A 72,089-nucleotide genomic window follows, 5' to 3' on the forward strand; every position below is an offset into this window, starting at 1 on the left:
TAATTTGCCTTTGTACTAGATAGGGTCATGCATTTCTACATTCTGGACATCCAAGAAATAGCACCTCCAGTAAAAACTATGAAGACGTAGCCAAAGAGGTGGACTTCATACTGTCTACATGTCTTGCATAATCAAAATCAGTATATCCCACAACTCCTATATCCTAGCCACCATAAAAAATGCACATAGTTGTTGTGCCCTTCAAGTACCTCTCATGATACCCTTAACGGCATCCCAATGCCATCTATGCCAATTATAGCTATGTAGTGTACCACAACTCCAACTACAAACGCTATATTTGAATGAGTGGCTATCATGGCATACTCAAACTGCCCACTACGAATACATAAGGGATTTTGGCCATCTCAGCCTTTTTCTCATCAAATACAGACAATCGGCTTGACTAACCTTCATGTGAGAAGGTAAAGGACAACCAGTAGGCTTAACATCCTACAGATGAAACCGCTCAAGGACCTCTTGGATGTACTCCTTGTATGACAAGTAGAGAAGTCCTTTAAAGCAATCCTACGTAATGTGCATCCCAAGAATATGTGAGGCATGTCCTGTGTCCTTCATCTCAAAGCTCTTCTTGAGTTGGCCTTTCAAGGCATCCATATCTCATCATGAGCACTCCTAGCAATTAACATATCATCCACATATAGGATCAAAATCATAAGGCTGCCATTACGAGCCTTCCTCATGTATAAACACGGATCCATATCACTATGGGAATATCCTTGTGAATGCATAAAAGCATCAAACTTGTGGTACCATTCCCTAGGTGCCTGCTTAAGGCCATAGAGACTCTTCATTAATCTTCACACTAGGCGGTCCCCGCCAAGGTCTACAAAGCCATTAGGTTGTCCCATGTAAATCTCATCATGCAAGTCCCCATGAAGAAAAGTTGTCTTAACATCCATCTAATAAAGATCCAAGTCAAGCTGAGCAACCAAAGCCAGTATTAAGTATAGCGTAATCATCTTCACAACAAGAGAAAAGACTTCATCAAAGTCCACACCATATTCCTACTTGAATCCCTTAGCAACCAATCTGGTCTTGTATCCCAACTTAGGGCATCCAAGGGTACTTTTCAACTTGTACACCCACTTGTATGGCAAAGCACTCTTGCCACTAGGCAAAGCAACTAAATCCCATGTATGGTTTTTTTGCAATGACTCATACTCTGACTACATGGCCCTCTCCCAAGAGTGAATATTACCTCTGCACATAGCTTCATCATAAGTAAGAGGCCCACTAGTATCTGTGACCATAACAAAATCCATAGAGGGCTCAAACCACATAGGCTGTCTTCTATCTCTAGTAGACCATCTCAAAACTAGTTATAGAGCATGTGCATGCTATAGAGCATCACGGACCTGCACCACTAGGGCATTAGCTGTTGTGACAGGCTATCTACTTGGCTATACAGTAGCAGGAGACTCCTCTTGAGATATCATCCTACATACCTCAATGACATACTCATGCTGCTTATGCATTTTCTCCTTATGGAAAACAACATCATGGCTGCATATAACCTTCTGAGCATGTGGATCCCATAGGTGATAGCCCATCTCACCTACATCCCCATAACCAAGAAAGATGTATTTCCTAGACTTAGGATCCAGCATATTGTGCTTGTCCTTGGGTACATGGCACAAAGCCTCACAACTGAAGACATGCAAATGAGCATATGAGGGAGGTTTCCCATACCATACCTCCTCTACAACCTAATAGTCAAGAGCAATACATGGGGACTGATTTATCAAGTGTACAGTAGTAGTAACTACCTCAATCCAGAAATGTTGTGGTAAGCCTACCTAGCTAAGCATATTGTGAACTCGCTCCTAAATTGTCCTATTCATACACTCAACCATACCATTCGAGGGTGTGGTATACGGGGCAATCAACTAATGCTTAATACCCCTCTCATCACAAAACTACTCAAAGGCTTTAGAGACATACTCACCTCCATTATCTAACCTCAGGCACTTCAATCTATACCCAGACTGGTTCTCAACCAAAGCAAGCCAATGCTAAAATGTAGCCAAGACTTCTGATTTCTACTTAAAAGGGGATATGCCCAGACCTTATGAATATAGTCATCAATGAAAGTAATGAAATTATTTGCACCACCTAACAACTTGTAAGGCATGGGACCACATGTATCCGAATGAATAAGAGCCAAAGGCTCACACATACATGTCATACCAGACTTTTTATGCATATTTTGTATCCACCTACTATATAAGCAATGATTACAAGACTCAAAATATTTATAGTCAAGGGACGAAAGATACTGCAAACAAGTAAGGATTTCCATTCCTTTCAAGGACATATGCCTAAGGCAAGGATGCCAAAGAGATACATATGGAACTGCATCCACTGGCAAAACATAGTCAATTTACCCAAATATAAGCAAGGGGTAGAGAGTATTGGACTTAGCACCACATACAATGATAAGATTTCCATGGGTAATCTTCCATGAGGAATCACCAAAAGAAATGGCATAACTTGCATCATCCAAAGTGCCAGCAGAGATACGGCTCTTCATAAGAGCAGGTAACGACATACATCATGAAGAGTAAAGATGCAATTTGAACCAATAAACTGCAATTGGACATCACCAATACCAACTATCACCAATACCAGGTCATTACCCAAATGGACAGATCCAATCAAACTATGATAGGAGTGAAACCACTCTCTATGAGGGGTCACATGAAAGAAAGCCCTTCAATCTATCAACCAACATTGAGTATACCCTGACAAAGCATCAGTCAACTATGAATTATCAAGAGAAGAAGCTACAAGTATGAAATCATCATCAAAATTAGTCTATACAACATTAATCTCTTCAATCTTAATACCTCACTTGCTAGAGATAATGCTGCAATTATCATTTTTGTCTTATACTTTACCCTTATCCTTTTCCTTAAACTTTTATATTCACGCATTTTATGGCGCAACGGTTGAATATGCCCTACTTTCCCATAGTAATGTCAATTCAAAGAGAACTGATGGTGGCCACATGACTTACTGTGAGACTGTCCACGTGATTAAGAGCGAGACTATTGAGAGTCTTCCCTATATCAAGCATTATCACTCCTACAATTATTGCCTCTAATTGTCAAAGCATAAGAGGTGCAGGAAGCATCGACTTTTTTTTTTAAACCTCTACAGTCAAGAGTGCACCCTCTACATCCTGCTAACTGTACCCCATTAGTAAGTCATGTTTGCACACATAACAGTACGAAATGTATACCATGATTCAAGCAGTATAACTAAGAGGAGCAAGGGGAGTAGAGTATCCTTGAATTCAATCCCCTCAAAGAAAAATGATTGATAATGGAATGAAACTCATGTAAGCAAGGTATCATAGAAGTGTCCAACTTCATGTGAAGATCCATGAGTTACTTTAACCAATACATTTGAGAAGCATGGCTCTGCTGGTCATGCGAATATTTTCCCATAAGTCCCACACCGTGTAGACTGCCCTTCAAAGACAACATTATAGAACACCTACTTAGAGAGAGACAATATGATGATAGACTTACATAGCTCATCTAATTCAGCCCAATCCTCTACATCAATAGGTTTGTGCTTGATATTTTTATGTTTCAAAGGCCTAACAACCTGCAATTTCTACACTAAAACTTGCCAGATTTGGACCTTCCAATAGCTATAGTTGGTGCCATTCATCTTGTCAATATTAAAGATAGCACTATCACTCAAGCCACCAGCCATAATGAAGGAAAACAAGTGCACAAACTATCAAAGCAAGCTTCTGTAATTACTGCAAAAGATAGCCCTAAAACCACTACCAAATCATGCTGAAAACAAGGGATACTAACCAAGTAATGAATTAACTCTCTAAGTGGTATCCATGGTCAAGCCAAAATGTGTGTTGAAAACAATCATATTTTAATAATTTAGCAAAAAAAAATCTCATGAAGTCTAACAGAATATCAAATTATTTACTTCAATTATATTTTAATAATTTAGTAAAAAATCTCATAAAATCTAATAGAATATTAAATTACTTACTTTTCATTGTATGGGAATAGAATAACCTCCAAAGTTTCAAAGTCAATTGGATTAAACCAATGATCAAATGCGCGTACATCAAGTTGACTCCTCAAATAGTATGAGATAGATGGAGCAAGAACCTCAATTTTTATTGTATATCAAAGGGGAGCTCATGCATTACACACCTAGCAAAGGAATGCAGATAGTGAGCATCAACATCATGAAAGCCTATTGCTAGAAAAATATACTGAGTAAAAATAAATTTTGATATACTATACCTCATCTCAGCAAGAAGAATAGAGTCTCTCATTTTATTCTTGAGGATTTGAATACAATTAGAGTCAAAACATACCACTTTACATCTTTTGTCAATATCACCAGGTAAAAAGCAACAGACATTAAAGCCCTTAGGGTCAGCCCTTTCAAGAAGGGTAGATAGCTCTTATTCAAAAGATGGAAGTTGCTCTGCTTCCTTTTCTTCTACCTTCTACATTTTTTACTCTCTTCATTTATGTGTATGCTCTTTTGTGGCCTTTTCCTCTTTCTCATATAGTCTTGTGTCCTTTTCATGGGTGACATCTTCAACCTTAGGACTTGGATCACCTTTTTTTTTTCTATATGAAGGCACATTTAAAATATTGTAAGACTTTGCATCAAAAAGGGGACTAGTTCAAGGACCTTTGAAAACATGTACCTCAACCTCCTAAGAATCATCATGTCTTTGTTCATAAGTATAAGCCTATGAGCAGCACAGATATAGGAATCCTGAAAAAACTCAATCAAAAAATCTTCTACATCCTCTTGAATGTAATTGAGAACTTCCCTTGTCCATCTAAAACTATCAAGACTATACATGTCATAAATTTATTTGACAGTCCTTTGAAAAGAAAATTTTGGAATTGCATTATCCAGAGCCTTCATTGTACTTCTAATCTCCTTTAGGTATCTAACATGTTGTGAAAACCTTCTCTTTGGCTTTGATTTCCTTGTAAATTTGGAAGGCTTGAAGGACTGATGGATCTTTGAAGCAAGACTTCTATTATCAACTTTCCACTTCCTTACAATGGGCTTAGTTATAGCCATCTAATTTCTCTAGATACAACAAAAAATAACTCAAAATTAGGACAGATCTCCAAATCTTTGATATGAGTATGTAACCGTCAGGCATGCACAAAGACCACTAGTGCCCAAGGAGGCTTTGACTTGATAATGAGCACCACACACAATGGTATAATCACTTAGTGGTAAACAAACACTACTCGAATAGTCTCACTCCCATGCCACTTATATATTCACTATTTGAAAATAAGTTATTTTATCAAATGATAAAACCAAATTTTAATAATTCATCAAAGTTGTGCTATCATTCTAGCTTGAATTTACATTGAAGAATGCATCCCCCAAACGTATGAAATGCGAACTGGAACTTCTAAATAAGGTAGACGTATGCATTTTCATATTTCATATGTCACTTTTTTTTGTGAAAATTTTGGTTAAATTCGAAGAAAATTCAAAAAATAATATCATAAGCAATTCGAATATGATTTTGCTATTGGACTAGCCAAGATCTTTCAAATTTCCAATTCCTTGAATATGAAAGCATGGTAATCAATATGTTTAGTAATCTTAGCTATGAACTCAAGAACAAAAATATGTTGTAGAGCAGTGTAGAATTGGGCCAAAGACACCTAAATCTTTGATACAATGTTATTTTCAATCAATTAGTGATAGGCTTAACAGTGCAGCCCCTCCAAATGTATGAAATGCAAGCTAGCTACTCAGCGTGGGGGAGAGCTGTGCCTTATTGCGCTCCATTCGTCAAACTTTTTTATTGGACAAATTCGGAGAATATTTCGAAGAAAATTTCAATAGTAATTTTTTAAAATGACATCACTATTGGGCTAACTAAGATTTTTCCAAAAAAATACACTTCTGAGACTTTAGCACATTGCATGCTGGGTGATAAAGTCTTACCATGTGTGGTGGGTGTTGAAGAATTTTGAGTTGTGATAAAGTCGCCATATGCTAGTGTTTCGGAGCAGGGAAAGATCTTGGTCTTCGAAAAAAATGCTTTTGTGGTTCAAATTTTGGTTTTAAAAGGACCTTTGTTCATATGTGTAGGTGCCATAATACGACACGTGTGGTGGGCAAATTGTTGTTGCCTCAGAACTTGTGCCACATGTCACTAACATTTTTGCACATGATGGAGCTTTTATAGCATTACTTTTCGTGTGTAAAAGAGAATTTTTAGCCTTTTCTTTTTCACTTTAAATACAGCTCTTCTGAATGAGTGTGTGGCACTTTTCTAAACAAACTCATGGTGACCATTGACATATATATATACAAGAACTTGGGCTCGCATTTATGTAACTTTTTCTTTTACGTGTTTTGTTTTCTCTTCCACAACCATATTCTTTGTGCATTGCAAAGTGAAAGTATGTATATTTCTAAAACAAAACCCATTTATTCTCAAAAAGTAATACAATTCTCATGTAACAAAGTATTATTTGTCACTTTCTTTTACAATCTTTGAAAAATAGTTGAATGAGCTATTTCTAGGCATTAAAGATGATTAAATCCATTATTTTTCCTCTGAAGCAATTGATTGTCATATGAGACACAATATTGTCAACCTGTAAAGGGTTTCGAACCCATGTTGTCACATTCTCCATTTAGAATAAGATATGCCCAATGAAACATGAAATTTCATGTTTGCTCTGCTATCCGAAGAGTCAATTTGTGTTTCATAAGGCATTGTTGTTTTGTTTCATCCAATTTAATATATGGATTTAGATATACAAGATGAATGAAGTTTCATTATAGCATATTGTTTTGCATTTATTAGTCTAAGAGGAGGAAGAGAACATTAAAGCCTTGCTCAAGTTTCCTTAATGAGCATGTCATACATCAAAAGGGTAAACTTCAAAGCCAAGAGTGAGTTTCTCACAAAATTTCAAAAAGCTAAAAATGGCATGAAGGGTTTGATGGAATTTTTCTAGCAATATTGCTTTGATCTTGTATATATGTAGAATGATGTGGTTTTGATGTTCTATGTGCATTAGCTTAGACAAATTTTTTGGATGTGAGAAAATGTGAATTGGTATATTGTATCCCTAAAATTTATTTGATTGTTTTCAAGACTTGGTTTTGTGAGTAATCAAGATGACTAAAAGGAAGATTTCTCTAGAGGGAATGAAGGAAGAGGATTTGGAGGATACCTATGATAAGAAGCTCTTTGATTTTCTCCATGCAATTGGAAATGCATCCAGAATTGAAAATGCATCCAGATTTGTTTACATCAAATATATACTCAATGTTTCCTTTTATTTGCAAGAGTTGTTGAAGGATCTTAAAGACAAATTGAAGGATTATAGGGAGTTTTATGATAGACATGTGGAAGGCCTAGAGATTGAGGGATTTGTCCATTACAATGATGTAGTGGAAGCTACCAATGTTGTTAGAACAACTTTGCAAACAAGGTTTAGCCTTATTGATATATTTCTTGTATATCTTCAATATATTGATAGTTTTTATTTAGATACAATACAAAAGAAAAAGATAGAGAATATTGCAAGCAAAGATAAAGAGGTTAAAGAGAAGGGGAAAATGTTTCAAGAGGATGTTGAGAACCAATTAGTGCAGAAATTTGATGTTGTTTAAAAGTGATAACATTACAAAAGTAAAAAAAAAGGAGATAGAGTTGAGTGTAGAGATTGAAACACGTCCTCTTGAATGTATCCCAACATTTCCTAGTTACCTCATCAACAAAAAGAGATATGTATTGCTAAATGATATTCAACACATTTTTTATCTTAGAGAAGATTATTGCTTGGTAATCCTTGCAACATGGGGTCAAAATGATAAGATTTTTACAGGTTATGAAGAAGAATTGCTAGCAAGTCTTGATGTTGAGGGAGATAATTTTCAAGACAGCTTTGTAGCCTTGCATTCATAAATTAATCAAATTGTGGAATATGAAAAGGGGAGGCTACCTACAGAGAAAAAGTTCTTACAAATTTAGGTATTGATGACATGGGATATGAAGAGAAACTGAAGTTTCCATTAGAGAAAAAACCAAAAAGTTCAATAAATATTTATGATGATAGTCTTCTTAAAAAAGATGAAAACCCTAAGGTATGGAAGATAGTTCTAAGATATCCATTTTGATTTATATTAGAGTGTGTTATGCATTATAGACAAATATTATTGGATATTTATCTATTGACATCTTACACTATTGTGATTTATTATGCTTATAGAAATTGAAGATGATACATATAACTTTCTTGGAAGAGGCAAGGACTCAAGGCCATTAAAGCTTGGAAAAAGTCAAGGCCTTTGTCATTATATTGGAAACTTAAATAATCAAACAGTTGCAATTTGTCACAGTAGATTGTCAAGCTCGCCAATGATGGCTTTAAAAGCTATCTCCAAGACGATTGGATCCCAAGTTTTCAATAGATGATCAAATAAGATACCACTAAGAAGGTTAGAAAACCTATTGAATAGGGAAAAAGAAGCCATGGACAAAGCCAACAAACCCTAATATGCACCTAATGTGCCTATGATGAAGGCTAATATCAACAGAGAGAGATTGACAAACAAAAACGATGTCAAGTCCCAAAAGTCCTTACAATTAGATCAAGGCTCGTAAGCAAGAGATGAACACAAATAAAGATACATAAATATACCTACTAGGAGAATAGACAAGCTTAAAACCTACAAAACAATCCACAATTATATTTTAGTAGAAATGAGCTTGTGGGATGGAGGTGTTGACAACTTGTCTCAATTGTTATTCCTATTGCATTGTGCAAGAGAAAACTTCTTTGATTGTCAAAATAACTCCCCATGTGTCACTAATTATTCTTAAAGAGTAGCAAGAAGTAACAAGAATTATGAAGATAGTGGAGTTTACACATGGAGTTCTTTACACATGATGGTAAGTTATTAGGTGCACCTACCTATGGGGTCTAAAGTTGGCCTTGGCTAGGGGATCAAACCATGTGGCAATAAGTCAAGGAAAGATACCCACATGGACATATGAGTATTCAACCTTTAGAACTATCTAAACAAAGGCAATGCTACCTTTCACCAAATCATAGCTATTGATAAATCACACCTTCTGCACTCATTGTTCTCTATCAATATCTATCTTGACCACATCAAAGCTTATACAAGCACATGGGTTGACAAAGCCTTTAGCCACATCAATTATATTGGTCTGATATAGTTTAAAAATTTGCTCTCTTGTACTTGTATTAGTTGTTATTATGCATTGTGCCATGTTTTCTTTCACATTATGGTACGTATGTAATTTAAATATTATTTTTTTATTAGAATATGTTGTAAGCTTTAATATCTTGAAAATTATGTGTCCTAGAAGTATCATTATGTATTTGTAATGATATTAAAACATATTACTATGTATTAAGGCTTCACCAACCTTGCCACACTTGATGGAAATTAGACAATCAAGCAAAACCCTTGCAAAATCTCATTTAGTGAAAAATCCCCCTTAGCTAAACCCCTTCAACAACATAACTCCAAAAAGGATCCCAAAAGTAGTGAAACACTACCATAAGTTATATCATATGCAATGAACTTTGATAGTAATGGCCCTTACCTTTTTCATGAGATTTTAATACTTTATAATGTGCAATGTAGGGGTGCTATGCAAACAATCACAAGTTGAAAGGAAAAACTCTCATCAAAGATAACAAATGTATGAAAGGAAGAGCTCTATTGACAAGAGCCACATACAAAGGTATGAGGAAGTGAAGGTAAGAAAATGCCTTCTAACAAAGTACTAGCCTATGGAATCACATGCACACCATAATATTTGCACTAGACATATACATCGATTAGGTCCTCAAGTATAGGACAACGCTCTAGGATCACTTGGAGTTTTTGAGCTATCTCTCAATCCAAGGAAGCAAATGCATGAGGTCTTAAAAGTAGGTATTGAAGTTTGTGGAGGATCCAAAACCATCACCTCTACTTCTATTATGAGCCTTCAACCTTGCACACCTCTAAATCCATACTATCAAGCAACCAAGATTCTCACCACTACTAAATTTATAGAAACAATATTATTATAACACTAATACTTTTAAAAATTTCATGTCAAAGAAATAGTACGTCACAATTTACAACGTCAATATGCACAACATTACAAATAATGCTTGTGGTGCCTTATTATTCTACAACAAGCACTAGTTATGTGCTTTTATCTAGTCCTCATTTGCCTTGTAAAGCTAAATAACACCTACTTATCAATAACATATTCTTGAATTCATATAAAACATCATTGGATACATGTAAAGTTAGGTAAATAGTTAACATAAGCATATGACCATCTATAGAAACATCCCAATGTAACAAGTTAACACAACCATATATCCTTTAGTACCCTAAGAGAAGTGAATTATTTGATGTGATTATGCTTCTACAATAGAAAGGATTACATAAAATCTTCATAAGAAACATATGTAATTAAGAACTACTATAACTATTATTGCTCACTCCTAAGCTCAAAAGGCATCCTATTAAGAAATAGACCACATCAATGGTGGAACCATCCTAGAAATTATCTGTATCTTGTGCATGTGTGTGTGCGTGTACATGTGCATGTGCGTGTACCTGTGCATGTGCATGTACGTGAGCCCATAAAGAAAAATACATAAGATATGTTCACACTTACCCATAGTCCCTTGTTCGTACCAATATATGTGCATGTGTATTTCTTCTCACAAAGTAACTATATAACCCATGTCTCAAGCCTACAATCAATATCTATTAAGCTTTATTCCATAATCAATTCTAAAAAGCTCATCATAAGATCAAGATGTAGTTGGTGCAATATATTGAAGCATACAATGTATGAATACACAAGCCAAGATCAATCATTATGTTCTTATCCCTTGCATACAGTTTGAGCTAATCATGGATGACCATGCAATCCATATCGGGCAACTATGAGCCATAATAGTCCATAGTTCATGGTTGTAACCCATCCGTCACCATGAACCATAACCCATACCCCATAGAGTGGGCATTTTCTTGCGCATGCAATAGTACTAAGTACTATTGTGTGGGTTGCACGATTATTTTAATTGTGAAAAATAACACATATGTGTGCTAAGTGAGAAACCTAAGTCAAGTGCTAATTAGCCTATCATTGTGACCTTATACATATTTGAATGATCTAGTGAATTGGTTACATCAAAAGGCTCAACAAATAATGTAGAGAGGAAAAATTCAAGTTGCTCTAATGACTATGTACTAGCACCTATGTTGTGCAAGTAATTACCCCTCTTGAAGTTCAAGCATCTTGCCTTAACTCTTTGAGATTAGGGAAACCCAAATCACCCTCAATCTTGCCTATGGTCACTTGAGTCCAAGCAATGGACCTCTAGCCTCCTCTAGTCTCCTTGTCCCAAAATATTGAGATTAGCTCATGCTCCACTCTCTTCCAAAAGGATGTGTTGGAGCATAGAATTAAGGAAAGATAAACGAACATAAAAGCAAGAACCTTAATGATGACCACTAGTCTACTCCTGAATGTGGTCGGCTTGGCTTTCCACTTGGCTAGCTTGCCTTTGACTTTATTTAATAGCCAATCTATCCTTGTTTCATTGTAATGGTGACTCCCATAGGGCATCCTAAGTATCAAAAGACCTATCCAAGGGGAATTACCTTGAATCCAAGGTCAATGAGCCAAGCCTCTAGTTCTTTCTAATAAAGGGGGACTTGGCCATGCTTGTCTTTGAGCTAGATAGCTCAGAGAACTCTTGATATGTGTCAAGTATGTTACTCTACCTTGACAACATTTGAGTTGTCATGTGCAAAGAACTGTGCTAAGAATCTATCTATCTAATTGAGTGGAAGCCCCTTTATTGCTCCATGCCACATTTTCTTGTCCAAACTCCTCAAAAGAGGACCTACGATGATAGCAAAAAAAAGTGAAACTATTGGGCATCCTACCCTATCAAAAGGAGTAGACATCTTGCCATTGATGTTGATTACATCAAACGCCGAGAAGAGGGTGGTAGTTATCCTCAAGAAACCATCCCCAAAACCCATGTACTTCATAATTTATTCGATAAAGTCCTCGCCTATTCAATCATAGGCTTTTTTAAAATCCATGACTATAAGAACAAAATATGTGCTTGAGGCTAAGGAAAAATAAATGGAGAATATGAGATTAAGAATGGTGTTGTGGATCTTACAACCCTAGACAAAACCATGTTGCAAGTCACTGCGTGGTAAGACCCTCTTCTTATTTATTTTGTCCATTCCAATTCCATTCTATTGCATCACATGTAATGCGTTGAATGAGTCAATGGGCACCATTGCATGATCATTCTTCTATCTAGCAACTTGAGGAGTATTTTAATACACCCTCTATTAAGCTCATTGCAAAAAGAAGCCTTGCCTAGAGATATGATTTAGTAATTTAGTGGCATCCTCAACATAGCACTCCCATAATGTTTAGAAACCCTTTGCTAGCAATCAATCAATGCCGAGCAATTTTCCATGCTTTTTTTTTAATTACATAGTAAAATTCCTCTCTAAAGAATGACATTTCCAAAAGTAAAGCTTTCTCCTACGATATAATTTGCAACTCCACTTGTAGAAAAGCATGAAGCCTCTATTGATAGTCGAGGCTCTTTTCTAATGGCATACCCACTACAAAGGATAAATGTTAGGTGAAGGCACCAATTATCTCCTTCTCGTTGATTAGTATCCTCCAATCTTCATCATTTATCATGGTCATGAGCTCCCTTTGCTTCTTAGTCTTGTGGGATCAAGAAAGAATTTGTTGGTAGCATCCCCCATGGGTGTCCACTTTCCTTTCAACAACACTTTGGAAACCTCCACTTTAGTCATCTCTAATTGCGTCTCAAAAAGTTCTATCACTTAATAATTGCTACAAAATTCTATCCTCTAGCTACAATGCAAGATCTCTGAGAACAACCCTCTTGAATTGATGTGGGTGTAGATTGCTTACATCTTTGTCTTAACATCATCCATCTTCCTCTAGCTTTTGTGTGTTGTGTGATCCTTTTTGTTGATGCCTTCCATTTATTGAGTGGATCAATGCAAGAGCTATTGCATGCTATCCACCTTTCTTGCAATTCCTTCACAAATAAATTATCTTTTAAAAAGAAAATATTGAATCTAAACAACCCAAAAAGAATGGACTCGAAATAGCCATGGATAATTATAATGAAGGGTTGACTAAAAGATGCATGAATGAAAGGGGAAACCACCCCTACAATGGAGTGGGTAGATCCATTAATGATAGGCCAACAATTCAAACTTTCTCAATGGCAAGTAGACCAAGCAATGGCAAATGTCTAGGCTAATGTCATCTCATCAACCTACTAGAAAGGTTTGAAAGACATAATGGGTGATCCAACACAAGCACAATCAATACCTTTGTGTATAGCAAGCTACTCCAACCAAAACAAACTCCTTTGGAAGGTACCATTAAATAAGCTTCCCACCAAAAGCAAGCTAAATATGCTTTTCAAAGTCAACCCTCTTTGTATGTTCTACAAGAGAGACACTGAAGACATTCCCCATCTGTTTTAGAAATGCAAACATGTCGAGCAATTTTGGAGTAAGACTAGGAATGGATAACTACTATTGGACTTGATGTATCTATCACATTGAAAAGTCATTCTATTTGGAGACTCTGCTAACATTTACCCAAAGTTGCTCAAGATTTGGAATGTGTTGAGGGGAGTTGTAATTACCTAGATATGGAAAGAGAGGAATGAAAGAGTATTTCAAAAAAAACTTGATGAAAGCAATTGTCAAAAGGATGGCCAAAGCTATGCATCAATATCCTATCGACCTTTAGAAACATTAGAAACTTAGATCACACCTTTAAGGTGGCATTTATAAGTTTGCTAAAGACTCATATCTAATGCATCACTAGTCAATTCCTTTTTATATAGTCAATTCCTTTTTATATATCTCAAGCAAGGCCTAAATATTTGCCATTGCTTGAGGCAATGCTAGTCTTTTATATATCCACATACTAGTCATTGTACTCATCAATCCCCTTTTTATTGGAGGGTTTACAAATACTTTCATAATTAAAAGATTTTACATTATTAAAAAAATTAATTACCCCTACATTAAGTAGATTATGATATCTATATGTATGTGGGGCAGGGTTGCAAGTATACAAGTGTGAGTGAGATTGAATTACCAACAATACATGTGTGGCTTTAGTGATTGGATATGTCTACACAAGGCTATTGACTTCAATTTAAGACATGGGTAGTATGTGGATATGTTGTATGTGTATAAGAGAAAAATGATACAATACATGACAATGTGTGTGAGCAAACATGCATGTGCATTATATACAAGGAAAAATAACCAATAGAAAGACTACCAATGATACGATGTGTCCTCTTCAACTTTTTTAAAAGAGAAGACCAAGAGAAAATTCATTCAATACTTATAGGGTGTGTGCTTCAATACAAAAGGATAGAAGAGTAATATAAAGACTATAAAGTGTGGGTTTCTCTATGGGGGTGTGACCTGAGAAAAAGAGATACAATGTCAAGAGATCGATCTAGTTTTGTGTAGGATTGTGTTTAGCATTGAGGTAATTCTAAACATAAAGCAACATCAATCAAGAAGTAGAGCAACATCAATTACTCAATAAACATGATATTGCATGGCCATAAAGGCATCCTTTTGTATAAGCAATTCAAAATCTATTTCCTTGAAAAATAACAATTGTGGTGACGTATGGAATGCACCAATATTGGGTTATTAGTGTACGCAAGAGAAAAACAGCACCAATCATGTGCATGAGGTTAGGAGCTTGGTGGGACTTGGAACATTAGTATGTCCATTGTGCATGACACCTTTTTTAATTAGCACATAGAAAATGTGATGCAATGATTATAGGTGTGACGAACAACGATTTGCATTTTGTATTGAAGGCTAAATGATGATTTGGGCATATGTTCTCTATTGCTTGTGTATGTAGACAATGTAATATGATATTTTATCACATATAGTCACAAACACAAGCCACATGCTACTTGCATGTGCTTTTTATGACCATGCAACACATGGGTGTATGTGCTTTTATCAAATAGACCTAGGGCTTCAGTTGCATTGAAGTGCCTTTTGACCCTTGATACTTCCCAAACAAGTCATCATTGAGTCTTCTTCCTCATACCATTCTAGCTAAAGGGGCTGTAATTTTAGCCAATACGAGCACTCTCCGTAACACATAGGTCTTTGAGATCTCGCTATGTAGCCTCACTCATTCATAAAGGAGAGTGAGATACATGTGAAATCAATTCTTGCCTTTTGCCATGAAGCATCCCAAAGTGTCATGACTAGGCTTGATATGAGTATGTGTATAGCCTAAGTAGTGTCTAAAGGCATGAAAAGTATGCACAATTGCTTAGCATGCATGTGTATATCCCTAGGTATGAATACCCACTCGTGCAATATGTCCCAATTGGGAGCATGTGAGTAAACATGCATCATGCAGACTAGATGTTACCCGATAAGCCCTAAGGCCAAGATGCTATCCCCGATAGTGATTGAAGCAAGCTTGATACCATGCTTCAACCTAGATTGCCCCGGACTTGGACAATTCAGCTAGACAAAGCAACTATTCAATCTGCTCTCAGCTGCACATACTGCCTCCCAACTTCTCGAGCATAGACAATTCACTTGAAAATCTTTCACAGGGCATGTGACACTGGAACAAGTCCAAGTGATAGGGGCAGTGAGAGTAAATTTGTTCTTCTGGTGCCCTCCAACTCTCCTGCATCTTTTCCAGAACATATGTTTGTGGCAAAACATCTTTGGCAAATAAACTTTGGTAATTGATTATTAGGGGAATTGATCAAATATCTTCAAATGTTTTGCATTCTTGGTCAAGGTGACACCTAAATAAGTTGGCAGCAGGACTCCAAATAATCATCAGGATAGCACTCCAAACTATTTGGGAAGCCAAGAATTGAGAACCTTTAAAATAGTTTCACCAAATATCTTGCCTGAAATCAGAAACAAGGTTCCGTTAGGTCAGATACAAAAGAATTAGGAGGAGCACTATTGATCGGCTCAAGAGACCACTCATCTAAGCTTTTGTTTGTTTTCTCAATTGTTTTAAATTGTCCTAAATATCTAAGGCAAGAAGTTACCTTTTCATGTTTAATGAACACCAAGGCCTTCAAAAGTGCCAGACATGAATTGTCTCTCTTTTCTTTTCACTGCAGATAGGAATGCAAGAATCCCTGTTCTCATTATCAATAGTCCACAATGCTAGGCAAAGTAAAAATCTGGAGCATTAAATTAAACATCAGTGATACGTACAAAGGGCCTTGTGGCCTGACAGCTGAAGCGAATAGGACATGTAGAAAATCACCTAAGAAGCCACTGGGCTAACAGTAGAAAGAGACTTCACGAAGAAGGCTGAACTTGAGTAGAATGTATACTCTCCATCCACCAAGCTGCTAATTCTCAAAGAACAAGACCAGTTCCGACTATGAAACCCACTTGCAAAAGTAGCAATCCCAATACACACCAACATGACGAAGCATAACTATAGCATAATCGAATATAAATGCATTGCCTGCCCTCCAGATATGCCAAAAGCCAGTCCAGTGTAGAAATTGAAAGAGATGGGGATGTTCTAGCTGCAAACTAGCAATTGGTGACCATTTACCCAAGACCTAGGAATCATAGTAGCATGGGACGAGTTCTGGGGACGAAACCAGAAACGAGAACACAAAAGGAGACAGGAATTACCATCCCCCATCACCATAAGAGGGGCGCTCATATGAGACTAGGACAGTACGGGGACAAGTGGGACTGGAACCAGAAGCTAGTCCCATGTTACTATGTTACGAACAGATGGTGATGCACTGACATGCACAAAAGTCCAGACTCCAGAAATAAAGCCACACACCTATTGAGACATTGGGCATGAAACAAAAAGATAAGTGCAAGTCATTAGATATGGAGAAGATACGTCTTCCTAGGATATCTTAAAGCATCACAGCACATCATCATGTGTTCCCTTTCCAGCAATGTAGATACCCTTCATTTTCAATAACATGATCATTTTTATTAGCATGTGCAAGCATTTGCCAAAACATACCATCACTCTTTGAAGGAAGCGAACAAGTATCTCCATATCGCAACAGTACAGTGTATTCAGAATGCTTGGACCCATCGGATCCATAGTAAGCACTGTCCTGCTTGAACCACCCAAAAAACCCTGCATGCAGATTGAAGCAAAGGAACAACAAGTTTCTAGTCCTGATTTTTTTTCAAACTTAGCTGCACAAGAAAGTCATGTGATGGGACATCTGCAACAATGATAGTGATCTGAGAGACTGCAGGAGGAGCAAAGAGTAGGCAAGCTGTTTCAGCTTCTAACACAGTCCAGGAAGGAAGAGACGAGATGTCGTCATCCATACAATCAATTTTCAGTACAGGAACACCCTCCAGCCTTTAACATCTGGCTAAGGAGGGATAAAATCTTATAATTGAGACTATGATTGTGTCAAAAAGCTCATATATGCAGAGGTAGGACCTTCTTTGTAGTTCCACAAACATCATCTTCGGGCAGGGGATAGAGCCTCCCAGACTTTATGCACTTCCTATTCCAAACAGACATTATATTCAGATTATAGTTTTAAGTTTGAAGCTCTACAATCCTGGACACAAAACTCAGCTTAATTATTTGGATCACATAAAGCAGCTGCTCCCATTCCATGCATACCTGCAGGAACCCAGGCAGCGGGGGTCTCCGTTCTTCAGCCAACCTCTGTTTTCTTTCACATGCTTCCAAGCAATCCTTCATCCTTTGAAGTAGCATTGGAATGTCAGCTTTGAGAGCAGCCACTTGGGCCTTCAACATTGTGGCTTGAGCAATGGCAGAATCATCTTTCATGAGGTCAAGAAGCTCTGCATCTAAAGGACATTCACCAAAAAGCCTGTATCACTGCATCAATCACATGCTACATGATGAATTGACAAAATGTAAACATGTACAGCAAGATTCCATAAATTTTCACAGAGATGAAGAGAAAACATTAACGGCACAGATTCTGAGACAGCTAAAAGGCCACAGCCGCTAGAAAATACAAATTTCTGCCAAGTAAAGGGCCATAAAACAATGTCCAATAAAAGCTTTTTGACTTAGTCTCAACCACAATACTGGTGCTGCAGTAACAGTTGCTGAAAGGTAAATTGTAATTCTCAAAAAAGAAGGATCGCCAACAAGTGCACTTGTGCCATATTAGTTTCAATTCTTTGTCTGGATCAATCCACATTCTTAGCATGCCAAGCTTAAAATGATGAGTTATTGGTGAATGCAAAGGGGAGGAGTGCCTTCATGACAGTAACTCCCCCAACTTTGAAATGACCGCCTCCAATTATTTCCTAGTCTAAATGTATGATCCATATGCTCATTCCAACAATCAATGAATGCAAGACCTGAAAAAGAGTGCTCCATTTTTAGGCCATATCCATTATCCCTAGGGTTTTAACTCAAATCCACATGAACACATGGATAACATGTTACACACTAGGCAAAACCCTAGTGCCCATGATTATTTCTCAATCTATAACCATGTTATTAACTGCCATCCTAGCTGCAAAAAATAAGGCAAAATAGGCAATCTATCAAGATGATAAGAGTAATCATTCAGGAGCACCATTCAGCATGATGAGACATTGAAGTTATCTGCATGGAATTGCAATGGATCTGAAGACTAGATGCAGGATACTTCAAAGATACATTTAAAGGAAAAGATATTGCAATATATACAGAGACGCATCAATGTGCACACAATAGATTACCATCAATGTAGGTTTATAGATGGGTGTCAACAAACTTCCCACAAACATGCACGGCTGGAGGGAGTAGAGGATCAAGGGAGATGGATCGAGGAAGGTGGCAGTTCTATATAGGGACAGGCTTAGAGATATGATCCAAGTGGTACATATAGATATGGATGCACAATATGTGTGGTTTAGGGTGAGAACACACAAACCTTGAGACATCTATATTGCAATATGATATTTCCAACCTAAATATTCCAAACATTGAAGCAAAGGAGAGCAACCATACTAGTGTTGAGCCAGCTAAATTAAAACATACATTAATCTCAGATTATTATCCATTAATAATGCCTAATTTGCACTACTTAAAAATAGACCCAAAAAACTTTATCAAAAATGGAAGGCTTTATTTTTAAACAGGACAAATGCCCAAAAATCTACAGTAAATAGAACATGTTGTGGACATCCAATTCTTCCTTGATCATTATCAGCTATCATCTCTCCAATTGCTGCCATTGTTGCAAAGAAAATCATGTGGTGAACCTAATATTCTGGTTATTCAACTAAATTTTGAGTCTAGGAGCATCTTATGATTAAAATAAAGACTAAGAAAATATATATCAAATACAACTTACAAAGGCACTAAGAAAATATATATCAAAAATCTTGAGAGGCGCTAAGGACTAAGAAAATATATATCAAATACAACTTGCAGATCTTACAATGTTCTACAAGATTTATTTATGCTCTAAAAGCATGGAAAACTTGATTAAATAAATGCTTGGAAGTGATTAAAGAGCATATTTCTACTCAAAATTGTAAAAGTTGAATAGGAGGTTGTCTTTGCCTAAAACGAACACACGCACGCACACACACACACATATGCACGCACACATATATATAGCTAAAAATATCTCTAATGGAAGTGGTAATTCTATCTACAAGCTCCAACTTTTCTTTTTTAGTATATCTAAATTCCAAATAAACTAGAAACTATTTTGCTAAGAAGCTAGGTCTCCAGATAGGTATGACTTGCAGCCTCCATCTTGGTCTAGGGTGTGAAGCCCAACCAAAGAGGGGCAACTGAGATAGGAACTGCTGAACTATTCATTCAAGTCTCTCTTCCAATGGGTTAGTTCCAATTGGTAGGTATTGTGTGGGTTAGTTCCAAATTGAAAACAGAAGAGGCATAAATACCACATGAGACCATAGAACTGTGAGAGTACGCAACGGAAGAAGAACACGAACACAAAGGAGGAGAGAGAGAAAGCAGGGAATGAAGGAAGAAAATCTGCACTGACTGAAATGAAATGCTGAATACACCAAAGTGGACTGATCAGTCCCTGCACGCAGCCCGGAGCGTCAGTGAGGGCACCAGAACAGACTGAAAGCAATGGCAGCACCAATGCCGGAGTGGGAGAGGAGGGAGAGTGTGCTGAATCTGCAGAAGAATGTGAGAGAATGACTGGGGGGGCTGCTATAAATAGCCCCAAGCCATAAAAACTGGCCGACCTGCCCAAACTGGCTGACCTGCCCAAATATGGCCGAACTGCCCAAATATGGGCCGACTGCACACAAAAAGGCCCATTTTGGGCTGAGTGACACCCGAAAAGGGAATGCAGACAAAAACAACAGACAGAGCTCCTCTGTCTCCTGCCAGACTCTGACAGGAGCTCACAACCAAGAGATGACAGACTGAAAATGAAAATAGAGCAGGCTAACACCCCCTCTCAGATCTTGGGAGGATCTGAAGACCTAATAACTGCATGTGATGAAGCAAAGAAGCCTGAGGCAAAGGCTTCGTGAAGAGATCAGTCGCATTGGCCGCCGTGGGACAATAGGCAACCACTAGCTCCGAATCCACCATCCGCTCTCGAACATAGTGATACTGAACCTCAATGTGCTTCGTGCGAGCATGAAACACCGGGTTCTTCGCCAAAGCAAGGGCACTCTGGTTGTCCACGCGCAGCTCCGTAGGTCCTGTCTTGGAAAAGCCAATCTCCGCCAGCAAGCGACAGAGCCAAACTGCCTCCATAGCGGTCGAACATAGGGCCCGATACTCAACCTCTGTAGAAGAAAGTGCGAGTCCTGAAGAACACGCAAGGCTGCCTTCCAGTGATCCTGTGTAGGAGTCTTCATAAAAGAAGACAACAAAGCCACCACAAAAGAGATATTCGGCCGAGTGTGAAGCAGCCAGATGAGAGAGCCTACAAGGCACCTGTAACGAGTGGCATCTGTAAGGGGGACTCCATCTGCCAAAAGCTTGGACTCAGGGTCCCTGGGGCAAGAAATAGGACAACACGCGACCACACCAAACTCCGAAAGAAGCTCGGAGATGTACCTGTGCTGCGAGATAAAGATGCCCTGTGCCATCTGATAGATCTCCAGTCCTAGGAAGAAGTGAAGGATCCCTAGATCCGTCATGTCAAACTCCTGCTGAAGAATGGACCAAGTATGCTCCACCTGCTAAGTGTCGCTCCCTGTAATGATAAGATCATCGACATACAAAATAAGGAAAACACAAAGAGAACCCACAACCCATAAGTAGAGGTTGGGATCATGATCGGAGCGCTGAAAGCCACTCTGTAGAAAGAAGAGGTCAATCCTCTGGTACCAAGCACGAGGAACCTGCTTCAGGCGATAAAGGGCCTTCCGCAGCCTGTAGACATGATCCTCCTTCCCCTGTACAAGAAAACTAGGAGGCTGTGAAACATAAATCTCCTCCTCAAGGACGCCATTCAGAAAGGCTGACTTGACGTCCATCTGATAAACACGCCAACGGTGGTGAGCTGCAAGAGCCAAAATAACTCGAATGGTAGACATCCGAGCTGTAGGAGCAAAAGTCTCGAAGTAGTCAAATCCTGCTCGCTGTGCAAAACCCTTGGCAACAAGCCTAGCCTTATGCTTGTCCAAGGAGCCATCTGCAAGATACTTGGTCTGAAAGACCCATTTCACACCTGTCACCTTCCGTTTCTTGGGACGCGGTACAAGCTCCCAAGTATGGTTTCGCTCGATGGAATCGAGCTCGGCCTGCATAGCCTGTCTCCAAATATCCTGTGCAAGAGCCTCCTCCACATTGGAAGGCTCGAAATCCTGAATAATCTAAGACATAAGAGCATAGTTCACACATAGTGAACTATCCCGCTGGGCCTATAAGCGGGCTGATCTGCGTGGACCTGTAGAAGAAGCATGAAAGTGAGTAACACCTGAATCCTGCATGAGCCGGCGATACCATAAGGGAATCTTAAGAGACTCCTCTTGATCTGCGAGGGAGACCGAGTAGTCTCCGAAACCTGCAAAGCATCCGTGTCGGAGAGGGACTCCCCCTCACCAAGTGAAGGTAGATCCTCCTCACTTAAAGAAGACTGTGTATCCCGAGAAGACTCCTGAGGGGAGTCTGAAGGGGTGGAAAAACTCGTAGAAGAAGGAGTCACATCCGCCAAAGGGGAAAGGGAAGCCGTAGTAGGAGGAATGGGAGGGGTGCTAAGGGTATCCTGGAAGGTAGAGAAGGTTGGGATGGGGGGGGGGGGGAGAAGCACCTGTAATAGAACCATCAATCGGATCCTCGAAGGCCGAAGCCTCATCAAAGATCACATCCCTGCTCACCTCAATCTTCCGTGTCCTCGGGTCATAGAGCCGATATCCCTTCGTGGTCGTGATATAGCCCACGAAGATAAGCTTGCTCGACTTAGAGTCGAGCTTCGTCTTCCTCTTCTTCTTGTCCACATGGACAAAAGCATCGCACCAAAGATGCGAAAGTGGGACATGGAAGGCTTCTTCCCAAAGAAAGCCTCATAAGGAGTCGTGTCCTGTAAAGCTGAAGTCGAAGAGCGGTTGCGAATATGCATCGTTGTAGCCACCACCTCACCCCAAAGGAAATGAGAAAGACTCCTATGCTCCAGCATAGATCGGGCCATCTCCACCATGGTCCGATTCGCACGCTCCACCACACCATTCTCGAATGGTGTGTTCGGATGGAAATACTCCACCCGAATGCCATGATCCCTGCAAAACTGAGAGAAAATGTGAGAAATGAACTCGCCACGGTGATCAGCTCGAACGCCACGAACTTTGGAAGTTGTTTGTGTCTCCACAAACACCTGCCACTCGCAGAATCGGGAGTATGCCTCGCTCTTATACTTCAAGAAATAAGGCCACACATAACGACTGAAGTCATCCACAATCAGCATCAAATACTTGGCCTTCCCAAGGGAGGCCGTACCCATAGGTCCACAAAGGTCGGTGTGAACCAACTCAAGCGGAGAAGTAGCCCTCCTAGAGGCAACTTGAGGGTGAGGCTGCCTATGCTGCTTGCCCCTCAAGCAACTAGGCACAAAGTGTAAAGAGGAGGGAAATCTAGAAGTCCCTCCACCATCTTCCTCCGAGAAGCCCGCCGAATAGAATCGAGGTTCAAATGAACATACCGAGCATGCCAAAGCAGCCCAAGCTCATGGGAAGTCCTCGCAGCCAAGGCTATGAGCTTATAAAGCCCACAAAGTGTGAAGAGGAGGGAAATCTGGAAGTCCTTCCACCATCTTCCTCCGAGAAGCCCGCCGAATAGAATCGAGGTTCAAATGACCATACCGAGCATGCCAAAGCAGCCCAAGCTCATGGAAAGTCCTCGCAGCCAAGGCTGTGAGCTTATAAAGCCCACCCTCCTGCGTACCCGTCCAAAGAGCATCACCTGTAGAGACATACTCCACTGTGACTGCATCCTGTGTAAAAATGACTCGAGTACCTAGCTGAGTAAGACCATGCACAGACAATAGGTTAAAGCCCAAATCAGGTACATAGAGAACTTTGGCAGAAGAAGACCGCCTGTTAGAAAACATAGGTAGAGTCCCCACGCCTCGAGCAGGAACTGTAGAATTGTCACCAATGGTGACAGTGCCCCCTCAGGAACGAAGATCCTGAAGCCAATCCTGTCAGAAGGTCATATGTGAAGATGCTCCACTGTCCACGAGCCAAGGCTTCTCCTGAGTGGTAGAAGCTAGGGTTGTATCCTCCTCAACAAAGACATGCACAAACGCAGACTCTGTCGTGGTTGGGGCCGCCTTCGAGTCCTTCTCCTTGGGCTTCAAATGGGGGTACTTCTGCCAACACTTCTCCTCGGGATGAGTACCCTTCCCACAGTGGGGACATTTGGGCTTCTCCTTCGCATCCTTCTTGTCCTCCTCCTTATCCTTAGCCTTCTCCTTCTGTTGCTTCTTCTTCTTGCCGCCACCTGTACCTGCAATAAAAGCCTTGGTGGAGCCACTGGCACCCACCTCTTTGAGTCGCTCGTCATGCTCCAAGACAAGCGGGGAAAGTTCCTCCCATAGGAGTTTCTCACGGGTCCTCCAGGTGATGAGGCTGGTGTAAAAGACATCATAGCGGGGTGATGGCAGCTAAGTCAACAGAATCATCGCCATATCCTCGGACGATATCACACGACCAAGAGAGGCTAGCTCGCCTCGCATGTCCTCCATCTTCGTGATGTGCTCCTTCATGGAAGAAGAATCATCAAGACTGAGCATCTGCAACTTCTCCAAGGAAATCTTGTGGGCAAACATCTTGTGCTGATACAAAGACGCAAGCTTCTTCCACACTTCCGCCGCGGTCTGTAACCTATGAACATGTACAAGAACGGAATCATGTTAACTCATAAAAAGAAAGAAACGGGCTCGGGAGTTGAGCCTATCCCACAAGGCGTCACGGTCCATAGAGGCACCATCTGACGAATCCACGGGGGGACGCTCTCATAGGTCGAATGTATCGAGGATGCACTCCACCTTGCACGACCAAAGGGAGTAGTTGAAACCATCCAACTTATCTTCCTTCGAAAAGGAAGGGAGAATCGGCACCTGAATAGAGGGAATCAAGGAAGGCATCCGCACATCTGAAGCAGTCTTCATGGAAGGCACCTGTTGGGTATTTGACTCACGCCTTACTTACGCCTACGCTCATATGGGAGTGTCGGTGATCAATAGAACACTAGGGCACTTTTTACTCTCGATAGGAGAGGTTTTTTCCCCCAGACTTATGGTCTTATTGTCGTATGTACTTATATGCTTATGTTACACACATTTGGGCACTTAGTGTGTGTCGGGTGTGAACATCCCCTACAACCCTAAGGTTTAAGGGTTGTACTTTGTACTTTCTGGTTACACTCATTCAGTCAATTCTCTTGGGTGTCGTGCTTCAACTCTGTCTCTCACCCTCACACTGTCTACTGAATCCTGGCTGCACCTCGATCCTTCCATCTCACATTTGGTATCAAAGCAATCTTCTGTCTGCTGTCTGCAGCCCCCGCCAGCTCTGCCCAGTCAACCAGTTCAACAGCTTGACTTGCAGCTCGTCTGCTCGCAAGCACTGCCTGATCCTGCTTGCCAGTCCCCGTCAATTTCTCCCTAAACTGCCTGTGCAGTCGCCAGCTGGCCAGGGCGCCCCTTGCCTCCAGCACGTTTGCCTCCAGCAAGTCTGCCTCCAACAAGTCTGCCAGTTTTGCAGGCGCCACTTCCTCAGCACAACGAGCCACCCGCCCGTCTGACAGAGTCAACGTCAGCTCCACCCGCCAACAGCTCGCATCAGCCTGCTCGTCCGCCAGCGCACAGGGTCAGACGCCGCATGTCGTCAAACTTCGTCAAACGTCACGTCAGCAGCAGGTGCCAACATCTGCCAACGCGCTGTTCGTCACAGCAGTCCACATCTGCCAACGCGCTGTTCGTCGCTGCAGTCAACATCAGCACTGCCGCCCGTCCGACGACCAGCCACACAACTCGCGACTGTCCTGCCCGCCGTTTGACAAGTCCACGTCAGACCTGTCAGTCTGCTCGTCCGCCCTGACCACGTCAGGTGTGTTCTTCTTTAAAAACAAAATTTTTAATTTTAGTCCAGAATCAATTTCTAGCAAAGGAGGTTCATACGCAGCAAGGACCGCAGGCACAGCACAGGTGTGAAATAAATTTGATGCAAATTTCTGGACTGGATCATCAGAAATTTTGGGGCTTTTGTGTATTTCGGGAACAGTTGCATATGAACTACTGGTACAGTCACAAAAAGACTGTTTTAACAGAAATTTTGGCAAAAATTTTGGGGATTTTGATATAACAATGTTGCAGTGCACTGTTTGCACCTTGGGAAGCATGCATTAAAAGACAGTTTTCTGACAGAGTATGCCCTTGCACATTAATTGCAGAAACGTGTTTGCTGCAATTTCTAGAAATTTGCAGGTTTCCAGTTCATACTGCTTTAACATTGCTCATTTTGTCTTTGGAAATTTGTCATCATGGCAAATCAGGCAGGTGATGTCTTTACGTATGTATCCAAGGAAGACAGATTGGACGGAAACAACTATTCGCTTTGGTCATTCATGATGAAGAATGTATTAGTGGCCAAGAATTTATGGGATTATGTCAGTGGAGAGGAAACTCGACCAAGAGTTGTAGCTCCCATTACTCCTCCTCCCCATGGCGCACGTGGACAACAGGGACCTCAGCCCGCTCCACCTCAGCCACTTCCTCCAAGAACTGCAACTCAAAAAGCTTGGGATACACGTGATGCACAGGCCTTGTCGCTGATTGCTCTGGCAGTTCAACGGTCCATCATACCTCATATCCGTTCGACATCTTCTTCATGAGATGCATGGTTGACTTTGGAGCATATGTTTGTAGGAAAGAATGAGACTCGGATCTCTTTCTTGAAGAAAAAGTTGGAAACTCTGAAGATGCATGAAGGTGATTCTATGCAGGATCACTTAAATAAGATTCAAGACTTGAGGGAGCAGCTCATGAATGTAGATGAGTATTTTTCGGATGCACAGTTGATATCCACCACCTTGAAATCCTTACCTCCTTCGTACTTGTCTTTTCATACTGCATTGAACCTCACCATGAGGATTGCTGAGCACCCACTCACTTTTATTCAGCTGGTTAGTTTGCTTCTAGAGGAGGAGCAAACACAGAAAAATAGTGGTGTGGATGCTATAGTCTCTAAGCAGGCTTTTGTGGCAAGACAGAAAGGCAAAAACAACAAGGTGAAAAATGCTCCACAGAGTTCTGGCACTTCGGGCACATCGCAGAATCAGACACAAGGGGACAAGCAAAAAAAGGAAAATGTCATTATTGTAAGAAGCCCGGCCACTATATCACTGAGTGCAGGAAGCGCATTGCCAAAGAGAAGAAGGAGTCAGGAATGTCTGTTTCTACTACTCCTTCCACTGCTAGTGAGTCCGCGTCCTTTGTTGTGGACAAGGACTATTGTTTTTACACTTGCAGTTATGACATCTCTTGGGCCGATAGAGCACTTAGCTCTACAAAGGATACTGACACTTGGTTCTTTGACAGTGGTGCTTCTAGACATATTACATCTCGCAAAGATTTGTTTGCTTCAGTTAGTGCACCTCCCGTTGGGAAATCGATACAGTGTGCCAATAATGCATCATACCCTGTTCATGGTATTGGGGAGATTCAGCTCACAGCCATTGATGGCTCTATTCTCCGCCTGCAGGATGCTTTGTTTGTGCCTGGAATCAAGAAGAATTTGCTTTCTATTTTTTCTTTGGCACGTTGTGGTTTGCAGGTCACCTTTGATGATGACCGTTGCATGGTTAGAGAAAAAGAATACATGACTTTGGTCTTGACAGGATCTTTGTGTCATGGTTTATATGAGTTGGATGCTCTTTCAGTAGATCAGTCGGCATACATGACATCCACTCTTACTCTTGCTATGATACAGGCGGAGTTATGGAATGCTCGTTTGGGGCATGTAAACTTTGGCAGCTTGATACTTTTGCAGCGTACTCAAATGCTAGATGGCTTACCTCCCTTGGAGAGACCTCCTGAGCACTTATGCGAGGGATGCATTTTGGGGAAAATGCATCGGTTCTCATTTCCTCGTGATGTTGCTTTCAGAGCAACAACCAAATTGCAGTTGGTGCATTCAGATGTTTGTGGGCCTATGCAGACCATGTCATTGGGCGGTTGTTATTATTTTGTGACATTCATTAATGACTTTACACGTTTTTGCTGGGTCTACTGTTTGAAAAAGAAGTCGTAAGTGTATGATGCATTTTTGGCTTTCAGTGCACTTGTTGAAAACCAATCTGGATGCAAGATTAAGACTCTCCGTTCGGACCGAGGGAGGGAATACATGTCCTCTATGCTGAATTCTTTTTTGCAGCAGAAGGGCATAGTCCATCAGTATACTACAGCTTATACTCCACAGCAGAATGGGGTAGCAGAGAGGAAGAATCGGTCACTCATGAAGATGGCCAGATGTATGCTGAAGGCAAAGAGCCTGCCTCATAGTTTTTGGATGGAAGCAGTCATGTGTGCTTGCCATATTTTGAACAGATGCCCTACCAAAGCCTTGAAGACCATCACACCTTTTGAGGCTTGGAACAACCGTAAACCTTCTGTTGGTCACTTTCGTACCTTTGGGTGTCTTGCCTATGCCCATATTCCACAGGTACTTAGAAAAAAATTGGACAACAAGGCTGTTAAGTGCATTTTTATGGGATATAGCAATGAGAGCAAAGGCTATAGACTCTATGATCCCGTTACAAAGAAGGTTTTTGTCAGCAGGGATGTTGTTTTTTATGAAAAATCAGAATTATCCTTGGCTGGTTTGGACACATATCATGCTGCCCGTGATGTTTTTGAAGGGCTGCTGCCCATTACTTTTGGTGATTCAGCTGGAGGTTCAGAAAATGAACCTAATGTTCAGGCAGCTGCTCCTATGGAAAGTGCAGAAATTCAGCCATTGGCTGATCGGAATATTCAGCATCATGCTGAAACTAAAATTCAGCAAGAGCTTGCACACAGTCAGGATGCTAGACAGCTACCTAGATGGTATTTGCAGACTATGCAAGATAGTCCTTTGGATGCACCCATGGCTGGTCGTACTAGAAGGCAAACTCGTTTGCATGATTCGGCACATACCATGGAGTTTATTATGGCAGCAAGTACTTTTGATAATGAAGAGCCTGAATGTTATGAGGATGCACAACACAGTGTGCATTGGATGGCAGCTATGCAAGCTGAATTAGATTCTATTACTGAGAATCAAACTTGGGATTTGGTGTCCTTGCCATTTGGGAAGAAAGCCATTGGAACGAAATGGGTCTACAAACTGAAAAGAAAAGCAGATGGATCCATTGATAAATACAAGGCACGGCTGGTAGCTAAAGGCTACGCACAGAAAAAGGGCATTGATTATGAGGAGACATTTGCTCCTACTTCCCGTATGACGACCATCAGGTCTATGATTGCTTTGGCTGCACATTATGGTTGGACAGTGCATCAGCTAGATATCAAGACTGCATTTTTACATGGGGAACTTCAGGAGGAAGTTTATGTACAACAGCCCATTGGTTTTGCAGTTGAAGGCTCAAAACATTTGGTATGCAAGCTCAAAAAGGCACTACATGGTTTGAAACAAGCTCCTAGAGCTTGGTATGCAAAAATAGATGCTTTCTTGCTTGGTCAAGGGTTTCTAAACAGCTCATCTGAGTCTACCCTTTACATATGTAAAGAAGGGGAATCTATGCTGATTATATGTCTTTATGTTGATGACCTTTTGCTCACTGGAACACATGCTGATCAGATTTCAGCATTCAAACAAAATTTGCAGCAAACTTTTGACATGTCTGACTTGGGAGTTTTGCATTACTACTTGGGCATCCAGTTCATACATAATGCTCGAGGTATTGGGCTATCACAATCAAGGTATATTGGGCAGCTTCTTGAGAAGTTTGGCTTACAGGATTGCAAGCCAGTTTGTACTCCCATGGAACCTGGACTGAAACTGTCATTACATGATGACAGTGATTTGTTTGATATACATACATATGCTCCTGCAGTTGGATGTCTTATCTATCTATGCAATACTAGGCCGGACATACAGTTTGCAGTTTCAGCTTTGAGCAGGTATATGCATCAGCCACGTATGTCACATTGGCAAGCTGTCAAGCGTGTTTTTCGCTACTTGCAAGATACTCGTTCTCTTGGGTTGCTTTATGCCAAGGGGGGACCACTGCAGTTACATGCTTACAATGATTCTCATTGGGCTGGTGATTATGATACACGTCACTCCACTAGTGGCAATTGTTTCTTTCTTGGCTCTTCTTGCATTTCTTGGCTTAGCAAGAAACAATCCATTGTTGCCACATCGTCATGTGAAGCTGAATACAAGGCAGCTTTCACTACCACAGTTGAATGCGTATGGCTAAGACACTTGCTAACTGAGCCTACTCCTTTGTTCACTGACAGAGTCAGAGTGCCATTGCAGTGGCACGGAACCCAGTGTTTCATGCTCGCACGAAACACATTGAGATTCATTATCACTTTGTCAGAGAGAGGCTACATGCAGGTGATATCAGCCTTGTCTATTGTCCTACCACCAGTAATGCGGCAGACATCTTCACCAAAGCTCTTCCTCGTGACAAATTTAAAGCATTTCGCGATGCTTTAAATTTGATATCCTTTGGTGGCGGATGATCCTTGTACTCTTGATCACTCTTCACTCCAAGGGGGTTTGTTGGGTATTTGACTCACGCCTTACTTACGCCTACACTCATATGGGAGTGTCGGTGATCAATAGGACACTGGGGCACTTTTTACTCTCGGTAGGAGAGGTTTTTTCCCGCAGACTTATGGTCTTATTGTCGTATGTACTTATGTGCTTATGTTACACACATTTGGGCACTTAGTGTGTGTCGGGTGTGAACACCCCCTACAACCCTAAGGTTTAAGGGTTGTACTTTGTACTTTCTGGTTACACTCATTCAGTCAATTCTCTTGGGTGTTGTGCTTCAACTCTGTCTCTCACTCTCACACTGTCTACTGAATCTTGGCTGCACCTCGATCCTTCCATCTCACAGTACCTTCACGGTAGATGGAACCCTCTGAGATGCATGAACGAAAGAGGGACGAGTGCGAGGAGTCTCCTCCCGACATCGAAACTCCTGATAATCCCACCTCCGCTCAGAGGAATGATGAGAAAGGAGCTCAGCCTCTGAGTCGTCAAAGCCTAAAAACTGGTAAGACATCTTCCAATCTGCAAAAGACCAAACACCAAAGAAAATTGTGCCGAAGCCGAAGTATGACCAGCAGTATGGTCACCAACCACCAAAACGCAGGCTGTGATAGCCTACAAACACCTGGATCTGCAAAACGCCAAGGGAGCTGATGAAGATCACCAAAACAGAGACCGCCAGCACCAAAACGCAGCCTCAGAGTGGATCGCCAGCAGGAGATGAGCCGCCAGGAGTGGAAACGACCACCAGATCTGAAAAACGCAGCCTGATGATGTATTGCCCAGCTGAAGGAGGGGCGGCCTAATGGAAAACACAAGACTTGGTCAGACAATTGTGCATAATGCAACAATTGGCACTCAATCTTATAGAAAGTACAAATGGTCTATTGTGAGATTGCTTGTTTTACCAAGTTAAAAGTCTTTGGGAACAATTTATTAAGGAATGAGATGACTAAATCATCAAGACTTTGACCTTAACGGCTTCCCTATACGATTCTAACACATGTTTCATCAAATTAGACCAAGTGGTAGAGTTAGACCCATTAAAATGAGTCTTGTCAATGAATGCATTCTTGGCAAAAGAGGAAGTGATGTGAGAACTTTAATGAGGTGTCAACTATAAGAGGTGAGGTGGAGAGGTGGATATAAATGCCCATATACCACACAATATGAAACCAACCTTCCTTCTCGAAGAGGGTGGTAATAACTTGATTAAACAATAATTATAGCAAGTAATTAATTCACCAATCAATTTGCCCCTTGATTTGCTAGGGGATTGATCTTTACCTATGCTCCTTGGAAAAATAATTATCCCCAAATTTAATGTTGGCCAGCTAGCCTCTTGAATCCTCCTAAAATACATTGATTTGAGCTCTAAAAATTCAAGTCTAAAGCCTTCAAATCTGTATGCGCTTCCTAAGGTGGTTTGTAAACCCTAATTTCTACTGTAAATTAGGGTTTACAAAGATTCACCAAATTTTCACCTCGAATGATTAGATAATTGTAAAACTTGGAGCAAACCTAGAAAATGGTTGGAGAAAGAGAAAGAATACTATAGAGAGAGATAATTCATAGATTTGTTGCAAGAATTTGATAAGTAAGCTATTGACCCAATTTTCCTGCCCTAAATGGATTCACCAACAGCAAAAAAGAGCATTAGAGACTGTAATCTTCAAAAGAAAGTGCATCAATTGCAATCAACAACTTTTCCTGGTCAAGAATATGCAGCCATCTTCACGAAAATGGTCTCCAATGGCTGAGAAGTGGCCGAAAAGCACCAAATGAATTCACCAAACAACAAAAGGAGCATTAGAGATTGTAATCTTCAAAAGAAAGTACATCAACTACAATCAACAACTTCTCCGAGTTAAGAATATGCAGCCATCTTCACCAAAATGGTCTCCAATGGTGGTTGAGAAGTGGCCCCAAAAGCAAACAATAACAACCCAACCTCTCTTCCCAACAGTTCCAAACTGCAAAAACAAGATTTTCCCCTCCCTTCACCCCCAATTTAACTTTCCCAAACTTATATGGACAAGTTTTGCCAAGTGGCAACCTTCTAAAGTGAGTTCCCAATATTATCCAACCCATCAAATTAACTTTTAGACTATAATTTAATAATTATTTCTATGCCCAAAAAAGTAACCTAACCAACCAACAATTAAATTGACTAGGCTAATTTATTACCCAAGTGATCCTAAGCACTCATTAGCTCAAAATACTTCGACCCATAGCTTGTATTTGAGTTAAAGTAAAAGAATGCTACAAAATAAAACTTATTTACCTTTCACCAATTCTAATAGGTTCAAATTGAAAAACAAGATATATCCTATACCAATGTGTTCTCCCCAAGCTCATTGTTCTAGATTCTTGTCAACACTATACCTAGACTGTTGAGCACCACCCTCCAGGGTAAAGATGAAATCATCCAAATGGCATGCAAAAGTAAGAGAAGTCCCTAACTCACCAATTGAGGTCCCAACCTCTTTAAGCCTCTATGAAAGTTTGTATCAATGCCAAAGAAGTTAGCTCTTGAGAAGACTGCTTTGGTGATGGTAGATGAGATATCTTTCCTTTTCTGTTATTACTTCTCTTCAATGTCAAGCTTTCAAATCAAAACTTAGGTATCTTTCAACTATACCTAGCAATGATTCCATGTAAGGAAATGCTTGAACAAAGAATGAGAACTCAAAGTGTATGACAAGAATACAAGTGCATACAATAGAGTTAAGGTGAAGACAACTCAAAATGATGAGTGAATGAAGAATCAAACTATATTGGCATGAAGACAATGGACCTCAAACCTTTATGTCTCAGGTAGACTCACAATGAGGTGAGCTAGAAGAGGATTTGAAGACATTGATAACTGCTCCAAGAGTGTATCATTCCTCCAAACGGATCTCAAAATGCAATAGGCATCCTCTGACGGTGGTCAACTGCCACAAATGCCAATCAATGTGAGAAACCTATATCAAGGAAGGAGGGTTGCACTCACAAGTCCCCTATTCATAGAGGATTGCAGGGAATAGAACCCAACTTTAGTAACTCAACAAGGGAATCTCAAACCAATCTACAAGTCAATGAAACCTCAAGGGCTATCACTATGTCTCTGAGAGCAAGCTTTGTGTCCAAAGCAAAATGAATCGGCATAAAGGCATTGGCCAAGGATGCACGCAAGTTGCACCAAAGTCCGCTAGTGATGCTAGTGGGCTGGCTACATTCTCACCATGCTTGCTCCTTCTATCTACAATGCTAAATTACCTTGAGCATCTTGTTCAAGACCCTCTAGCGTTGGTTTAAACACCTCAAGAAAAGGATGAATGGAAATAGGGAAGAGAGAGGCAACTTGGGCAAGAAAGCAAACAAGGGCTACAAGGGAAAAAAGAGAAGGCTAAAGAATATGCCATAGGGGTTGTGAAAGAAAAAAAGAAGGGCAGCGATGGCTTGGACGAAAGGGAGAATTTCTAAACGGCTTTAGAAGTCCTGGTGGCAACGCTAGCGGGTAACAACTATGGACGGCACGATTATGAACTGCATTGCAACAAAATGGAGAAGGGTGGCAAGGTTGGGCTGACTAGGGATCGAGATGAGACAAAGCAAGACTGAAGACCCTAAACATGCAAGGGAAAGGAGCGAAGGTGCAAAGCTTGGTAGAATGTGGCAATCAAAATTAAAGGGGAGTTGATCAACATACTGCTAGACAAGGCAGAATGCTATGGCAAGGCAGAACTAAACAAGAGGTGTTGAGCAAGGCAATAAACCTAGCTAAGCAAGGTGACACAAACAACCAACTCCCCAAAATATCATCAACTCCTCTTTATCCCCCTACTAATCCAACTTTGCACGCTCTCTAACCAAAGCTCGTGGCATTTGTGCCTCTCTCTCTCTCTCTCTCTCTCTCTCTCTCTCTCTCTCTCTCTCTCAAAGTGCACTCATGCTAGCTACTAGAAAGAGTTAAGAGTTACTACAACCTCCATTGTTACACAAATGTATGTGTGACTCCATGCACTCTCTCTCATTGAAGATGGTTGTAATGAAGAGAAACAGGCCACAAATATATGTCATAAAGATAGAAATTGAAGGCTAGAAATGAAATGCAACTAACTGAAGCACAACGATTATTGAGCCAAAAATGGAAACTCAACTAGCTAGAAGTCAAGGCTCCTCCCCTGTAAACAACAAAGCCAAAAACAAAATCAAAAAAAAAAAACTCTAACCTCCCCCAAAAAATAATTTTTAAAGAGCAATCCTGAAACACATTTCAAAGTTTTCAAAACATTTCAACTCTAGTGTTTCCACTTCAGGCTACTAAAATGCCATTTCCAACAACTCAAGCTGCATTGGTTTTTGCAAGTACATAGTGTAAAACATGGAACTCACAAGAATAATTGCTGTACGGGACTCATCATATGCAGACATGATGGTGAAATTCAATAAGATTGGGGTATTGTGAATGACACAAACACAACAGTGAGTAGAACTATAGCATCAAGTTACTAATAATTCCACTCTCATTATGCAGAAATGATGGTGAGATTGCAAAAGCACAATAATAATAACACACGAGAATGAATAATTCAAAACAGATTGTGTGTGAGATTGATGTGCAGTTCAAACCACATGATTATATGAATAATCATAAGAATGCATGGTCCAAATCACTTCATCAAACACGAGTCAAATCAAATTCAAATCATATGAAGGCACGTTTTAAATCACTTGATCAAACATATAAATCAAATCATTTGATCAAACATATGAATCAAATCACTTGACCAAACATATGAATCAAACCAAATCATGTGGATCCAGGTTTCAAATCACTTGATCAAAAACATGAATCAAATCAAATCATGTGGATCCAGGTTTCAAATCACTTGATCAAAAATATGAATCAAATCAAATCATGTGAATGCACGTTTCAAATCACTTGATCAAACATCTGAACCAAATCAAAATCAAAACAAGAAAATGCACAGGAATGAATAATCAGCTGAACTAGATAGCCCTGAGAAAATTGTTTGATTTGCTGAGGCGGAAAGGCACAGAAAGCAAACCTGCGGCGTCATCTGAGTCGAGAGAGAAGCGAGGCCTTCTCTCCTGCAGGTAGTGTTGAAGGCGGGAGCCGATGAGGGTAGGGCCTTGGGCCTGGAAGTGCTGGGCCTTAGCAGACAAACTCCTAACCTCGTCCTGGAGCTGCTTGATCTCCTCGTCATCGTCCTCGTCCTCTTCGAAAAGAGCAGTGACCATGGCTTCGATCTCCTGGCGCTGTCCAAACGGGGCTTCCTCCGCCTCCGTACTCTGCTGCTGAGCCTGCGCATTCATACGGACGGCCACAGAGAGAGAGAGAGAGAGAGAGAGAGAGGGGGGGGGGGGACGGACGGGAAGAGAGAGCACCGGGCGAGGCCGGGGGGGGGGGCGCGCACTGATTTTGAATATCCATTAGATACGCTAGGACTTAATAATGCGGTGGTATATTATATTACCAAAAAATATACAGCATTAAGAGCTGCACCGCACAGACAACTTCCTAGCCAACGGCTTAAACGTCCAATGGGACCTTCCCAATCTTCCTAACACCACCTCCATATGGGCCTTTACCTCTAGATATCCTATTTATAGGGACCAAGTTAGCTCTAGCACCAAAAATAGCAAGATTCTTGTATGACTAGATAAATTTGACAATAGCTCTCAGTAGATCCCATAGTTTCATGGTATGGTAGCTTCATCTAAGACAATTTTATCACCAAATAAGGCCATTCTTATTGGGATAGCTTGTTGGAGGTTTACTTCCCTTATCCAATTATTTAGATTTGGCCAGACAAGCCTCACACACGGACAATCCCAAAATATGTGAACCATTGTTCTCCATGGCATTGACAAACTTTGAGAGCCTACTCCTGACTAAGTAAGGTGCCAAAGGAGGGCATTCAATTTATGAGACCTAGCAACCTTCCAAACTCTAATAATTATTCTTCCTCAAGTAGAAGTCCTTATCAAAGGGGATCTTTTTTTCCAAGCAGCCCATGTCTGCATTACAACCATAGGAGATGAGCCACAGATATCTCTTCCTTTTTTATGGTCCCAAAGCTTCTTACCCAAATTAGTAAATAGAGACTTAACCAGATATTCCACCCTGGGAACAATTGAGGTCATCTAGGGATCCTTTAGCCTGCACAGAGCATTTGGACAAATGATGGTGTTTAATCCCACCCCCCCTTTTGTCCCTCTCCTTCTATCTACATCACCCTCCTCTCTCTCTAAACGCATTATCTACTAACTTTATCTTACGATTTTGAAGTTTGCTTGTTGTAATATGTGTAACGTTTTGTGCTAGGCCCACATAAAGCATGGGTGTCAAAGTGCCTATTGAGCGATGATGTGCAATGCAACCCTCCCCCATTCCTCCCTTTATTTCTTTACTAAACTATTCCACTTGTACACACACACACACTCTCTCTCACTCACTCACACACACACACACACACACACACACACTCTCTCTCTCTCTCTCTCTCTCTCTCTCTCTCTCTCTCTCTCTCTCTCTCTCTCTCTCTCTCTCTCTCTCTCTCTCTCTCTCTCTCATAGAAACACATACATGCATGCACCACATTCTATAGATGCTACTTTGGTGTTGCAAAAGTTGTTTAATGGCATATAGACTGCAAGTCAATGTATCTTATATAGGTGAAATAATTTTAGGATTCGTATTCTTGACTCACCTTGCTACATCTAAAAATAATCACGAGCATATGGTCTAATCTAACATACATTGAACCCCCCATGATTGTGTTTTTTTTAAAACATATACGTACTTAAATATATCTACAAATGTGGACTTATGTTTATCATCAACTTTTACTTATATCTCTCTCAAAAGAAACTTTTCCCCCTTCTCGCTATTTTCTCAACCACTTATATCTGATTAGGGATGTATACATGCATATAATCCTATTTTCATGCACATGTACAGTCCCATTCCCATTTGTGAGTCACACACACACACACACATTGCTCCACTCTCACTCTTTTGCTATGTGTCTATGCTCCATACACTTCTTTGTTGTACGCTTTGTACCTATGGTATTAGAGCCTTGTTCTTGTATAAGTCGTGATAGGTTATTAGTGACGTGAGCTTGAATACCATGTTAAGCCATGTTGTTGTCGTGGTGCCATGGTGTGGTGTGAGGCATTGCTACGCGAGCGGTGATCAAGAGCAAGCCTCACTCACAACCCGATAATGAGACGCTAAGGAGTGCCGGTTGGGGTAATGGACTTTGTCGAATGCACAACACAACTTGAAAATTTTAAATATTCAATAATACACCACAAGCCACGTATAAAAACAAGACAAAACACAATGCCTCTTGAAGCTCAAAACAACTAAAAACCCGAATGTGGATAGAGCATCACACAACCACAATACAATGAAAATACCAACAATTTGAAAACAAACCAAATGAGATATATTTTCGTACCTTAACAACCTTGAGCCGATGCTTGGCACTTTGACACCCAAATGCTCCAACTTCCAAATTGGCATGACAAGAGCTCACTCTAGCATGCGACCCTCCACTCTCCTCTCTCACAAAAAATACAATTGTAATCAAGGGAAAAGGCCCTTGACTCTCCATTCTCATCTCCTTATATAGTTTTCTATCCACACTCATACACATTAGGCTTTTTGCTTTCAACTTTTGGCTTTTGCTTTTCTACTGCTTTCCAATATTCTCATTTTTTTTGCCCTATGCCTGTTTTGCAACTTGTTTGGATTATAACTTCGTCATTTGAATTACGAAAATCCATCAAAACTGAGCAAAAATATTGATTTTTGTAAATCGCATCATTTTTCTCCATCTTTTATCTTGGATGACTTATTTCCTTCCTTGCCCTATTGTTCTTGTAATTGCACACACTTTCAGCACACATGTCCTCTTTTCCTTCAAGAAATACTTGCTGATGATGTAAAACGTACGATCTTTTTCTTTGATCCTCAAGTCTTCAAAATAAGCATTCTCTGGATATGAACCTATTTTTTATGCAATGTGCCCTAGCAGGAATATGCTATGAAAGATAACTCTGTGCACAACCATACATGATTTGGAATGATATGCAATTGATCGAATCCATAACATGCTACCATTCAAACAATGCTCACACAAAAAATATGGATGCATTAGAAGAATTGTGCCTAGCCTATCTATATGTGATCGTGTGTCATGCAAAATGCAATCAAAATTCATTGTTAATTTAAAATTCCTTATCCTCACCTCTCAACTCTCATAAAAAAGATATGATATACTCCGCTCCACACCCATCCAAAATTTGGCAATCACTCTAAAAAATGATGGTCCTCAAGAAATTGATCAAATATGAACAACCCTTCTCACAATTGGTGGCGTCCTTCATGACCCTCGAACTCTCCCAACCACTTTACACTCTCAACCAGAGGTTCCTAACTTTGTGATGAACATCCCAAATGGTGTGTGCAAGAATTGTGTGTGCTCAATAACACGTGCTTTCTCATGTGTGCATGCATCTAAAACTTATTGCATATAGCTGCAATGGACCTCATGCCGTGCTAGTACTCAACGATGGTGCAAAATGTGCATAATCCCAACCCATGGCATGGAAGTATTTGATAAGAATAGGAGACGACCCTCGAGTGCAGTGCATCAACAAGTGCAATGTGAAGTGCTCGTGAACCCATAATCCTTGTGATGTGCAAGAGTCTCGACAAGAAAACATACATTGTTCCTCAATGTTCAGAAGCTAATAACAAACTTCTACTTCAATTTGTCCAAAAAAATACCAAGCTTGACCAAGGCTATCAAGTTTCACACTCAACAAATCAAACAAAATGACAGAAGCAAATCCTAGGCTAAATAAACACAAGAAATCCAACTACGAAATAACAAAACAAACTGTCACGCAAATAACTAAGCTAGCTGAAATCAAACCTAACTACAGTTAGACTAGGGTTTTCAATTTTCACAAAAACGCTTGACAGTGTTTAGGATGTGTGAAAGAGTTCATAAATCCTCTTCAAAGTCAGGTAATTCCTATGGCTGTCCAAGGTGGTTTCTCTATTGCATTCAAGAGCTTATTTGAGTAGTACAAGTCGCTAGGCAATTCGACAATTGCAATGGATGAAGCAAATCAAAATGCTAAGTGGATTCTGCCTCAAATTGGCACACAATGGAGAAGTGCACATAATGTAGACACAAAGCGGAAGAGTAAGAGTGGAGCGAAGCAAGGAGGTGCAAATGAGAAATAGAAATGAAAGTTGTATTTCCTCTCCCTCATTCCATATTACAAGAGGTATTTGTAGAGTTTACAAAGGGTTCGAGATGCGAATTGAGTCGCCATTCCACTTTAAAAGTGGGGTGGGCATCTTTGTACATGATGGGATGATAGAGCATTCAAATAAAGTTACAATTGAGTGGCTACATTATCGTTAGTGGCTACGGGAAAAAGTATTTTTCATGGTGGTTTGTCTTCATGAGTGCGGGAGAGTAGGTCTACAATGACATTTTCTTTTCCAAGTACATGTTCAAAGGTGATGTCAAGCTCATCGAAGAATAAAGACCACCAGAGTAATCTTTTATTCCCTATTTCTATACGAGCTTTCTTGGTGAGGTAACCTTGCAAATGTTGCCAATCAATCTGAACAGTGAAAGGGACAAATTCTACAAAAATGCGGAATGCCTTGATGGCTTTAATGATACCAAGTATCTCTCTTTGGTAGGAGGGGTAATTCTTTTGTGTCTAAGTAAATATCCATGGAGCATAGCAGCGGATCCAGATAGATTTTGGTTTAGTGGAAATTTTAGGGTGTGAGGAGTATGAGGGTGGAGAAATATCTTCACATAATATAGAACCCCAGCCAACATTAGAGGCATTAGTGTTTATGACTGAGGGATGGCCTGTAGGAAGGTGTACCGGTGGAAGATTCTATACAAGAGCCTTTATTTGTTGCAAAGCAGTGGTGTGGAGAAATTTCCAATGAAAGCTATTTTTTCGAAGAAGAGGATACAGATCTTGTGTATATAAAGCAAGATTGGAAGTGGACGAGAGTTGATCCAATTTAAACAACCTAATAATTGTTACAACATTTTTACATTGGGTAATTCTGCTATAAATTTTAAAATTGTCTTTAACACATGATCCTGCAATTCCACCATACCATGATGGAGACCCAAAAAACCCACTTGTGTGACAAAAAAAAAAGATTTAGTTGGTTTGGGGATAACTCCATCCCAACTTCTTCTACTACCAACATGAATTATGTAAGATGATTGAGGTGTTTCTAGATAATTTCAATGAAAACTAAAATATCATCAATAAACAAAAAGGAAACTTGGAGAACATTGAGCCTATCCATCCTTGAAAGTAAGTTGGGGCGGTCTTGTTACCAAAAGGAAGAACAATCCATTGGTAATGTCCTTAGGGCACACAAAATGATGTTTTACATCAGTCTTCAGCCTTGATGGGTAATTGCCAAAATATTGGTTTCAAGTCAAATTTGCTGAAGATATTTGCTTTCTTGATCCTCTTAACCAACACATCTTTGAGAGGGATAGGATGTCCATGCCCAATGAGATACTTATTAAGAGGTGCATAGTTGATCACCAACCTCTTTTTGCCTCACTTTTGCTCCGAGTGTTTATTGACATAGAAAGCTTGGCAAGACCATGTAGATGTGGTAGGTTCAATGAGTTTTTTTTGTAAAAGCTCAAAAAATTCTGCTTTGCATAAGACCAAGTCTTCTTCTTTCATACCTTTATGGACAACTATGGTTGGAACCGCATTTTCCTTTAAGGGCAAGGCAATAGCATATTTTTGTCATTTTTCTTGAAACATGAATGGATCATCATGCATATGAGCCTTGAGCTTCTCTATCAATTGCTTGATTTCTTCTTGGTATTTTTGTATTTCCTGTTGTAACCACTGTTCTATTTGGTGCATCTTTTTTGGAAGAGGTAACTGGGATATTGAATAGATTCTTCTACCAACTTTTTCTAGAAAAGGAATATGTGTCTTCTATCCTTGATAGGAAAAGGTAACATGGTTATTCCAAAAAGTATATGGAGTTAAACAATGAAGAATGTCAATCCCTATCAGCAACAGGTCATAGCACATTTGGCGCATGAGTTGGATCTCAATTGGAAGTTTGATGTCTCCCAAATAGAGAAAAGCTTTGACAATCTTGGAGAGAGTAATCCATTTGTCGTTAGAAAGTTTTGCTATTATAGGATTACTATCTTGGATATAGTCTAGGGCAAACAACATAGGGAGCTATGGCTAAACTAGAACCTGTATATAACAAAGCATCTAGAAATAAAGTAAATTTACCATAAGATCTGAGTTTCATATAGATGGTAGGAATGGGTCCACCTCCTTTGAGTAGATTGAGTTTGTGCCGATAAGAAGTAGCACGAATTTGATTGATTGGTTTGGGAATAGAATCATGTAGAGAAGAGGATGACAGAGATGTAGATAGATATCTGAGAAATTCTATGGTGGCTCGTGCAATTTGCTTTTGAGACCTAATGGATCTCTTGAAACATTTGCAGTTAGAATGTAACTCCAATTGCATAGTCTAGAAGACATTGACCATTTCATTCTATTCACCAGTCGTGTTAGTAGTAGTTTTTGCAATATCATCCACAAATTGTTGTATAGTTCTTGGATTATGCATTTGTTCTAGCTTGTGGGGAATGGCTACATTTGCATTTTTGAGAGCGTCTATACTTAGGGTACCATGTCTAGGAAAATCATGAGGATTAGAGAAGAGTTCTTATTTTATTTTATTTTTATGTTTCTTCTTCTGCTTAGAGAAAGTAGTCTCTGAGTCATCAAAGGAGGACTAGATTTTTTTATGATTCTACTTCTAACGATTCTTGTTTGCTTTTTCCTTTTGGAGAAAAAGCTGAAGGAATTGCATGTGCATTGAGTGTTTGTGCTTGCTTCAAAGATTCATCATCTTCTTCTTCTTCTTTAATAAAAGCATTGTATGTAGAATCTTCTTCATCCCAATAACTATGAGTATTTGTAGGGTATGTATCAGATACTGAATCTGTAGGTTTTGAGGGAGTATTAGTAGAATAATCATCTAGTGATGAAGAATAATCAGATGCTGAGTCAAAGTCATAAAAGTCAGAGGTGAAAGACGACTTAGTAGAATAAGCTGAGTCTGAAGAAGTTGCTTCAAAGAGATAATGATGAAGATTAGCCACTTGAGGCTTGTTATCTTTTTTAGCCTGTTCTTTGCCTTTCTGAGGGCATTTGTTGGCTAAATGACTAGAGCTGCCACGTATATAACATTTCAAATTTTTCTTGTGAGAAGATCTTTGTGTGTACTTGTGACTTTGTCAGCTGTTGTGGCCATTGGAACCACCATAGTAGTCATTCTTATGTCTTTTGAAAGATCAACCAAAAAGACGAGGAAATCCGAGAGAATGTCACTCATGTGAGAAGTCTCTACAAGAGGATCAATCATGTGTATATCTAAGTGACCGATAATGTCTATGGTGGGAAAAACCTTCAGATCTTCACCAATCAAAGTGAGATTTAGAAGAATTCTAAGGATAACAACTTCATTTATTATATTAAAAAATATTATAGTATTTCCTAGCATGTTTGCAAACTTCACTAGGAAATCTTTGTTGTAAGGAAATCAATTTTTGTTGGTGGCATACTTTTTAATTGTCTATTCAATGGTTTGTATGATTTGGCCCACACTGTCATTGAAATCTCTTTTTTCTTGTTACATTTTCTGCTTGCAAAAGAAAGGGATTAGTTATGGGAAAGGACAGACCAAGTTCTCTTTCATAGATGCATCATGAGCACCCATCCCTTCATAGGGTAGATCTCTAGTATAAATGAGATACTCCTTATATTGTCTAGGATCACATAGTTTTGCTTTTAAAAATGCTTCTCTAGCTTTGACAATATCATCTACTAATTAGCCTAGTAATTATTCAAAAAACAAAGTAATCAGGTTAGGTTGTTAGGCAATGGCTAGCTTAATCTGGGGATGAATGGAAGTCCACCATTGTCATAATCCACCTATAAAACCATGAGTCATGGCTTTCAAAACATCTTAATGGTTAGTTGTAGGCTTTTCAAGCAATTTCTATCCAACATAGGCATACATCATGTAGATAAGCATTTTATTTCATTTGGATTTTTGCCATCAATAGACCAAATGGGAAAACTTTCCAATTTTTCAGGGACACCTAATTTGTCAGGCTTCTTGGAAGATTTTGCATCCTTAGAGGAATGAGTGTTTAGGAATTCATAATCCAAATTAGCATGGTGATGAGGATTAACAGGGATGAACAGATCATCAACTAAATCAATTACACTATCACCATCCTCGTCAAAAGAGGAGATGCTATAGATCAAGTGGTTGTGAGCATTAGCATCTAAGATGTACCAACCTGGAATATTAGATGTGGGAGTGTGTTCTAGGGATCCACCCATCATTTTGGAATCATACTTGTTCTGCACATACCTACCAATGTCATCTTTGTTAGAGTGTTTAAGAGCAATCTTCAATGTTGTTGCTCATAGTAGAGTGTCTTCTTTCAATTGGGCCACGTGGAATGCTAAATAATCAATATGATCAAAAGCATTTTGGTATTCCATTGGTTCCCAATCAGGAAACATCATATCCATGTATTCTTCCAATTCCTATTCTATAGGTTTTTCATGGGGATCCACCAAAGGTACATGGGTAGCTTTGCCTTTACAATCCGGTGGCAAGGTAAAAGGACTAGCACCATCAATAAACTTTGGCTTGTAGAAAATGTTTTCATCTTTTTCATCTACAAGGGAAAACATGCAAGGTATGTAGATTCTTTGAATATCCAGTAAGATTGAATCCAAATCAGCTTCACTAAGGTCATCTATATCATGCACTGGGGCTTTACCTTTAGCATCAGTTGGGACAAGTGTATGCACATTAAGAGTTCCCTTTGAGGGAGAGCTAAACATGGGTGACCATCCTTTGCATAATCTCTTCTCAGAGAATGTAGCCCAATCAATAATAGGTGGTTGCATCATGTTAGTAGTAGCAACTATAATAGTAGTAACAAAACTACCAAAAATTGGAGAAGGGGAAGCTACATTAGCTTGTTGTTGCACAAAAAGCTTATGCTCTAGCTTTTGCATTAATTCATGTAATTCTTCACACAAAGCATATAACTTTTCTATTTTTTCAATCAAGCCAGTGAATGCCAAATGAGTCCAGTTCATAGTTTGCAACTTGGCAGACTAAGTAGCATTAGCTTGTGGACGCAAGTAGGAAGCAACCTTATAGACATTACCTTCATATTCAAATTCAATTACAACATTCACAATATTGACAAAGGTTTTTCTATCAGTTTTTTACAGTGGCAAGAGATACCATTAGATACTTGAGAGTGAGGGCAACCCTGAGAGATAAACTTTCTTATTTTTCAATTAGGCCAGTCAATGCCAAACGAGTCCAGTTCATAGTTTGCAACTTGGCAGACCAAGTAGCATTATCTTGTGGACGCAAGTAGGGAGCAGCCTTATAACCTTTTTTTTTTCTATTAGTCTTTTATAATGGAGACAAATACCATTAGATACTTGAGAGTGAGGGCAAGCCTGAGAGATAAAGTTTAGGGAGTTTGCTCACTACTATGAAGGAGATATTTTCAATTGAGGTTGTGGCTGATGTTGCAACACAAGAGGGATCACAACTTCAGTAGAACAGGAGAAGGCAAATCTTGGGGTAACATCAAGGTTTTCCCCTTGATATTACAAATTGTTGTCTGCTTCGATGGCACGAGTTCCTTCTTCTACAGAGACTGGATGTCTAATTGCCACTCTTGTGGAAGAGTGATGTCAAACCAATGCATGCACCTAGGAAGGAAGTGTTGAGTACTCTCGTCAACCTTCATGATGATCATCTAGCCTTTGTCTTCATAAGTATTTGCACCTTATAATACCTTGGGAACGGCAAGGGACATACAATGGAAAACCATTCTATATTGTATAGCTAAATGAGTTACATAGGTTTTCATTATGGAGGCTAGAAGTGCGGATATGCAAAAGAAGCAGTTCTAACAAGCAGGGATCTTCCATAGAAATTACATAGTTAGGATGTGATTCAAAAAAGACCAGGCCATTAGAAAGAGGTGAGATAGCAACACCTACAATCATATCCATTAGTTCATGATGGCAAGTGTCTAAGACATCAGTCACACAACTTACATTGAGCCCATGATGAAAGAGAGGGATGATGCCTATAGCAATATAGCCTAAATGTAGATATTGATGATTTTGTTGGGTTTTTTTACTTTTGTATCTTATGCATTATAAGTGATAAGAGATTAACATGTTAGTCTTGAGCAAGAGTATCACCAATAGTAAGAATACCTTGGTCCTTGACATAGAGTGTTAAAGCTTTAAATTTAAAGATGCTATTCTCACCACAAATATTGGTAGTTCCAATTTGAGGCAGAATCCACTTAGCACTCAGGATTTTCTTCATCCATCACAATTTTTGAATTGCCTAGTGACTTGTACCACTTAGATAAGCTCTTGAATGTAGTAGAGAAACCACCTTGGGTAGCCATAGGAGTTATTAAACTTTGAAGAGGATTTATGAACTCTTTCACATAGCCTAAATGCCTCATGCCACACAACAACACCACGGCAACAACACAGCTTAATAGGGTATTCAACCTCACATCAATAACAACCTATTGTGACTTACATAAGAACAAGGCTTTGATACCATGATCATAGAGCATGCAGTGGAGGAGTGCATAGAGCGTAGACATAGAGCAGAAGAGTAAGAGTGGAGCGAAGCAAGGAGGTGTAGACAAGAAATAGAAATGAAAGTTGTATTGCCTCACCTTCATTCCATATTACAAGAGGTATTTATAGACTTCACAAACGGTTCGAGATGCCAATTGAGTCAGTTTCGCTTTAAAAGTGGGGTGAGCATCTTTCTACGTGATGGGATGAAGCATTTTTCATGGTGGTTTGTCTTCATGAGTGCGGGAGAGTAGGTCTACAATGACATTTTATTCTCCAAGTACATGCTCAAAAGTGATGTCAAGCTCACTGAAGAATAAGGACCACTGGAGTAATCTTTTATTCCCTATTTCTGTAGGAGCTTTCTTGGTGAGGTAACCCCACACATGTTGCAAATCAGTCCAAACGGTGAAAGAGACAAATTCTACAGAAGTGTGGAATGCCTTGAAGGCTTTAATGATGTCAAGTATCTCTCTTTGATAGGAGGGGTAATTCTTTTGTGTCGGAGTAAATATCCCTGAAGCATAGTGGCAGATCTGGAGAGATTTTGGTATAGCAAAAAGTTTAGGGTATGAAAAGTGTGAGGCTGGAGAAATATCTTCAAATAATACTGCTATATATATGAACACTCAATATCAATAGCACACAGACTTGAGACAATGGCACCAATAGTGTGTACCTATAAAGTAATTGTATCTTTAATTTCAAAGTTAAAGCATTTATTTTGAAATAGTTGATAATTTTTAAACTACATTTACATAATTATAATTTTCAATTTCGTGTATAATTACCTAAGCATGGTGAGTTGCTCAAATCCATGGTTGTCACCACAAATGTAGTGATCCCAAAGAAGAGATAGTATGGTTATCATGGGACAAATAGGTACATTGGGGCCAAATTCTCTTACAAAGGATGTAAAAGCTCACGACAATGTGGCACGATATTAAGTATCTTGCACTAATAAAATGATGTTAATGCAAATTGTTGCAAACAATCATGTCCCATCAAGTAGGTATTGTGTTGTAATGGTGGGGATAGTTGGCATGTCCTTAACTATTGTGCTAAATTATCCTCCATGAATCTAAGACTAATTGTGAGGGTGGATTGTGTAGGACCTACCTACATGCACACACACATATATGCACATACACCCTCATCCACATGGAAGGCTAGGAAGATTGAGGCGATCCTATGTAAATAGGATTTCCAAACTTTAGGGTATTGACAGATAGGAGCAACAACACACATATCTAGAAAATAATTGTAGCTTGATTTCTAAACCTATAGAGTATCACAAAATAGGAGCAACAACATATATATCTAGCAAAAGATTGTAACTTGATTTCTCATCACCCCTCTTTGGCCTTGTATCATACATGTGACTCCACCATCCCCTCTCCTTGATATCACATAAAAATTAGGGACATGAGGCACAATGAGATATCTTGAAGTGCAACTTACAACATCACATAAGAATTAGGGATACGAAAGTATGATGAGATATTTTGAAGCAATTAAAACATTGTGAGAGTAATATACTCAAATGTCCTAAGAGATCAAATCTAGCATTTTGTTTAAACTATTATAAATAACAATATTGTCATATGAGTGCTTAAATCTAGTGATCCCTTATGCACATATGCCTCTAATATCCATGGAATAAAAGCTGACATTAACACTTATACCATGAGGATAGGAGAAGCATCAATTAACATTTGTTATGTGCTTGTAACATCATAATGGAATATTGATTATGGTCATTTAGACCATTGGGATCCCCAACCCAACATAATTTAGCATATTGTGGGATGCCAAAAAACTCACATGGCGAGTGGGGATCCTATGCTTTTTCAGGAGGTAAGTGTTTTTATTTTGGATTATTTGAGTACCTAAGAGGGTGAAGGGTTGATTTTAAGCATCCTTGTTATATAGGATAGCTTTGGAGGCTTAGGGAAGCTTTGAGCTAATAAATTCCTTGTTGTCCCATCACAAAAGGAGTGCAATCATATATAGCCTAACATTGCAAGGTTGGATGGTCCTATCTAACCATGCTCAACTAAGTTTGATGCTTCCCAAGGGGAGTGTGGGAGCTTTCGCTCAACCGCTAAGACCCACGGATCGCCTATTGTTTCAAGCGTTCCAAGCGAGCTCTAATGGCTATCTCTCATCTAGCCGACACGCCGCCGCGATCCTAAGAGTGTAGTGAGCTTACCTTGATACTTGATCGAGTACCCTTCTCTCTCTTGCACTTCGGTAGCTCCACGATTCTTGATGCTAGCTCAAGCATCCTCAAGCCTCCTCCATCTCCAAGCTTCATCCTCCATAGCTGCGTGCGCAAGGGAAGGAAAGAGAAGAGAAGAGAAGGAGAGAAGAGGAGATGGTGAAGAGGTTCACCCTCTTGATCTCTCGCTCCCACACACACTCACTCCCTCTCACTCTCACGCTCCCTCTCTCAAGAGCACACACAAGCAAGAAGGAGAGAAGAAGAGAGGAAGAAGAAGACTCTTTTTTGCCACACACAAAAAAGAATGAGCTTCTCATTCACTTTTCAACTTTATATACAAAGCCCTAAATCCTTTTTGGGCGGTCGTCCCCTTTTCCCTTTTTTACATGGCCGGCCGTAGCCTAGGCCCTTTTTCCTATTTCCCACCATTCTAATTTATCCTATTCCCAACTAATGCGTACACTTTGCACAGGAGCGAGCATGGCGCTCTTTTACAAGGATTTGGGGGCGCTTTCACATTTTAATGGTGCGCCCTTTTACTCTTTTGTTGTCTCGGGGTGACATTGAGACTTCCTGAGGGTCGTTCTCGAACATTTAAAATTTTCAGGGTCTGGTTACCGATCAAGGTACCTTTTCCTGCTTTTATCCTGCGCATTTTTTCCTATTTCCTTAGTTTTTCAATTTTCCGCTCCTTTGTGCTGCGGGAAACCTGGTAACATTACCCCCCCCTAGCCAAGTGCCAGTCCCATGGCACTGCGGTGGGATGTAGTGGCTAGTTAGGTCGTCTGCTAGGCGGAATAGGTAGGTGGATGACACTGATTCCAAGGTGGTTGTGTGAATGACAGGTGATGGAGTTTAATGACGATGACCAGGAGAGATTCCGGCATGCTTTAGGCTCCATGAAGATGCTCGGCATCTTCCACACAGTTGTGGCGTCCGTTATGTAGCCCGGTCATCCCTTGAGCATCAGAAACGCTTGAAGCAATAAGCAATCCCTTAGGAGGATGGTATTGAAGGGATTTATTTTGGAGAAGCCCCCCCCCCCGGAACTCTGTCTTGACAAAGATATGGTGTGTCTTCGTATCGAAAATCTGTGTAGTTGATTTGAAGGTCTTAAGCAATCCGTAGATCTTGAGGCATTGGGCATGTATCTTTGGAAGATGAGGTTCTAAGATCTATGCCAATGGCAGATCTATCTTGACTTGGTTCAATCATGGTAGCCATCAGCAGGCAGATGGCTGGATGCCGGCACATGGAAAGAAGTTTTGGTCATTAAAGGATGTTGTGGGTGATCCTCTTCAGCAGAGTAGCCATTTCTTGAAACTTCGAACATAACCTGCAAGAAAAGTTGTGCACTCCCTAAGGGGTGTGTCTGCCTCTCCATGTAGTGTGCGGTGCCCGTGGCAGTGGAACTAGGAGATGGGTGCCCTTGGTAACGTCCCACACTTGAGGACCCAGTTCGTGCGTCATTGGAGGTGCGGTGCAAGTCTTAGGGTGACACGTCTGAAAGTCCTGCCCTTGATGTGCCCTAAGTGTGAAGTGGGGAGGGGGCTAGGAAAAACCCTAAGTGCAGTGATTGTGGTTCATTTCTCTTTTTGCTTTTTCTCTTCTTCTTCTTTTTTGTTGTTGTTGTTGTTCTTCTTCTTCTCTCTCTTTTTTTTTTTTGGAAAATGATAAATAGGCCCAATTGTCTTCATCGAAATGAGGAGGGGAAGGGGATCGGATAGATTTGCTAAAAAATTGGTGACTTTGCATGTAATCTTTCATATTCATGCGGACATGAAGAGAAGTGGTGGAGAGGAAAGGGTGATTGCATCTAGTGAATTGACTGTCGTTCATATCTTCTAGGAGGGCTAGGCAAAAAGAGGGAAGGAGACTAGCCCTCATCATAAGACGAGCCATGGCGCAGTTGTCTATAGTGTTAGGATCAAAGAATAGGGGAGGTAGGCTGCACTCTTGTGGAGTCAGGTCCTGCTTAAGGAGTAGCCTAAGTAACCTAAGATAATTACAAGTTGTTATAAAAGCGGGGTCAGGACATGAGGAGAAATCCGCAAGAAAGCGCGTCATAGACTCATCTAGGCTTTCGGCAGTAAAGAGAAGGGCATGCTCGAAGGATACTACAGTGGAGTTATAAATAATAGGGAAGTCGTACCGCCCGTGAAGGGTGGCATCAAAATCCACCCCTACCCTTCGAGGGTACGCCATGTCAGTAGGGTTGTTCCGCTCGAATGGCAGGGTGTTACAAAACGCCATCCAGGCAAGCATGCTGATGTCACATACTCGCCTCCTCCACAGGGGTTGGCTTTTGTAGCCCTGTATAGTGTGTAGACTTCAAAAACTTTATTTTTCCAGTAGTCATCCGCTTCTGTGTCCTAAGAGGTCGGGGTCTTTTCTTGCTCTTCTAGCCATCTTTGCCCCAACCGGCCACCGGCCACCGGCCACCGACCACGATTACCTCGTCCATCACCTTGAGCGGTAGGACCCTCCGCAGACTGTTGGGTAGGAGGAAACTAAAGGTGAATGGATCCTTTCCTTGTTCTTGTATCTCCCACAACACCAGTTCTGCATGGAATCTTGCAGGAAGATCATCAGGGCATGGTGGGAGAGGTGCGGATGGTAGCATGGCTGGTTTGGCTCTCAGCTTTTTCCTGGCTTCCTCCACCAGTTTTTTGCATCTTTCCCTAGAGGCGGCTTTTCTTTCCGCAGATGGGTCCTCTCGTGGTGGCTCTTGAGACTGCGGCGAGGGGGGTTGTGGGACTACATCCTCCCTAAATCGATTCATATCGATTTCCAGTTCTGCTTCCTCCCCCTGCCGTTTTGCGTGTGCTGCTTTTGCCTTGAATCCGAGGGCGTCGACCTCTTAGGGGGTTAGGCTGGCCAGCAATAGGTATTTACGTTGCTCATCCAAGCTCAGCCTAACCTCTGCAGGTAGGGGTGGCATCTGCAATCCAGCATGTAAGGCCCTTCGTGCCATGCCGAGCTTTCTTTGTGTCACCTCCAATGGCTCTCCTTGTGCTGTGTGGGTGGCGTCCAGGATGGTGTCGAGGAAGGCTTTCTATTGAGTGCTGAAGGCCACTTGGGCTGGTTTCTGCCTTGCTCTCTGCAATGATTTTCTCCTTCTCTGCCAGAGCAAGGCACCGCGCCAGTGTCTTCACCCTCTTTTCATTGTGTGCAGCCCACTCCTCTGCTCTTTTGTTCATCACTTTTCAACTCTCTCCTTGCTTTAGGGTTAGCATCATGAGGTTCTGCTCATAGTCTTTCGATTCCCTGGCTAGTCTCTCTTGCTCTTCTTTTTCAGAGGTTAGCTGGTCTGTCAGGCGCTCGATTTTCTCCTGCTGTTCCTTCATGCCTTGTTTTCTCTCTTCGTCCTTGGCATTCAGCTTAGCCACAAGTGCATCAATTTGAGCAGATTTCGTAACAAGCTCCTAGTATTGCACTATTAGGAGCTTGTGCTCTCTTTGCATTTTTACTAGCTCCTGTGTCTTGTTTTCGAGCTGCTGCCTCCAGTGCTCCTCCCTCTCATCCTTAGCCTTCATTTCTTGTTTGAGATCTGCGATCTCCCTCTGTTGCATGACTATCATTCTCATTTTATCCACCTGGAAGGTGGTCACTGATTTCTTCTCGGCTGCCAACTTAGCCACGCCTATCTTGTGTTCCTTCTTAGCTTTCTCCAATTGGGAGAGTAGCTCGGTGACGTATTCATCGTAATTAGCCGATGGCATCATCGTAGTGTGGATGGGCGAGGTTGAGGCTTCGACTTTCTGCCTTTTGGGCTCTTGCCTGGACTCCGCATCCGTAGCTGGCCTCTTCTGTCCTGTGGCCGTGGTTTCTATGCTCTGTCCCTGGCCCATCTCTTTGTTGATGAAATACTGCATCCACGCCACGAAGTTTGACACGTCGGCAGTGGTGGGGATGCTAGGGGTGATGGTGGTGGGTTCAGCGGAAGGCACCAAGAGGGTAGGAATCGGATGAATCGGGGCCTTGCCCTTGCCCTCGGGGACTAGAGGTGGCACAAACTCCGGCACCTGTGTGCTAGACCCTGGCCCCTCTTCTCTATGCAGCCTGAGGCTCCTCAGTTCATCTGCTCGGCTCTGTTGCTCAATGGACCGGCGGGTGGCTTCCGCCAGGTCCTCTTCCTCCTTCCTTCATAGCTCTTCCTCTTCCTCATCCACCTTTCTCTTCCTTTCCTCCTCTGCTTTTCTTTGCTCTTCCTTCTTTTTCCATTTTTCTTCTTTTTCCCTCCTTTTCTTCTCTTCTGCTTCTTGTTTCGACGCCTTCTTTGCTTTTTGTAATTCTTCTTCTTCCTTCTTCTCCTCCTGTCTCTTCGTCCTCTCTCTCTCCTTTGCTTCTTTTAGGGACTCTTTCTTTGCCCTTTCCAAGTCTTCTCTCTCCTTTTTTCTGCCTTCGTCATCCTTCTTCTTCCTTTGCGTCATCTTCTACTTGGGTTTCCTGGTTGTCTTTTTGCTAATCTGTCCCTCCCCTTCTTCTTCTGTTTCAGTTCTGTCGATGGACCTATCCTTGTCCTTGTGAGGAGGCGACCTCTGTGCGTTTCTCCTTCTCCTTCTTCCGCCTCCAGGCTTGAAAGTGGCTAGATTGAAACCCATAACATTTGTGAGCTGAATTGGCATTCTTGGCTTATGCATTGCAGTTGACTGGTATCACTATTGTGGGCTTCATTCTCCATCATAAGCCTTCTCCATATCCATGTGAATAGATCCATATTGATGCTCATGAACATTTAAGAGAATATTAAGGACGGTGTCATGGATGTGCCTTCTGTGAATAAATCCATATCGATGCTTGTGAACATGCTACCAAAACTTAATTCAATTAGCTAGGGTTTTAGCCATTACCTTGTAGGGTATGTTCAGCATAATGAGAGGTCACCAATGGCCTAGTCTCTATCATTCAACTACCTTGGGTATGAGTTGCCCCAAACTAATTGAGTGTATCACATAGGTCCTGATTGGCAAACTTGTTCATAGAGCCTGATACCCGAAACTAATTGAGCATATCACATAGGTCTTGTGAGGAAACATCCCAAATAGCTAAGAAGAACTCCACCAGGGAAGACATCCGAATGGGAAGCTCGACATTTGAACATGGACTTCATAGAGTGAGGAGCAAATCATTAGTGGTAAAGGGCCTCAATAGGTCTAGAGTATCATATAATTGACAAAAGCATCAACATGCTCTAGGAAGGCATTAGTTCCACATTTCCATTCATCCAAAACTACTAAGGGGAGGTTGACTTTAGTACACATATACTTTTTAAACACATAAAAGATACCTTCATCATCAAAATATATCTTGCCATCTTCATCTTCTATCATGTCATAGTTTCTCTCTTCTGCTTCCTCTTAAGAGCACTCAAGTAGGCAAAGATGGGAGCTACATGAAAAAGCCATGGTTTCAGCCCTTGGTTTCACCTTAATACTTAGAACTCCTATGTTCCATAGCTTTAATAAAAGCTTCAATTGACAAAGTAATGAAATATCACCATATACACATAATAGAGCAGCAAGCGCACAATTGTGATACCACTCAACAAGCACACATATGGCACGATTGATGCATAACCGAGTTCTTCTGGGTCCCTCTATCATGTTGTATAAGCATTTTTTCTGATATTGCACGATTGTGTTATTTCTGTATCAGGAGTGTCATCTTATCGCGCAGTATTAGAAAATGCTAATATGGCATGATTATGTTATTTTTGCATTAGGAGAGTCATCTTATTGCACCGTATTAGCATTTTTCTAATAGGCGCGATAATGTTAGTTAGACATCAAGGGCCTCATCTTATCGCGATGGCTAGGACAAAGTAATCTGCAATGAAGGTTTACTTGAAGAAACCTTCAAGGGAAGGTGAAGAGGAAATGGTCAAGGAGACACGTGAAGATATTATTTGCGCTACTACCCCTATTGGTGTTTGAGATGAAGGCAAATCCTCAAGGAACTCCAAGTCAGCTGGTGAGGTTTAACCTTCAAGTTCCCTTCTTCTTAATCCTGCCCAGTAAACCCCTTTAAAGAGAAAGAGAAATTCTAGATGGTTCTACATGCATAGATGTTTTGGAGAGATCAAGAAAGCTCAAAAGACCACTACCCATCTCATTCCAAAGGCTCCTTTTTTCAGAGTGGTCAAGGAGATATCTAATAGGTTGTCTTCAATTGCTTCTATGGAGGGCCTCAATAAGAAATGGCAGTTGTCTACCCTACTCTGCTTATAGGAGGCACTGGTGGATTTTTTAATTGATTTTTTAAAAAATGCATACATTATAGCTGCTCATGCACATCCAATTACATTAATGAATAAGGACTTTAGTATGGTTAGTAGACTTAGGTATAGGTTTGATAAAGTTTTGAAGCCTTTGCCAACAACTACTGATCAAAAGTTCCACCCAAGGTGTCTAGAAAACAAAAGGAGCCACCGGCACCCAAGGTTGAAGATGTTACTCACTTGTATCCTACGAGGGTTGCAAGTGAGCAGGATGGGAATATATGTTGAGTGAAACTTCCTTCTTTGATGCAAACTATGGAGAATTCAATGGGCTGAGAGGCTAAGGGTAGTCAAGATATACCTTTGTTTGCTACTTTAGATGAATGGCTATTAGACACTGGTAATAAGCCTATACTGGGTTTATTGAGAGGTGTACAACTAGTACCACCTAAGAGAGTTGTTGTAGGTTCAAGAAGACTTTAACTTTATTTTGGGACTTGATGTTTTGGTTATCCCCAAGGACCACTAAACTATGTTACTTGTCGTACACATGACAGTCCACAGAGATATAAGAAAATAAACCTTCATACTTTTCGTGAGGAAATGATCCATGAAATTGTGTTTTGGTAGATCATTTATGATCAATAAATCTTTGTAAAAAACTTTTGTAGTAATGAAAAGCCTCATTGTTGTTTATTTAAAAGAGTACGAGTAATGAAATATAATGATAGTTGGGTTGCCTTAATAGGTTAAGGATGAAGTACATTTTATGTTGTTGATTTTTGAAATCATGTATGCTATTGGTTATCACTCGAGCATATTGAACTTTTGAGAGAGCATGATGGTTGTTTAGAAAAGACATGTTTTTGGACTTGTCTGAGTTTACAAGGAGGTTATAATTGGAATCCAACTTGGGGATGGTCCACTGACCCATACTTTTACTTAGATTTGAGTGTGTATGAGGATGTAAAAACCCAACTTGGGTTGTTGAAGTGGCTTGAGGATCTCAAGCTACCAAGACTCTACTTGTATGATACACTTTGAAGGAACATCGTAAAATTTATAGTTGGGAAGTTCATAAGGACAAATATATGGGTGTATGAATAGTATGCAAAAGTTATTCCTCCTAATAGGATTGCTCTTATTGGGTATCTAAAGTCAAAGAACTATAAAATCCCTGACTACCCTAATCTCTTGAAGTATTAATGATTCTCGGAGACTAGGGATAGTTTGTCTTCTTTTGTAATCAAAGAATTGGATGAAATACATTGTTAAACTTTAGTGCTTCCTCATGAATTGATAAAGGTCTGTTTCTTTTTAAATAAGTGTAATGTGTAATTATGACATTTTAAGATGTTGTCCAAGCTTAAATCGGTTTGTGGGATTCAAGATCATGTGCAATACTACCTACCAGCCCTAGAACATTTAATTTTGAGAAAACACGATGACAATTCTTGAGAATATGTCAGACCCTTAGCGCACCAGAATCTAATGGGGTTGGTCTAGAAGAATGCTATGGAGAATGGCTCACAACTTCTTCACAATCAACCCTAATCAAATAGGGAACCTCTAGATTGACATTAAGAGAATCAAGTGGATTGACCTCACAAGCTAGTCCACTATTTGTTATTTGAAGGCCAAAGATTTAATGATTCTCTAATGTTTAATGGGGAGACAATGACCTTACATTGTTGGGTGTACAAACAAGTCATACAAGTTATACCTCTAGATGGCATAGTATTTCATGGGGGACATGCTCGTAACAATTATGTTATCAGAGGATATCCTCCCTTGCCTTCAATTTATAGAGCTCTAAAAATGGATGAGAAACCTCCTTACTTTGTAAATATGCCATTACACAAAATCTATGAGAGTGAAGAGTCCATTCCATTCCTTCTTTTTCTTTAGTAAATATTATCTTAATTTCTAGGGTTGACTAGGAGAGAGTAGAGACTTTAACTTTAGACTGATTAGATCTAACATTCAACTTGTATGATAAAGTAGAATTGCAAATTGATGATACATGCAAGAACTCTAGGAAAAGAATTTTCTTCTCAAGCAAACACCACCACCTAGGTTTAATGGTGAAGAGTCCAAGGTGGAAAAAGATACAGAAGCTTGGATCAAGCCTATGGATGATTATCTCCTAGTTGCCAAGACTATGGATGCAAATCAATCCATGAACACCTCTTCATCTCATTGTTGAAGCTAAGATTTGGTGGAAGCAGTCTCACTGCCAAGATAAAGGGGTGATAAAAGCTTCCGGAGCACATCAAGGAAGATGTGAAAGGATGCTATCTTTCCCCATCATTTGAATTAATAAAAAAGAATGAATACTACAATTTACACTAGTTAAGCCTAATCTTGGAAGGGTACTATTCCAAGTTCGTGATTCTACACAAATATACACTGCCAATGAGAACATCTTGACATATTGCAAGGTTTTGCGAAGGACTCAACTTGCCCTTGGATACTTTCCTTGAATTAATGAGGCCAATGACTCTTAAAGATGCCTTGATGCAAGCAAATCCCATAGCCAAGAAAATTGCTCAAAATGGCCAAATGAACCACCCAATGAACAATAACTTTGGAAGGGGCTACCCAAACTATGGTGTCAATATGGGCAATGCTAGATGAAATGGCAAAGAAAATACCATCACCCAAGGACCAAATGGGCTAGGTAGCATGCAATGTTACCAATGTGGAAGGAATGGACATCTAAGGGTCAATTGCCCTAACTATCCTAAACACCCTAACCCAAACAAGCTTAGTGGTGGAAGAGGCCGAGGTAATGGAAACAACAACTTAGGCCATGGATGTGGAAGAGTAGTTGGTGCTCGAGTAAACACCATGATTAAGTAGCCCGAGGAATGCACTTTAGGTGAAGAGATCAAAAGATGATTTACTCATGTTGCCTTGGAAAAGAAAGGAGTTGATTGTCGATGTTCCATTATCTTATCTCTAGCTTTTTATAAGGGTATATCATTCAAAATCCTAATTAATTTTGGTAGCACTCATTCCTTTCTTGCACAAAAACTATTAAAAGATTACATCTAGAATCTAAGGAGACAGAAAAATGATAGTAGAATTGGCTAGTGGGAAGGAAATCACCTCAACTAAAACTATAGGGAAACTTAAATTTGAGTTAGGAAAATATACAACGATCTCTTGCTAGACCATAACTCCTCTAGTATCATGCTATATTTAGGATCCCACAAGCGATATCCCATTTTACATGATTCTCCATAGGCCAAGAAAAATGCATTTCTTAGACTTAGGATCAAGGTTACTCCACTTCTCTCTGAGTATATACATAGATGCCTCATAGCTGAAAATGTGCAAGTGATCTCATAATTAGGTCTCTTGCCAAATCATAAGTCCTCTAGTATCTTACTATCCAATAGCTTGCTAGGAGACCTATTGATCAAATGCAATAGTAGTCTTTACAGCTTTAGTCCAAAATCCATTAATGAGACTAGTATTAGAGAGCATACTATAGATTCTTTTTTGAATGGTCATGTTAATCTTCTCAACCACACCATTTTGAGCAAGATTCTTAGTGGTTGTCATCTCTCTCTTGATACCACAACTTGCACAAAAGTTTAGAAAGGTATGCAAGGTGTGCTCTCTACCATTGTCAATCCTCAAGCACTTAAGCTTCTTGCTTAGCCGATTCTTTGCAAATGCTAAGAACTTTTAAAATGCATCCAACAGACCACGCTTCTTTTGGAAAGAGAATAAGCCCAAACCTTCCTTTCGATATCATGTATAAAAGTGAAAAAGTACAATGCTCCACCCAATGAAATTGTGGGCATATGGCACACAAAAATCACTATAAACTAAATCAAGACATTCCGATCTTCTACTCCCACTACCTCTTTTAAGTGACATTTTCATTTTCTTTTCAAAAGCAACAATGCTCACAAAAACCAATATTTAAAAAATTTAAACAAGGAAGATAGTTCATGACCTTCCTCTGATAATAATGCATTGGAGCTCTTTAACCATGCATTGTTCTTTCTATTCATCTCCTCCATGAGCAAGCTACTCTCAATATTAGCACTTGTAAGACCACTTGCGGTGGATGTGGCACTACTAATGCTAGTCTTAAAACTATCCCAACTCTCAAGCAAGGTGACTAACAAGAACATGGCCTTCAATGAACATAAAAGACAACATTTTGAGATATCAGTTGGGTCAAAAAATAGTTTTGAGCTCATTAAGGTGATTAGACATCAAAGACCCCTCCTTCGTGTGTGGAACGAGTATTTTCAAGCAGTAGACCTATGAGGCTGCACTTTCTTTTTCATATAGGTCACTAAGCTTTTCTTATACACAATATACACATGTTGTATCATTCACATTAAAATACACGAACTTTGAGAGTATCAACATAATAGTTGAGCATTCCAACTCATCTAATCCCTCCCATATATCTACATCCATGTCTTCAAGCTCAATTCCATTACATTTGATCAGCTTTACATGCTTCTTCTAGACTAGTACATAGTATATTTGTTATTTCCAATATAGAAATTTTTTTCCATCAAGCTTTTCAATATTGAACAATGCATTTTCTAAACTCATTGAAGAAGTCATAATGACAAGCGTATGTCTACATACCAAAAATAGCAAGATACACCCAACTATAATCTCAAAATAGACCAATGGAGTGTCCCACAAAGCAAGCAAAGACTATCCAAATATCAAACCAACACAAAACATATGTAAAAAATGATATTTTAGTACTCCCAAAGGTATATGAAATTTCTACAAGCTATTCAATGTATTTCAGCTATCTTCTAAGTATAATATCTCCATCCAGAGACCAAATACATGTAAATTGCCTTCACAAATCAATTTCATCCCCATAACCTCTACAAAATGAGCATAAACAGACATGGAAAACCCTTCAAGTTGATAAATTTATCAAAACATGTGTGCAATTTGAAGTGAGAGTAATCCAAAAGCCTCCAAGTGTGAACTAGTCCTAATTGTCCATGTTTGAACCTTACAGAAAGGTTTATGTGATACAATAGATAGCCTATAGCTTCCTGAATATTAAAAGACATGGGAAATTGGTATGAATAGTTTGAGTAAGAAAAATACATCAACAGGGGATTTTTTAGCATAAAATTTTTCTTCATGAATCTAGATCAATAGCACAACCTATACACGTTGTGATCTTAGCAAATCATCAAGTCTTTCTCTCTCTTTTTACAAGGAGAGCCTTTTCTTAAGGCCCCGACTTGAGCCCTCTACTTGCAACAAGCATGCCCCATGCTTTCAAGAGACAAGCGGCCCCCTTGCTTAAGCAAACCCTTTGCCTGCATACATCAAAACCATGTACCAAGATCTCTTCCTTGAGCATCCAAAGCCAAACTTTTGGTTTAATCCCAATCACTAATGGCTACCCAAATCAATGCCAAAATGGGTTATTCCAACCCCAAATCGAGTCTCAATAGCTCAAGTACCTACTTGATTAGATATAGATTGTGATGATGAGAATAATACCTCTATCAATGTGCATGCAACAAGCATCAATGTCAAATAAGTAGCTCAAATACTTGACCTTCGTGACAAAGCTCCATTCCTCATGCTCCTCGCTCCAAGCACAAGCTCCCATGAACATTGAACATTGCTCTAATACCAATTGAGCGGAAAGCAATTTTGGGATGCAAGGTAGAAGCTATGAAGTGTAAGAGGGTTGAGAGAGAAAAGAACACAAGAGAGTTATAAGGGTACAAAAATGAATGATAATTGTATTCACTTATATATGATTATATATTGTATACATACGCAAGGGGTTCCCGCCTTTCATTGCCCAACATATTCTAGAGAAGATATTCTCTTATTGCCTTTTACGTAGCATTATCTTTCAACTTATTGTAAGGAAACAATTATGTCTTTAACTTTACATTCTTGTTACCTTAAATAAAATTTAGTATTAGCCACAATAATTGTGTACTAATGTGTCTCCATCAAGATGTGTGGAGTTGTAATTGTTGTAAGTCAATATTTAGTAGCTTTCATGTAAGAGTGTACAAAGATATCCCTTTTGAATGGAGAGTATATTTTCTCTAATATTGCATATAGTTATATTAAAGACCTATGTAGAAATATATTAGGATCCAAAAACTAGTGGAAACATCTTATTGTTCCAAAAAATAATGTGCACTTATGATTTGAAATCCAAGTGAATACATGGAGAGAATACATCAAACAAATCTTTATAAATTTGAAATAAGCATTGCAACACTTTAGTGTGAACTCCATGGGTCAAAAACCAAGATTAGGGTACTAAAGTATTCCAAAACATTTAACAACTAACATCTTTTGGCATGCACTTATTGAAGAAAGTTGCCCCTCGTGATAGAATAGTATAATACAAGAGAAAGTGCATGTTGGCTGCTAGGAATCTAAATGTTCATTATTGAAGATATATAAAAAGTTCAAGAAATAGATATAAATATGGCAAGGCTTCCCAATCCCCACCAAAGACACTAAGAGCACAAAAGCTTAACTTGATTAAGAAAGTTCTAAACTACCTCCAATAAGAAGAAATGATTTAAGCAAAAAGTAGTAGGAGAGATGGAATCTATAACAATACTTTATTTAAAGAGAATTGAAAGCACACCAAAAAATGGCTAAACATATGGCACATTGGAAGACAATTTGACACTTTTGAATTCTCTCCTGCTATGTTATAGAGTCTAATCTTGTCTTAGCCAAAAGCATCATAAACAACATCAAAAACTCCATAAGGCTTGAAAGTTATGGGTGATTATCTTACTAAGATAGAGTGGTATTGAAAGTGGATACCTTGAGATACTCTAAGTAAAAGATGCTTTTACAGATTTAATAGGCTCCAACAATCACTCCCTATGATTGACTCAAGTGTTCCACCTAGCATATTAATTTGGACATCAAAGTCTTGTCCCACACCTTCTATAGACTCCAAGGGAATCCACTGGTATTCCTTCTTCATCCATCATCGATAAAAGACGCACATGTATAATGATGAACATGCAATCAACTAATGAAAGATAGTATTAGGGATCACCGTTGCATGAAAAGATTCTCATTTGTGCACCCCACACCTCATCCTATCCTTCTTTAAAGTTGGAAATGAAGAAGTCCTCGCTTATATCCTTAGAAATAAACATGGATGGACAATGATGTGTATTAGTGGTTTTCGAGATATAAGGAAAAAGATAAATTAGCACAAACCATGAAAGGCCCAAAAATCTTGAAGCTTTCCAAATTTCAATGAATTGTAAATGTCACCTATGATTTTCAACTTCAATGTTTGAAGCAACCACGCATCTAGAATGGGACATTTCAAAGAATTGAGGGATGGACAAGGAAGTGATTCAAGAGCACCATATGAATTAATCGATGTAGATACTATATACATGAATTTATGGAAGAAAATATTGTGATTTAGAAGATAATGTGATGACTTTTCAATCATCATTATCTCACCCACATGCACATGTAGAGCTTTGTATGTCCTAATCATGCTTCTCAAACATTGATCATGACAAGATTCAAATAGAAAATGTCTAATAGGAGATAAGAATTATAATCTCAACAACAATTGAAAAACTAAGAACATGAAAGTGGTGACTCACAATTTGAGGGGAAGACTTGTCAAGCAGTCCCAAGAGATAGTTTCAAAGTCCTTTGCACCATATACAAGTTGAACTGATGTGACAAGGCTACCATCTCGAGCCCCTCTTAGAACATGATTTTGTAGTATATCACAGTGAAAACCTTGCTGATTATAGCCTCAAGAAAAGAATCCCATCATAATCCATTCAAACACATCATCTGTTGAGACCTACATGCATATATGCAATTACTTTTGAGCTCTACAACTCGAGGAGGAGAATGATCATATAATGGGGGAAATATAACTTCTCATTTTGAGCTACAAGTTGAGGTACAATACCCATAATATATGAATGAAAAAGTATTTACACAGACCAAAGGGAAATTTAAGGTTACTTTTTTAACAATAGTGATAATCAATGCCACAAATCTTCTTCTCCTTCTCATATCTATTATTGAGACTGTGAGGAATCCTCATTCGCCATGCCCTGCTAGTTTACGTGGCAAACTTCTCCTCGTCGCTAGTCAAGTGGATATAAATGCAACTTGTCCACATCTAGTTGCTCATCCACTTGGTGGAGCACAATTGGCTCTTCATTCACTTTGGCATTGTTTCCTTGGTGGAGTCACAGTCTATTTAATTTCAATTGTGGTTGCCTTCTCAATTTCCTTTGTTGCAACCAAACAAGGCCTCATCAAACCCATGGATAATCTTGAAAATGAATTCAATGACATGTGGCTACATATGGGGATTGAGATTTTTGGATCACCAAAACTATACACATGACTTCCAATGCCATCACTCCCTTTGTTGGACATATCACTCTCCTTTATTTCTAAATGAAGTCTTGCTTATGCAAAAATAGACGCTTCAATGACATATTTAAAAGATGGATCCTAATAACCTTAGCATGTGCCACTTGACCAAGGGAAGAATAGGATTTGCATTCTTATTATTCCATTGTCTGTCATACCCATAAAAAACAACAAAACACATGTCAATCTTTGTTAGAATCTCAACAAACTTCACGAAAATGTGAGAATTGTGGCAATCTAGCATAGGGGCATAGCCATTTCCTATGTACCCTTATTTTCTTTTGCCTCATCTTACATATCCTTCTCATTGTCTTATTTGAGCTCTTCCTCATTGTCTATTCTACTACATTGACACAAACTCTCTAAGGATTGAAATTTATATTGCTTCCATTCCTCGTGCTCAACAATTTGAATAGCCATAAGAAAATCACCCTCCTCATGCACATGCATGGACTCCTAAATGAAGTATATACCCACTTGTCTCTTCATTGAGAAGCTTACACCTCCATACATGCTTCTTGTCATACAAGGGCCATGGAATTCATACATTCCATACATTTCATACATAGCATCCTTTAATCAAATGAGAATCTCTATTACACATCAAAATTAGAGATAAAAATTACCAAGTTACCTTCTTTTGACTCCATAAGACTCCATGGCATCTTCTTTTATGTGTGACAATGGATTCATGTGCTTGTTGGAAAACTCCGTTTTTAGCTTGTGTGATGCAAAGTTCCTCTTCCATCCTTCAATTGTCACTTCATAACTTCTCCACATGCAAATTATGAAATGATAAGACTACAAATACTTTTCTTCAATCAAAATGCTTAGAACATACCTAATGCTTAATCAAATAGACAATGATACAATAATATATGTGCGTGTGTGAGTGCGTATGCACGTGTGTGTGTGTGTGTGTGTGAAAACACACCATGATCAAGATCCCTTATCTGGCCTTGATGTCATGCAAAGAAATCTAAGGCGGCATTTGATCATGGTGGTTAACATAGATTATGCATATATCATCAAGATGGATTCTATCAGACTAAGAAAGCTATAGCTAGAGAGAGAGAGAGAGAGAGAGAGAGAGAGAGAGAGAGAGAGAGAGAGAGAGAGAGAGAGAGAGAGAGAGAGAGAGAGAGAGAGAGAGAGAGAGAGAGAGAGAGAGAGAGAGAGAGAGAGAGAGAGAGAGAGAGAGAGAGAGAGAGAGAGAGAGAGAGAATTCACAATATAACTACATTTTCTCTATGCATTTCACATTGTGTTTACATAGGAGAGGCTTCATTTATGAATAGCCTCACATTTTACATGTGTGCAAAGCATATGGCACACTACTATCCACATTAACCTTACACTTTACATGTGTGCAACCATGTGGCACACTAATCTCCATCTCAAGTCCATACCCACACAACATCTAATATGTAGTACTTAAGCCTAAGTTCTTATGTATAAAGTTGAAGCTTATGCCTTCTCAACAAATTGTGCTCTAGAAGACCCAATGTTCTAAGGCCCCCAAATGAGGAGAAGCCATGATGGAAACTAAATATCAGTAGGGTTCCCATTTTAAATGATAGAAGAGATCTAACTTTGTAGACCAAATGGTTATGAGTTGGCCTATATGGACTTACTATTGGCTCAAATGGGAAAGAATTATGAAGATAGTGGAGTGTACACATGGAGTTATTTACACATGATGGTAAGTTATTAGGTGCACCTACCTATGGGGTCTAAAGTTGGCATTGGCTAGGGGATCAAACCATGCGGTGATAAGTCAAGGTGAGATATGTCCATGTGAGATACCCACATGGACATATGAGTAGTCCACCTCTAGAACTATCTAAACAAAGGCAATGCTACCTTTCACCAAATCATAGCTATTGATAAATCACACCTTTTGCACTCATTGTTCTCTATAAATATCTATCTTGATCACATCAAAGCTCATACAAGCACACAGGTTGATAGAGCCTTTAGCCACATCAATTATATTGATCTGATATAGTAAAAAAATTTGCTCTCTCTTGTACTTGTATTAGTTGTTATTATGGATTGTGCCATGTTTTCTTTCACATTATGATATGTATGTAATTTAAATATACTTTTTTTATTAGAATATGTTGTAAGCTTTAATATCTTGAAAATTATATGTCCTAAAAGTATAATTATGTATTTGTAATGATGCTAAAACAAATTACTATGTATTAAGGCTTCACCAACCTTGCCACACTTGATGGAAATTAGACAAACAAGCAAAACCCTTGCAAAATCTCATTTAGTGAAAAATCCCCCTTAGCTAAACCCCTTCAACAACATAACTCCAAAAAGGATCCCAAGAGTAGTGAGACACTACCATAAGTTATATCATATGCAATGAACTTTGATAGTAATGGCCTTACCTTTTTCATGATATTTTGATATTTTATAATGTGCAATGTAGGGGTGCTATGCAAACAATCAAAGGAGTAATAGAATATTAGCTTGAAAATGCAAGATGAGATCCTTAGCATATGCATACTACCTAGCTAACCTAGAAGAAAAAGTAAGATGCTCAATATGGCCAACCAAGAGCTTTGGCTAGGAGCACCGTCTTACAAAGACCTTAGCCAAATTGGTGTCTATTTTTAAGGCTTAAATATGGAAAAAAATAGGGCGCTATCCCCATGTGGATGCCAAATCCCATTAGTTGTACTCCAACGGAGCTAGATGGATAGATAGTATTGAAGAGACCATAACCTTCTATATAGATGGTATTGAAGACAAGAAAGCACTTGTAAAAATAAAACATATATATTTACATGCTTTGGCAATGAGTCTTTCTATCAAAATAGCTTTCATTAGGTTCAAGACATTATCAATAATCATGATGGAGTTGCAAGGAGAATGAAAATTGCATATATATATATATATATATATAGTTAGGGTGGGTAAGTAAGATGGGCAAACAACCACATTGACCTTTACCCCAACAATCTCCCACTTAAAGGCCAATGTACCATTAAGGGAGACAAAAGAATAAGAGAATGAGTGAGCTAAATATAGATGAGTTACCCCCACCCAACGACCATCAACTCCTTGCAATTGCAAGCTTTTTAGAGTGTAGACTCTTAGTGAGAAAGTCTACAAGGTTATCATCTCATTATGAACTTTAACGAGCACAACTCGTTTCTCCTCAAGCACTTGAGAAATGAAGTAATATCTCACATCTATATGCTTGATTTTCACATGAAATACAAGACTGTTTGCCAACATGATGGCACTCTAACCATCACTATATAATGATGCTATATCTTCATCGGGGCTTAAGTTTCATGCTAGACAAGTAAGCCATATGGCTTCCCTATATACCTCTATAATTGCAATATACTCAGCTTCATGTGGTAGATAAGTCATATATTTTTGCAAACAAGACATCCATGAGATTACACCACTATACAAGGTAAAAACATATCTTGTGCTTGACTTTCTACTTTCAACATTCCCTACATAGTCTACCTCTATGTATCCAAGTACACCACTACTACTTCTCCCAAAGCATATGCACATACCTCTTGTACCATTCAAGTACCTCAAGATTCCTTTCACATCTTCCTAATGCTTTTTGTCAAGATTTGACATGTATATGCTCACTACCCCCACTACAAAAGCAATGTCCAAGCGAGTGGCAATCATAGCGTGTATGAGACTACCCGCACATGATAAATATGAAATTTTGACCATTTCATTCCTATCCTCGTCTAATTTGTGGAAATCAGTAGCACTAAATTTCACATATGGATGCAATGGAGTACTAACTGCATTCTTCCCCTTGATATTGAAACATCACAATACTTTGCTAATATAATCCTTTTTAACATATAGAGCAATCTCTTTCTTCTATTCCTAATTATGCGTATACCAAGAATGTGATTTGCATATTCCAAAGGTTTCCATTAACCTTTTGTTTAAAGCATTGATCTCATACTTGTTTTTCTCAACTAGTAACATATCATCCACATAAAGTATTAACACTATCAAGCTGCCATCTTTAGCCTTTCTAGTGTATAAGCAGTGCTCTGTCTCACTTCTCTTATAGGCATGAGATTGCATAAATCAAACTTATTATACCATTCCTACGAGGCTTGCTTGAATCCATAAAGACTCTTTTTTAGCTTACAGACAAGCTTTTCTTTGCCATGTTTGACAAAGCCCTCCTGCTACTACATGTGGATCTCATCATAAAGGTTATAGAAATAATGTCTTGACATTCAATTGTAAAAGATCCATGATATCCTTAGCCACCAAGACAAGCACAATGCAAAGAGTAATCAATTTCACCATAGATTTAAAAAACTCAAAGTCCATACCTTTTTTTTCTTGAAACTTGTGGCCACTAACTTTGCCTTGTACTTTGGATTAGCATAGTATATAACCTTCAACTTATAAATCCACTTGCATGATGAAGTAGTTTTTCCCTTTGGAAAAGGAACCAACTCCCAAGTCTGATATTTCATAATGGAATCCATTTCAAATTGCATAGCTAGCTCCCACTTCAGCTTATCATCACAAGTACTGGCCTCTTTATAACAAAATGGCTCCCTACAATTTGTTAACATAACAATAGTCAACCCTAGCCTAAAATCTCTTAGGGAGACGAGAGAAACGACTAGATTCATGTAGCACTAGTTGACTTGGAGTGGAAATTCATCCTTAACTCTTTCTTCATGAGGTGCCATAGGACTCACACCTGCTACTTACTACATCTCCCTATTTCACTAGGTGAAGTATTACATGTGCTCTCTTTTTGCACACTTAGTGCACCAATACTTGCCCCATGTTAGCCAAATAACAAATGGCATTACATCTCGAAAACTAATATTTCTTGTTTTCACTTCCTTAAGAGGCTACTTATGCATCTTCTTCTTATTGAATATCACATCATTACTATAGTCAATCTTCCTACCTTCTAGATCTCAAAGGTAATAATCCATCTCGCCACTCTGTCCATAGGCTAGAAAGATGCATTTAGTGAATTTTGACTCTAACTTGCTACGCCTTTCCTTGAGTACATACATATAAGCTTCACAATCAAATACTCTTAAGTAATCATAAGAGGACTTCTTGTTCGATCATGCTTCTTCAAAAATACCATCATCCAAAGTAGTATTAAGTAACGTGTTTATCAAATCTACAATATTCTCCATAGCTTTAACCCAAAATCCTAGAGTAAGATCAGTACTAGATAGCATACTTAGCATCCTTTCATTTATTATCCTATTTATACACTCAATACAATTTTGGGCAAGATTACTAGGTGCATTGAGTTTTTTTAAAATTCCACTTGCTTCACACAAAAATTTTGAACTCAAGAGAGATATATTCTCTACCATTATCAAATCTAAGACACTTAAGTCTCTTGCTAGATTGATTTTTTGCAAGTGTTAAAATTTTCTAAAGCAAGACAATACCACATCTTTTCTATCTGTAGTGAAAGCCCACACTTTCCTAGTTGCATCCTCAAAAAATGTGATAAAATTAGATACCCGCTACAAACTTTGTAAGCATTGGCCCACATATATCGATGTGCACTATGTCAAGCAGCTCACTTCTTGTTTTATTTAAGTTTTTTTAATGCACTGAACTTGCATGCTTTTCATATATACAACGCTCACAAATAAAAAGATTAGAAAAATTTAAAAGAATGCCAACAATCCAAATAACATAGTAGTTTTATTTCTTTGCTAGCATATATCCCAATCGATGATACCACAAAGATACAATTGGCTGCTCAATTACTACAAATATATGATTTTTGAAAAAAGATACATGAAGGAGATACAAGGTGTCACATTTGGCTCCTTTAACAATAACAAATGATCCCTTGCAGACTTTCTATGACTAACTCCCAAAAATAGTAAAGTATTCCAAGTCGTCCAATTGACCAACAAATATCAAGCTATTAGTAAGCTTGGATACATTTCAAATAGTAAAGATAGATCCATTCTCAAAATCAAACTTCACATCACTTGCACCAACTATATCACATACATAATCATTACTTGTACTAACTATATCACATACATAATCATCACCAAGATAAGCTGATCCATGCCTCTTACTATCATATGGGCAAAATCACTCCTTATGTTAAGTCACATGAAAAAATGCATCAAAGTCAAATTATGTATCTACTACAACCAACATATATACAATAAGAGTAAAAGTAAATTATGTTGAAATATTTGCAATCACACCCATTATGGCCTCTTTGTATGAGGTAGTTGTGGGCTTAGGACATGCAAGCAAACTGAATCCCATATGCACAGAAAGGAAAACTGCTACCCATCCAACAACTATAAAGCATTGTACTTAACTACCACTTTTTTATATATGATGAATACAATATCATGTTGCTTATCCATCTCAATTAATGTCTTGGTCATTGTTAGTCTCAACTCAAGATTGTGTTTATGAGTCCAAGCTTTCATCTTGGATCCTAATTCACTTGAGTAACAGTTGGTCAAGTCTTCAGTCTATATCATCATGAACTTAATCTTCATCTTCCATCCGTCATAGCCATGCTCTAGATCCACGTCTTTAAACAAATTACACTTCACCATCATCATTATACACAATCATTGTATTGATTTCTTCAATCTTTACTTTTTCTTTATCTTATTTCCTATCAACATCTTTATTATTATTCTTATTATCTTATTGCTTTTACTTCCATTTGTAACAATCCTTGATTGTTCTATTTTACCACAATGGAAACATTCAATGTATTTTTGAACCTGCATTTGTTGTGTGACTGTTTACAATCCTAATTCTTACCTTTATAGTGTTATTTGCATCTTTCTGCTTGAGTTGCTAATGCTTGAATATTTCTACCTTGGTCCATGAATTTCATGTCTCTTCAACAAATTGTCCTTAACATCATTAAACTTCAACTCACCATTTGGAGCTAAATTACTTATAGATGTTCTAAAGATATCTCATGATATAACCAAGGAGCATAGCAAAAAGATTACCTTAACCTCATCTTTAAACTTCAACTTTTGAGCATAAATCTAATTAAATATAATGTTGAATTCATTAAGATAGAATGTGATAGTAGAGGCCTCTTTCATCTATTACTCAAATAACTTTTTTATAAGATACATCTTATTAGAAATAGTTTTCTTCTCATAAGTATCATATAATTCCTTCCATAATTCATATATAGCAATCTCATTTACAACTCTAAAATATAAAGATTCTATCAAGCACATCCTAATTATGAAGTTAGTCAACGCATCAAGCTCTAATAAACCATCTTTAAGCATGTCTACTAATTTTCTATCTATGCCTCTTATGGCCCTCAACTACTTTTTTTGAATAAGTACCATCAAACTTCCTTATTATACAAGCTATTTGTATAAAACAACCACTAACTATCTAGTGATAGTAACCAAGAAATCAACAAACTACATCATGAACTTGACTAATTTTCTACAACACTTGCTCAATATTACCAAACCTAAGAGAATATGAAAAATAAACCACTGCTTAGTGATAATGCACGTCACTATTCAAATGTTGTAAAAATCATTGTACATAGCAGCATCATTGTTTTCTCACAAATATAGCAACATAACAACATCCAATTATTTAGAAGTACATTAGAAGACTAATCTTTCTAAAACCATTATAGTACATCAAATTATAATATTTTTGCTAATTCACAAGCAAATATACAGATAGTATGATAGTATGTAAAGCTTAAGAATTACTATAATATATATATCAAAATCTCTTCTCCAATAATACTTGCTGCATACAATAACAACCAACAACCAACAACAAACTCCAAATTTGTAAAATCTATAATCTAAAACATATATCAAAGTACTTGCAACTTGAAACTACTTGTTTCTAACTGTTTGTCATTGATTAGTAATATTCGATAACCTATATACATCTCTACAATTGACACCATAAACCTTGACATATTTTATAGTTTGTAAACAATACATGCAAAATTTTTAAAAAAGAAAAAATAACTTATGCAACAATTTTTCAAATCAAAACAAAGCCTAAAATAGCTTTAAACCAATAAACAAAGTAAACTATATCCTTATGGACTCACCTCGAGAATTTGTCACCGTCTTCACACATGTCAAATCTCATCCAAAACAAAGATCATGAAGATTTCTATTGGTGGAGCTGGTTGGAGATTGTCTTCCACTCTAATACCAATTGATGGAGTTACAAGGAGACCAAACAAAATATCTCAATTGGTTAAGTTAAATGCATGGTAACCAATGTTCTTTGGTTCAATTCCAACATTCGACATGCTCATTTGGTATAGATATAGAAAAATAAAGATTTAACCTTAAATCAATAAGTTAAAATAAGTGGCTTACTACTAGAATAGCCACTAGATGTGTGTGTGTGTGTGTGTGTGTAAGAGAGACTATTTGTGGTGCCTCCAATAGCTTTCTCATGAGCATCACCTTATCTTATTGCCCAAAGAATAAAAAAAGAGTGCACACATATATAATTAGGGTTACTAAGATGAACAAACAATCACATAGGCCCAACAAATCACTCTTTATTTTGCTTTTTAATAAAATAGAATTGCAAAGGATTTGGGTTTATAACAAGCCTACCACTATCAACTTCTTCAACTTGCTAGCTTTCAAAACATCAGACTATGGTAATCATGTGAGAAAAAAAAGGAAAGGATCGATGCAACAAAGACATCAAAATACTACTAAACAGATGAATTGCCACCCAAAGCTTTGCTACTGGAGTTAATTGGTATCAGGGAAGAATGTTCTGCCCATAATGTGAGAGAGAGAGAGAGAGAGAGAGTCAAAACCCTCTAGATCTTAGGTATTGTGAAATAGTCTCTATATCATTTATGTAAGTGCTCTTGCTAGAGAATTAGTTTATTGATTGAAACTATTGTTCATAACTATTAATAAGGCTCTTGACAAACATTGTGCCGGGTAGTGGCAATGACTACATGTATATAGTTTGATATCAAGGGATTGTTCTCGCAACTACATG

The 72,089-nt window shown here is 39.2% G+C and overlaps 2 protein-coding genes across 3 annotated transcripts in view; both read right to left on the minus strand.

Annotated features, from left to right (window-relative positions):
* Positions 1-17,310: 17,310 nt before the first annotated feature.
* Positions 17,311-35,789, minus strand: LOC148016230 (uncharacterized). The gene is made up of 3 exons (XM_087663629.1): positions 35,442-35,789; positions 17,807-17,997; positions 17,311-17,684 (listed from the first exon to the last, which is right to left on the minus strand). The coding sequence occupies exons 1-3, from the start codon at positions 35,707-35,709 to the stop codon at positions 17,640-17,642; spliced, it is 504 nt and encodes a 167-aa protein (XP_087519755.1). The 5' UTR covers positions 35,710-35,789; the 3' UTR covers positions 17,311-17,639.
* A 36,123-nt stretch (positions 35,790-71,912) lies between these two features.
* Positions 71,913-72,089, minus strand: part of LOC148016231 (mediator of RNA polymerase II transcription subunit) — an 11,819-nt gene continuing 11,642 nt past the window's right edge. For both annotated transcript variants that reach the window (XM_087664124.1, XM_087664123.1), the window contains one exon: positions 71,913-72,089. This exon is cut by the window's right edge. The gene's annotated coding sequence lies outside the window, so the exon portion shown is untranslated.

The sequence above is a fragment of the Lygodium microphyllum genome, chromosome 23, assembly GCF_053477565.2.
Source record: "Lygodium microphyllum isolate KBCC chromosome 23, Lygodium_microphyllum_v1.1.10, whole genome shotgun sequence".
Taxonomy (NCBI): Eukaryota; Viridiplantae; Streptophyta; class Polypodiopsida; order Schizaeales; family Lygodiaceae; genus Lygodium; species Lygodium microphyllum.

Bases quoted from the DNA above. Each gene is read 5' to 3' on its own strand.
- LOC148016230 (XM_087663629.1), bottom strand. From the start codon at position 35,709: ATGAATGCGCAGGCTCAGCAGCAGAGTACGGAGGCGGAGGAAGCCCCG. The intron at 17,998-35,441 runs GTTTGCTTTCTG...AATGTCCTTTAG, and splicing joins CGACTCAGATGACGCCGCAG to ATGCAGAGCTTCTTGACCTC. The intron at 17,685-17,806 runs GTATGCATGGAA...TGTTTGGAATAG, and splicing joins CGCTGCCTGGGTTCCTGCAG to GAAGTGCATAAAGTCTGGGA.